Genomic DNA, 72,089 nt, shown 5'->3' with positions numbered 1-72,089 from the left:
GTGTGGAACTGTTTCTTGATTGCCTCATATGAATCTTTAAATACTTACCTGTGGAGGTTAAATGTTCAGTTTCATCTACCTTTAGTCCAAGGACACTAGGAAGAACCATAGCATCATGCAGTTCATAGTGCCTTGTTATTCCGGAGTGTTCTGAGCTTGCCCAACACTACCCACCCTACCAAATAGTAGAAGCCTACTCCATGGGCTCCAAATGAGGTCTAAAGAAAGACCAGGAGACCAAAATGGACCTAATCAGTCAGAATACCTTGCATTACTAGACATTGTATGTCTCTTGGCTAGCTAGCATCTGACTACAGAAATTAAGGGTCAAGTGGTCAAGTGGGAAAATGTTTTATGCACTTCATTGAAATACAACATGGGTGCCTTTTCCTTGTCTGTGGACATTTTTTAAAATATGGATATTGTCTTGAGTATTGTGAATTCCCCAGAGGATTCTATTTGTCTTCACATGTAGGCTTATTTCATGTATTGTGCCCCCTTGACGTAATGCCATTCGTTCATCAAGTTATTGGATAGAGCATATCTACTTTTAACAGGTCACAGGATTTCTAGCCCACATAATCACATAATTCAAAATGGTCTTCATTGTGATCCTCCTGACTGAAGACCAAGGTTGCATCCCCACCTGGCATCCCCCACAGAGCCACCTGCCTGACCCCTACCTCCTGCATGCCTTTCCTCCCGGGATGCTTTTCCAAGGAAATGCTCAGGGGTGGCCTTTCACTCAGAGAAAACAAATGTCCAGGGTTCTTTTTAGGGCCTTATCTGGCACTTGGTGACATGGCCATCTGCTGCCCAACACCTCTCACAGTGGGAATCTGCATGTCATTTTGGAGTTTCTGGGATCACTATTCCCAAGCTTCATGCTCCTGGTATCTTAGTCCTTATGCAGAGAGAGTGCTCCAAGCAGTGCTCTAAAGACTTTAATAACAAAAAATGCGGGTAAATTCTTAAAGTCCATTTCAGCCATTCTTTTCCTCCTAATTCGTTGAATATTTATTTACCTTTCTTTTTTTTCATAAGCCTTTAGAGAGAGAACCGAAATTAATGCATAATTAATGGTAGTAATATGCTATATCCCTATTCTTTTAAAGTTTGGACTTTTCATGTAGACTGAGATAAAATATCTCCTTGTCTTTCTTAAGGTGGCAGTAGTAAGGCTAAATGGCATTCCCCTGCTTCCGCCCCTGCCAACATCCCTGGGCCCGGCTCCCAACAAGGGAGTGGAGAGCTGCCAGTGTGTGCTGCTTGTGGGTTTCGCGCTTGCTAGGGATGCCTCTTCCCTTGGCTGTCAGGATAGTCATGCTTTGTACAGAGAGGGATAATGTCACAGCACAATTTGCCTCCTGCAGAGAAAAGGCATGTTCTGCCCCTGGGTGAAAAAGAATCGATTCTCTTGTCATCCATAAACTTAGAACTTGCTATATTTTTTTTCCCATGATCATTTCAGTTCACCCACAACTATTTCCTTTCATGCCCTTCTTAATCTTCAAGCCCCGTCCCATGCAGCCTGCACACACACACACCTTAGGTAGCTTTGAGGCAGTGATGTCTTAGAGGACTCATAGCTCCCTGTCTCCCACCAGATCTCCAGTTCTGAGGCAGTTGGGGGAGGTGCGGGCGTATGAACTTGGTGTCTTCTACTTCAGAAGCTCTTAAGAAAGGCGATTTCTTCCCCACTTACTGACATTTTGCTCTGGCATTCTCAGAGCCTCCTGCCCTGCCTCGTCACTTTGTGGCCCTGAAGGTTCTAATTCTGCTGAACTCAGATCTCTTGTTGGCTTTGCATGGGTGTCATGCTGCTCTGAATGTGTTGGGGTGAAAGTGAAAACTTGCATTTACCTGTTCATAACATCGCTGAGCTAAGGATTCATTGAAAGTACCATCGTCCTCTTGGGAAGAATCTATGTATCCCACTTGCTCTCCTGACTGGCTAGAAACACCAAAAGGGGCTGTCAGTGGCTGTCAGAGGGCAGAGGGTTTTTGTGACCTGAATCTCCAAGGGAGAACATCTAGCAGACAGAGGGTAAAACAGAGTGAGTGAAGAGAGCTGGCCAGGATGAAAGGAACCATGGAATGACAAGAGGCATCGAAAGGGAGGAGCCAGTGCAAGAGACTTTAACTTGCAAGAAGCTCCCTTGGGAGAGGGAGGGATGGCAGGTAGCAGAAGATAGCAGGAGCACATCAGAAGCGGCCAAAGAATGGAGGGGGTCATGGGGAGTACAGGCAGAGAAAGCATCAGGAAAGGAAACTGGGAGTGAACAGAAACTGGAAGCATTTACCCTTACCCAGAAATGTCATATAACAAAAGATGAGGCAAGTAGTTAGTATGATTCTCCCTGCTACCAGCACCCCAAGTGGTATGACGTCTTGTCTAGAGGAAGAAGAATCAGTTCTTTTGTCCCAGAAGGTCAATGTGCAGCTGCCAAGGGTGTGGAACCACTTCGTTAACAAATATTCTGGGTGGGGGACTGGGACATGTTTGTTGGGTATGGGGGTGGTTGAGTGTCTCCAGCCCCATAGGGAGTCCTCAGTTGCCAGCCAGAGCTATTGAAGATGAAAAAGAAACTTACCAGGGTGGGGTAGGGTCAAAGCCTTCATATTGCTCTAAGAGGACATCGTCGGGCCCCCCTCCTGGGTTTAAGAGGAGAATCTGGCTCGGGAACATGCAGCAGTGAACTCAGCATGGTACCAAGGAGCAGCCCTGCCTGGTGTGTGCCTGTGTTGGTGGAAGCTAGGGCCAGCAGGAGACGGGGTGGAGCAGGAGATTAGGCCTGAAGATGCAATTTTTCTTTTTTTGTTCAGCCCAGTGGGGATGACTTAGGCAGCATTGTATTGCAGACCCAAAAAAGCACATGAATAATCCAGAATGAATTCAAGAGATTTCAATAGCAAAATAATAACAATACTAATGATACCTTTGATTCGCAGAGTACTTTTCTTCCAAGGAGATAAAAAGATAAACTGTTTTGGAAACATGAATGAGGAAAAGAAAATTGCTCGTAATGGGAGAGTGAGGAGGAGGACCAAGAGCACTGGTTTTAGGGCCTTGATATAGATGAGGGAGTGGTGAGGGGGCTAGATGGGCATAGCATTATTTTTCCGCTACTGTCTGTATCCTTGTAAGATGCTGAGATGACTTTTAGGTGAAGCACCAGTGTAGGCATTTTTTATTGGGGTCAGTCAAAAAACAGAGACACTGAACTCATCCTATGCCTGGGAAAAGGGCTATTCTAATTCATCAGGGGAGAAGGTCAGTAAGATCATGAGCATGCCAGAATGCACACTTGAACGCTTCCCACCGCAGCCACCTTGACTTGAATGGGGATTGCTTGCAGCAGAGTGATCAGAACCCCAGTCTTCCCTCCAGGCCAGTGGACACCCCAGCATTCATGGAGTGAAGTTTGACTGGAGCTGCTGCTCTGGGGGTGTCTGTTCCATCAGGTTTCGTTTCCTATCACAGCTATTCAAGAGGGAGTGAGAGGCAAAGCCAGCCAGTATATCCTGTGCCCACATTATAATATCTTCATCCTATACTCCAGATAGAATGGGATTTTATTTCCAGTTAGGGAAATACTGTGAGAGTCGACTGCAGTGAGACACAGGACTATGCGTGTGTCACTGCGTGTCATTTTCTTTTCCCAAGGGGAAAGCCAGGATTTATCCAGCTAGGTGTGCATGTCAAGTAAGAATATAGATACCTTATAGATCATCAGAATCCTTTCCCCACAGTCAAGCAAGGAATGCTGTGTCCTGTCACCTGCCAAAGCTCTATTATTAAGCATGGAAGTGTTTCAGCCTTTCTCCCTCTCTCAGAACCCCCACTGTGCCATAAAACTAAGGATCATGGGAAGGCTGAGCCACCTCCCCCGCTCCATCTAACATGAACTTTCATTCACTTTTAGCTTCTGACACACAGAAGGAGCAAGGGATTAACCATTATGCTTTTTTCTTTCTCTCCTTTCCCAATGGTAAAAATGAGTATTCTAGCTGTATACTTCTAGAAGTCAGTAAATGTCAATATTGGATAAGTGTTTCCTTATATCACTGCAATTTAGCATAAGCTGCTTGGAAACAAATGTCTTCTGTAAGCATACAATGTTTCAGTGAGTACACAGTCAACACCAGGATGAACATTAAATAAATGTCAGCTATTCCTGGGTACACTTGGTAACAAGTTGCAGTCATGGAAATTGTGGACAGCATGGATGAATCCTGCTTCATTCAGCCTGCATTGGCATGGAGAGTATAAGATGGATGGCCATCCTTCTCCTCCTGGGAAACAATGAGAAAGGGAATAACCAAATATGGACACCTCCTTGCATGCCCCAGGGAGGATTGTCCTGGCATCTAGAAGCCTTAGCATGGCCTCCTAACCTTCTGCCCTATACAAACACAGACATGCCCCACTTATTGATAAATCATGATGATGTCTCTAGAACTTAGAAGAAACCAGCCCCTTTTCTCTAGTGGAAGGTACGCTCTCACTGTGCTCCCCACCTGGTGCTTGTGTCTTCCTAGGGAATGTGAAATAGGTTTACCTGGGGCCATTTCTCAGATAATTGAAATGAAAACGGCAGTGGCCTATGTATGTCAGTATCAGAAAGGATGTGTGCATATCAGACTGGATTATCTAGACAGTCTGCTCCTTCAGCCTACATTCACTGCATGGTTGCCACAGGTTCAGATTCTTTTCTAGCTTGTGCTTAGAAGACTGGAAATCTGATGCCAAGAGTTGCAGCAATAACAAACAAACATCACTGTCAGTATTCCACACTTTTCCCCAGGGGCTCCACATAGTCTGATGTCTCAGTGGGCCATATTTACAACTCCTTCCCTTGTGATCAAACAGCAGTTTATGACACTGAGGCTCAGCCCTCAGCCACTCAGCCAGCACTCTCTGCAGGCCTCCTGTGTGGTAGGCACTGTGCCAGAGGCTTTTGATGCAAAGATGACAAAGACCATACCTCTGCCCCAGAACTCTCCGTCTGGTTGGGGAGCAGACACTTCAACAAAGGTTACAATATGATGGGCTCAGAGCTGTCAGAGTGTTCTGAGAACAGCTGGATCAGCCAAAGGTATCAGAAAGGGTTGCAAATAGGAGATGACATTTGTGCTTGATGTTAAAGGATGCCTAGAAGTTCTCTAGATGAAGCATGAAGAAAAGTGTTTCGGGCTGTACCTTACAGTGGGTGCAAAGGCAAGAAGACAGAATAGAATGTGATATGTTCAGAAGCAACACATGGTATGAGTGACTCGAATGTCACTGTGTTGAAGGAGTGGATGAGAAAGCTTGGGAAGGGAAGGGTCAGCTTATGAATGGTCTGAGTGCCTTTTGAGGATGGATTGATGGAAGTCAACACTTAGAAACTTTGTTAGTAGTTTATGGGTCTGTAGTCCTTTCTAGATCATGAGTTTGGGGATCAATGTGCTATTTTTACTTCTTGGTACTCCTTGTGTTTCACATAAGGCTACAATAAACATAGAATTGAATGGAAATATACTCACTCTTTCCAGCTCATATTTTTTTTTATAGCCGGTGCACACAGGGATAGAAAAGTGAGCAAGAGAATGAGTGTGAGAGAACTGACCTTAGTGGCTGGTCTACATTCCAAAGGGGAGGCAGTGAAGAGTCATAGGCAGACAAATACCGAAGTGTGTTGTGTTGGCTAGAGAATGTGGAAGGGAACACCGTACACAGAAGCAGAGCTGCTGACAGTGCACGGGACTGTAGGCAGATGGAGAGCATCAAGGAATGGTGTTTGCGAATTTCTGGAGCCCCTGGAAAACTTTTTAGAGATGGAGGCATCCTGACATTGAGAATGAGTGCTAAACCAGAAGTGAGACAGGACGGGGAGGAGGTAAGCAAGAGAAACCTGGGAACACTTCACTGATGATGTCTCTTGTTTTCAAAAGGAAACTAGGCTATACTGGCTTCGGGGAAACCAAATTACAAGTTAAATGATTCTACTCAGAAGATGTTAGAAATGTTTTACAAGTCTCCAGCACTGAGGAACCTTTCATTCAAGAGTAGATTGTATCATCAGATCTCACTCTGTGTTCCACACTTTGACCGCCTGTTCTCTTCAGAAATTAGTGGGGGCTAGCAAGACAGGCTCAATGGTAAAGCAAAACCCCAAATTGTTCTGCAAGAAATAGTGTCATTTCCAAGACTGTGGATATCTAAGTTTCATGTCTAAGTCTGACAGTTTCCCATTGCTGAGAGAGTTCTGACTAAGAGTGTAATTCAGGCCACCAGGAGAATAGGAGTTAATTCCTAAGAAGTGGGTTTGAGAGTAGACTACATGACATCCAAAATTGCTCCAACTCTAAGATTCCCTGAATATTATCTCTTAGCAACAATCTATTTATTTTGGATGATACATCTCTAGAGGGTAGATGATAACATTATAGATCTCTTTGCCAGCACATTTTCTTGTAGGTGCCTGGCAAATTGTTTTGGTTGTCATCAGTAGTGGTAGTCGTGACAATAATTATGTTTTTATAATGATGATTTTGATGATAATTAGCATTTGTATAAAGCTTCACAAGTTACAGAGTGGCTTTCACAAGCCCTACCTCATTTCATCACCAGTAGTAACGAGAGGTGGGTACTATTACTGTCATACCTCCAGAGAGAACACTGGGCTTGACCAAAGCCATTTTCCATCTGGTTTACTTTCTCATGTGCCTTGATTCTCCTCAAGGTGCTAGTAGGTCCAGCTGTTCCAAGTCAACACTAAAAAATACATGCAATGATCCTACGCTGTGGCATAATAAGACAAGCCATATTCTTATAGTTTGTGAAACTCTTCAGTGTTCAGACATTTAAAAAAAGATTTCAGGGGTTCTCTGTGAAGATGGGGAGACTGAGTCCCAGAGATGACTTTTGAACAATGACTCAGCATTGCAGCTCCATTTATCTTTGATTGCAGACCCTTTCTGAGTTGGTTTCATCTCAGCTTTCCTCGAGGGTGCATGGCTTTCAGGTCATGCTGGATTGGGGATATAACAGGCTTATTTTGGGGGCTGAAGAGTAAACAAGGGGATGTTGCATTAGTGGCTCCTTCTGTGGCTGCTCAAAGAAGCAGGGAGAGGGTCTTTAATTCCTCATCATTGGTTGATTCAAATGTTCATGTCTTTTATCACCCCTGGTGCCTAACACACTACTGGGCACATAAAAGGCTATGGAAAAAATGTGGAAATATTGGAATGAAACAAGAGGAATAATGAGAAGAGAAGCAAACAATGCTTGTAACATTGGCACATGCAAAGATGCTGAGGGCACCCTGACAGGAGTCAGAAGAAGGAACCAACTATGTACAGTGTAGTCTTGCCCTGTAGAAAGTTGTTCCTCTCCTGGGTCACCAGGGACACTGCCAAGAGAAACATCCTCTGGCAAGCCACCCACTGCTCAGTTTCAGCAAGAAACCATTGTGTCCTTCTCTTCTTTAATGCATGTCAGTGCCTATTAATGTCAGTCACCTGCAAATGTCACAGGTGACTCGTCTCTGGTGCAGTGTGACAGTCCACCTGTCACCCTTGGCGATGCTGGGAGCAATGACAGATTCAGAGTAACACTGGGGCCTAGTTGGTTCATAGTGCCGGCGTCCAGGTCGGGGTGCCACCCGAGGAGTGATTCCCATCCTTCCCTTCCTCACTGCTCTTGTGGCAAAGTAAGAGAAAACGCCTACTAATCCCCCAGTGGCTTTGTTCCCCGTATCCTAGGACCTGCACTTTCTTTCCTGCGTCTTGCTTGATCCCAGGGAGTTCCCTTTCTTCAGGAAGCTGGCCTCCGAAGCCTTTCCCTTTCATAGGACTCTGCACCTGAGTGAGGGGCGACTGCGGAGGGAGAGGAGACCTGCTCTTCTTCTGGGGCTGCTCCTGGAACCGGAGAATCTGACGCCAGGTGACGATGCAGTTCCTAAGTCAGCCTGATGGTGGCGGCAGCAGCGCTTGCAAAACCCAAGCGAACCCAGAGCGAGCCGAGGAGAGAGAGGCCTACAGGATTGGGAAGAGCAGGAAAGCCCAGCGGGAGGCTGGGGCTGGGAAGACACCGGGAGGGATGGATGGGTTCTCCTCGCCCTCTCTGGGTGGTGAGGGCAGCTTTTCAGATGACTGCAGCTCTCCCAGGAGGCCAGGTTCCTCTCTCCTGATCCTGCTGGATGTGAAGGCAGAGTGTTGAGGGAAATCCCCGTAAAGGGTGGGAAGAGCTAGGTGGAGACATTAAAAATGCTTCAAGGGGCTCAGAAGAGCTACTGAAAGAGGGAGTGAGAACCCGCCCATGGTGTGGGCTTCTCTGCCACAAGGAGTGATGAACATTAGTCCTCCCCAGGAAGGGGTTGTCCGCCAGGAGCCGCTGCCTCTCTCCAAGCCTCCTCCAGGCTGGCGCCCACTGCCCCTTTCCAGGTATTTGTCCTTTCATAGTCCAGGAGCCGATATTTCTGCTGCCATTCCCTCGCATGCTGAAAAAGCAAAACCAACAGATGCTAAAATGAGGCTTCATTATTCCTGATCTCCTGGGCAGGCTGTCGAGTTGCTACTCTGTTTTCACCTCTGGACAGAATTACTAATTTCTAATGACACCATGAGGGAAAAAATCACCATGAGTTGTGGCTATTTAAACATCCTTCCAGGCAAGGTAACCAGGTCCTGGAGGCAGACCCTAGAAGCGATGCCCTAGCTCTGCTGAGGGAAACGCTGGTGGAGCCCTGTTAGCCCTGAGACCTTATTACATCTTCCTTCCTCTCCAGAGGCTGGGGAGAGCATGCCTTTTTTCACCTCTTCAGAATTATGAGTTAGAGCCCAGAGTGATTCATGTGTGGCATAAACTAAGACGGTGGAAATGGGATGAAGAAAGGGGGAAGCCACTATTGGAACAGCCCTCTCTTGCCCTGTCTGTGTAGCCTGAGTGGCTGGTAGAACTGACTATGTTGCCTGAAATCATCAGACCTTTCGTTAGGTTTTAGTTGTCAGTGGGATTTTCTAAGAGCTTTGCTCAAACCCGAGCAGCTTCCCTCCCTGACTCACCATCTGAGTCCCTTGCTGCTTTCTCTCAGCAAGGTGAGCTGCTACCTGCCCAATTTGTCCTCCTACTCTGTCTTCCTGAGAAGGGAGGCAGTGGAGTTGAGGAGAAAGCAGGATCGTTCTCTTCATTTTGCTGATAATTCTGCTCACAAATGGCAGGTGACTTCTTGAGCATCTCATGTCAGAGGATAAAACTTTTTGCATAAGGTTTGCAAAACCTTATTTCAAACTGCAGATTTGATGCTACACAGGTCAGAGAGGAAATATAAACATACATAGTTTAAGAATTTGCAAAAATAATAAGGGCTGAGCTCCTTCCCAAGTTGAAAGATATTGTACCAATGAGGTATGTGACCTTGGCCCTACTGCCCTCCTGACCCCTTGGTTTGGGCGCCTGTCCCCTGCCTCCTTTCACCAATGAGACCTTTATTAGTGTTGTGGATCTCTTAATAGAAAGTTGAACTGGAGAGGGAAGGGTGTGGTAAAAACAAAAACAAAAACAAAAATTAAAGCCTAGAATGGCCTCAGGACACTAACCTCATCTGTTTCTTTCTCTTCCACTGAAGCCTTGTGATCGCTGACTTGGGGCCAGCTGTGGGGAGATGATGTTATTGAGGCCGATGATCAGGTCCTTTGCTGAGCTTTGCATGCATTTTCTTATTTAATCCCCATAGCAACCTATTAAAGCAAGGATTGTTATACCCATTTACTGATGAAAACTAACTGATTTCTGTAACTTGTCCAACTGTCATATGACTGGTGAGTGACAGAACTGCCTATCAACACCCATATGCAGACCCCAAGCCCTTGCTGCCAATCTCTTTGGGAAGAATTACAGTCATGCCAGTGCCTCAACAACTGTGTGACTATCAACAAGACACAGAAACCCCTGCTCTGGCCTCTGGTCTCCTCCTTCATAGCTTGCAGGCTTGAGACGAACAGCTGATAAAAAAGGGAAGAAAGCCTTTCCTCCCATACAAAACCTGCGTAAGAATTTGAGAAGCTTTCCTGCGTGGCTTTCGGCTGCTCTTTACCTCCACAGCCCAGTTTAGCTGAACATTTTGAAAACCAAATGCTGATCTCTTAACAAGAATCCATCACCACCTAACATCCCTTCAGTGGATTAAATACACACACACACACACACACACACACACACACACACACACACACACAAACACACACAAAACCCCATTCTGCTGAGGAAGGGGTTAGCCTGGTAACAGCTGTGTGTTGGAAAAACAGAGCTACTCCACATAAAAGGCATTCCAGGACACTGAAACCATCCTTTTCCTCCAGTCTAGAGTAGTAAAAATATCAGGGGACTACATGGTTCCGAAATGACTAATAATAGTCATTAGGGAGAAATAAAAAAGACTTGGAATGTAGTAGAGTCCAAATGCCATTCAGCCTCTATGTTGCCTCACTTTGGCTCTGTCAGGTACAACTTACCTTGTGTCAGAAATCGTTTTGGAAGATGGTACATTTCTATCCCAGCCGTGCTTAAAATAATAATATTGGTTTAAGATAGTCACTTATGATAAACTAGCGAAACATGAAAGTACTTTGAAGTTTTCAAAGCTCCTTTAGATGGAATCAGAGGAATACATAGGAGGAATGCAAGACAGATATTACTCCATATAGAAGACTTCAAATGCACTCTTAACCCTTCAGTGGAGAACATGATCATATCACCCATGAGCCATCAGCTGTTGCCAGGGATGCAAACCCACACAGATGCCCCTTTCTCTGGCCATGAGCTTTGCTTTGGCCTTTCTTGTAACCAAACTGGGCAAAGGTATTCGCAGGACAGAAATCCATATTTTATAGGTGAAGACAACTGAATGCTGGAGCTAGTCAGAATCAAGAAACACCAACCAGAAAAATGTAATACTTTCCTCCCTTGTCCTCCTGCTAAAATGACAGGAAATTTACATTTCTCTCATTATCAACAGTTTTCTAAGATCCATACTACTGAATTCATTTCAACAAAAGTTTTATATATATACTGGGGTGCCAAAAAATGTATACACATTTTAAGAATGTTATCTATGTATTACTTTTTGAAGTTGGATTGAATTACAGTAGCCATGTGTAGTATGATGTTCACTCAAAAGATGGCATAAATCAAATGAATGCTAGTGTCGCTGTGTAACAGGCAGGACAGTATTATAATTTTAATACAGTTTTTTCCTTTCTTAAGATGTGTATACATTTTGGCACCCTCTGGTGTGTGTGTGTGTGTGTGTATTTATTTACTGCATATGTGTATGTAGTTATATTTTTTGAGTGAAATTGTCTTAGTCTAGTTTTGTTGTTGACTTTAGACATAATATAAACTCTACTGGATTTGCTCATTTACAAATGGGAAAGGAATCTTCATGGGTCAATATAACCCCCTACTTCTAGGCATGGACTTCATGTATGTGTTTCTGACTGATGGTTGTCTCACATATCAAGGGAGTATTAAGGCCTTAAAATGGATCATGGTTGAGTTCGTGGATTCTCTGCCACAGTGGTTCTCCAAGTGTGGTCTGCAAACCAACATCATCTTGGAGATTGTCAGAAATCCAAATTTAGGGGTCCTATCCCAGACCTTCTAAATCAGAAACTCTGGGGTTTTGACCCAGCAACCTATGTTTTAACATGTTCTTCAGCTGATTTGGGGGCACACTGAATTTTGAAAACACTGCTGTATGACACCTGACTCTTACTTGCTCCCTCGTCACTGTATCCACATGAACACTATTGATAATAAGTCTACAAAGGCTTTGAAAGCAGGATTTAAGGTGACTCATGGGAGCTGCCTCTAGTGGCTTCCATGTTACATTATTTTAGAATGACCGGCAGTCAGACAGTAAGAGTGGGGTCAGGAATCACAATCAGCCCTGACCATGGAAAACCAAACTTATAAGGTCCCATGTACAATTTGGAACATGGTAGCTTTGCCAGTCGGTCACTGACATCATTGCCTTACTCACCACTGGGAAGAAATCAAGAACCCTTCTTTTCAGTATGTCTTTCAGTCCTGTCCTATCTCAGTGGAACCCAAGGAAGCAATGGATAATCTATGTTGACAGGAAAGAATGTAACTAAGAATGGCCATAGATTTTCTTCCACCTGCACTTTAGAATGTTTATTTTAAAGTCAATGCTGTACCCTAGAGATGCTCATGACCATAAAGGATAGATTTTCTGCTTTGTACAGTGAAGAGATTCAGAATGTATATAATAATGCACCCTGAGAATTCTTGCTGTGTTTTTTAAAAAAATCTTCAAGGTCAATACAACCACAAACATTGATATTCACTTCATTGTGAATATCACTTGAATTCACTTCATTCTGCTGGCTACTTACTGTCATTTTATTTTTTAATACATAAAAAAAATTTCTCATCACTAGGCTTCTGGGCCCCTTCCTTCAACCCAGATCATAAAAGGGAAACCAAATGCACGTGCTGATGAACCCAGCAACCGAGAGGAGAGAGAAGAGAACCAGGCACAGATTTAAAGGCCCCCTCATCCGATGGTGGCCGCAGTGTTCACTGAGGATGCATTCCCAGATGTCTGAGTAATGTCATGATGGCAGAGGGAGGGGGAGAGAGGCCCAGGTAGTGGGTCGTACAGGCCAGAGAAGAGAGGCAGAAAGACTGAGTGAGCTGTTGTGTGTGAGAGACACACTTTAGTCTCCAGGAGCTCACAAGTCTGTACAGGGTTCAAAACAACAACTTTCACTTGCCCTGATCCATATGGGGACTGTGAAGGCATACTCCTTATATAAAAGAAGGTTCTGAAGCTTCCATTCATCAGTGAAATACACCAGTAGCTTAGCTGCGACGATAGCCAAATTGCCAGATTTGGAGGCACGGAAGTCTCTGTCTCCTTTGACAGTACCCCAACACCTTTATAGGAAAGACCTTCAGAATGGAGGTCTGGCCTCTCTCTTCTCCCCCGCACTCTCAACACACACCCTTCATCTAGTCAAACAGAGCTGCTGGCATTCTCTGAATGTGCTCTACTTCCTCATGCCTCCTGTCCCTCTACCCCTTGGGAGTGGCTGTCCCCTCTCCCCCATGTGGGTCCAGCTACCTTCTACCCTAAGGACTCGGCTCCCTTTGCTTCTTGATGAAGGTTTCCTTGACCTCCCTCCACACGAGCTAATTTAAATGCACTTGCTCCTTTCTTTCTCAGTCCTCTTTGGAAGCCCCTCTTACTTCTTGTCACAAAAATGGCTAGTTTCTGGTCTGCCTTGCCTTCTAGACTGTGAGCTCCTGGGAAGCCAGGCCTGAGTCCTGCTGACCTCTGCTTGTGGAGTGCCTTTGTTGGACTTGGGTACACAATCAACATACAACTAGTGTTTCTCGCCCAGGGAAAGAACATAATGTGTCAGGGATTCTGGAGTACGTCTACCTTTTTGTACCCAGCGTTTCACTCACCAACCCATGAAAGTGCTTTATCAGAGAATATGCTCTATTTATCATTATTATTGCCTTTTACAACTAGAGTACCTGTGAGCACCAAGTACTCCTTGGGGAAAAGGTGATAATAATTTAATCCCTCCTTGCATTTATATTAGTACTTTACAGATTCCAGAACACTTTCACATTAATTATGGTCTTTCTCCCTGAATCAATTCTCATTCTCACTTTAAAAAATAAGGAAAATGAAACCAGATTATGTTAAGTGGCCTCTCTAAGGTCACACAGGTAGTGAGTGTGAACGTTAAAATGAAAACCCAAGAGTTTCAACTCCAAGCTTGGGGTTCTTCTATTTTCCCTCCTCCAGGTCTCCTCTGTAGGTTCCTGCTCCCAAGGAACCTATGCTTAGAGTGGGGGTGCTTGGCCTAGGAGACTCTGGGGGCATTTCCTTTATTCTCATGTGGAGTATGGAGAGTACAGGGCCTCATTTAAAGCCAGGAGAGCAACTCATGCAGGGAGCTTGGCAAGGTTCCTGATTTTAAAAAAAATGATGGCTGATTCCAGTTATAGCAAAAGGGTCTCTGCACAGAGGCTGGGAGAAAAACTGCTCTTGACTGAGGTGCTCTTGCTCTGTCTTGTAATTGATGCATAATAAAGAGAGCATAGTAGCTCCATTATTGTAAGGACTTAACAGCGCCTGACAGTAGTAAGTGAAAATGGCCTGAAGACTTGGGCTAGGGTAACCTTTCACTGGTCATGTTGGCTGTGACCCTCTCTCACTGAATCTACTATGAAGTATTCGTCTACCCCCACCCCCATCAGTTGAGGAAGAACTCATTGAAGGCCCTAAGAACCCACCACAACTCCCCATTCCCTAAGCATGTGACACAAGCCTTAGACCAGAGGCCAGGCAGCCACAAGCTCTGTCATATGCCTGATACATGGTTCTGGGCATGACCCTCATATGGCAAAGCCAACCAGGCTTTCTCTCCTACTTGCTTCACATGGTTGTTATGAATCTCCAGAAAGAATACTTTTTGGGGAGAAGTTGCTTTGAAATTCTATGAAAGTCACTATTCAGAGGTGAGCTATTTGCCATTCTCTGGTTCAGTGTTTCCAGATGTAATGAGCTGATGTAGGTTCAATGGAATAATTTAGGACAATCTTCCTCTCTCAAGATCCTTAACATCTGCAAAACTCCTTTTGCCATATAAGGTAACCTTTTCCAAGATTAAGACATGTACATCTCTGCAGGGCATTATTCTGTCTACCACAAGAACCAAAGACAAGGGCTAAATGAACCCTCCCTTTGAGGAAATTTGTAGGCATTTTTATCCTACCTCTCTGTGTAGGAAATCTGTGCCTCAGTCTCCCTATCTGTAAGTTAGAGAAAATTACCTCTCCCCATTTGTATCTATAAAGTACTTTGGGGTTATCAAATACAAGGTGCTAGTATAAAATGGTGATTACAATTACAATATGACTTGGCACAAATTATGCTTATATTAATCAGTGGAGCTACTACTAGATGAAACTATCATTGGGTCCCATGAGGAAAAGATTAGGGGGTGCATCTATTAGATTCTGTAGTTAAATCTCACTAAATGATTCGTAATAGCAATTTACTTTGGCTTTATTAGCATGGAATGTGAGAACTCTCCTTTAAAATACCATATACCCCAGCCTCCTCCTGTCTTTGGAGTAATTGAAATGAAATAGAGAGAAGCACCAACAAGAGTGTAAAAGAAAGGACAAATGAGCACTGGGTTTGTCTACGTTTGATTTGCTGCAGGGTAGCAGGTTTACTGCCTGCACTTTGATTTTTCCTCTCCTTGCCTCTATACATCGTTGAGTCTCTGGCATTTGGCTAAGAATCTGGCTAGAAAAGCATCACCTCTGAAGGCACCGGGGGTGGGAGGAAGAGAACAGGTAGGGGAAGTGGATGGAAACAGTGTGTGGAAGAGAAGCAGAGGTGGCCACTTCAGGAAGCGTTTGCATGTCTCACCATGTGCCAAAGCAAAGCAGAGGGTATATTAATAAAGTATTAGATGCCACTTGGAGTCATTTAGGTCTCAAGATTCAGTTAATGTACTTTAAGGCTTTATGAAGTCTCTCTTGGGTTATAGAACATTGGGGAGCTTAGTTTTCCTCTCCACCATCTTACTGCCATCTCCCTAGAAGGCTTGAGGCTGTTAGGGCCCTTCCCTTGGAGCCCAAAGGCCAATGTGTCCAGGCTAGGGCCAGTCCCTAAGACGACAGATGGGTCTCTGCATCCACCCTCACCCCCTCACCCACTCTGCAAATCTTCTGAAACTTTTCCTTACCTGCCCAGGGAGAGAAACAATCAAGGGACAATGATACCCTCTTTAAATAGGTTTATAAAATGTTGAGCTCTTGAAGAATCTGTGTCTAGGAAAGGTTTCGTTGCTGCGGAAAAAGTCCCAGGTCGGAGAATCAAGGCGGGCTCTGGACCTCAGGGCTCTGGGGAGTTAAAGGAGAAAGACAAGCCTGGAGAATGATTATAATCCTATTATGCAGAGCTTCCCCTATTTATTTCTTCATATGGATGAATTTGTATATATTTGCATTTGTTCTATCTGATAATATGCATAGAATTCAAATTGAAATGACTTGAATAGATTTGAATATTAATGAGGCGTTTAAAGGCTGTCATCCCAGCAGAGTCCCCAGCAAGGGAGTGCGCGGTGCAGAAACGCAGATATCTCCTCTGGGCACCACCACCAGAGGCACTGTGGGTCTAGAGCTGGAAGGCACCCTGGAGGAGAGATGCCCTTTTGGGTGGGAACGGAGGCCTGTCCCAGTTCCCCAGGTTCCAAGCCCAGAAGCTTACTTCATGGTGCAGGTGGTGTTGAAAAAGCCCCCCTGAGCATGTGTGACTGAGACCTTCTCAGACATCCAGGTGTGTATTTTTAACAAAACCATAAAAGGCAAGATGTTTTCCCAGATTAAATAGTCTTCTTGCATTTCCTTCACAGAGTTAGGGGTAAGGTCTCATTTCATTAAGACAGAGATGGGTGTGTGATTCTTCCTCAGTGACCCAAGAAGGTATTGGACTGTCTTCTGTCTCAAATCCTAAGCTAGAAACACATAATACCTCCTGGTCATTTTTTCTACAGAATAATGGTAGTTAGGAAATGTGCTCTCAGTGGGCATGATGGCAATCAACCTTCCTTGTAGGAAATCACTTGACACTGGTCACTGCAGCATATCTGCATTACCATCTGTAGCCTGCTAGCACTTTGGACTAAATACTAAGAATAACTAAGATAGAATGGCTCATCTAAATAAAAAGGCTTTCACTATGGTCCAACTGGCCATCTTTGTCTTTCTTTGTCCACAAATTCAGGTGATAAGTTGTCCCAAGAGATGGGCCTGTGGTACCAGGCTTCAATTATTTAGAACTCAGTATCAAAATTTTTAAGCCACTCATGTGAGAATAGTACTTTGTAGCAACTTACATTGGATTAATGGAGTCTATTATATAGAGACCTAAGTACACCATCACTGAGTGCTAAAGTATTTGGGACCAAAATTTCTAAGTGATGCCTAAATTATTTTGTTTTGTCCTAACTGAATCTAGATTTGTTCCAACTGTATATTCCCAACACCCATTCTGGTGCTAATTCTAAGAGAAATGATAAAAAATATACTTGTGAATCATTGACTTTCCTGGCCCTCGATGCTCTCAATAAAACATTCTGAAAACTAAACTTACTATTTTATCCCCCATTGTAGCCCTAATCTTGGTAAAGGGCACTCATGTTTTCCAATACCTAACCTGGAACCCAAGTCTGCAGGCTCTTTCTTATCTCCCGTATCCAGTTAGTTACTTTGTCATGACATCTTGTTGTCTGCACTGTCTTTCATAGATATATGTTCACTTCCTTTCCATTTTCTTTTCCAATTTCCCTACTTATTTTCTCCTGTATTTTTAAAACTTCCTAGCAGGTTCCTCACTTTTTTCTCCAAAGTTATCCTTCACCATTGTCATTTGTCACTACTTGTATCTGCATAGAATACAAGTCAGATTTCCTCCTCCCCTTCTTAGCAAGCCCACTGGCTACCTTTGCCTGTAACACAGAGCCCCACCACCTTCCCTTGGTATCTGACACCTCCACCCACATTGAAGGTACACTACAGTCTGGCACCAACTGTCTTTCCAGCACCTATCTTCCCCTTCAAGCCTCCTTGCTCTCCAAGCTTCAGCCAAAAAAAGAATTATTTGATGTTCCCTAAATATACCATGCCCTTCTGCCTTTGCTTATGCTATTTCCTCAGCCTGAAATATTCTTTTCCTCATAATTTATTGAAATACTCTTCATATTTCAGAGCTCAGCTCAAATGTTGCCTGTTAATGAAGGTGTTTCCTGTTTCCCACTCTGAGTCGCTCTGTCCTTTCTCCTCCTCGACATGATGGGTATATGCTACTGTATCATGTGTTCAATCCTGTCTATCCTGTTATTTACTTAATAGCTTTCTTACACAGTGATGAGTCCCAAAAGGAGAGAAACACTAATGTTTTAATAATTTTGTATCATCCAATCATCTCCGACAACACTCCACAAATGTTTAATGAGTGAGTAAGTAAATGAATGGAAAAGATACAATATTGTATGCCTTCTATTCTCAGCGGTTTCCTTTCATTCAGCCCTTGCTCCCTCTAAGAGCACCTATCTGTCTTGACAAGATACTAACATTTCTTAACACCTGCTTCATAGGCAGGATACTTTTCCATGATCTCACTTAGTTCTTCACAAAAACAATATGGTGAAAATCCCTAATTTCTATTTTACAGATCAGGAAACTGAGTCTCAGTGAGGTTAAGGAATTCTCCCCAGGTCATCCTTCTAGTGGATAATAGAGCCAAAATTAAAGCTGGAGCCTTGTGTCTCCGTGTTGGTCCTCTCCACTCCCCCAGAGCTGCCTCTCTGAGTCAGCCAGAGAACAGCCAGACGCTTACCTTCCTCAGACTTTGTGTCAGGCTTCAGTGCTCTGGGAGAATGAATTTCCTGCAAATCAATCCTGGATGCAGTTATTATTTTATAGGGATGTTGTAAGTTGATAAGGTAGCTGTTATATGTTAATAGCTATTGTAATGTTGTTCTTAAGGCCTATTACTTGCGCTAGTTTGTATTTTAATGTGTGCAAAGGTGATTACAACTTTAATATGAATGTTAAACAGATTAGCTGATTTATATGTAAAATAAATAAATAAAACGAAGCTCATACTCTCATTTCTATTCATTTCTCTCTCCCTTTCTCTCCCCCCCCCCCCCCCCACGCCCCAAAGGCAGATGTGGTCTGTGGAGCATTGACAATGGAACAAAAAGAGAGTGTTTGCTGGGTGATAAATAATGGTTATAGAAGGGTCTTTTGTTCCGGGTGAATTCGGACTCTATGTCCTTAATAGCTGCTTGTCTGAGAGTTTGTGCTTTTGACCATGTTTGGGGAGCTTGGTTTTGTTTGAGAGTTGTGCATTTGCCATTCTCCCCCATAAAATTGTGTGTCCCACCTCTTACAATCCTGGTTGCTTCCCCAGTACACACTGCAAAGCATGCTAAACTTCCGGGAAACCAGGTGTACCCCAATGCATCCAGGAGCTCAGGGCATAGAAAGGAAGAAAGATAAGACAACAAGCAACTAGAGCACAGAAAGGCGGGGTCGGAGGGAAGGTCTCCATAGAGTTGTTCCTGTGGGAGCAGACAGCAAGATGCTAGCCCACCTCCTGGGGAGAGCATTCAGAGGAAGCTTCCTTCATGAAGCTAAGCTCGGAGGAAAAACCAGTTAGCTAAGAAAGAGAGCAAGGGGTGGGGAGCAGAGGGAATAGCATGTGCTAAAGCCTGGAAGCATGCGAGAATGTTGCCCACTTAGGGACTTGCTAGAAACTGGGTGTAGCCAACACCAGGGACACTCATGGTTGAATGTATTGTGCACAGAACTGGAAGTCAGGAAGCTTCAGGGAATGTAAATACAGACTATACTGGATAGTAGAAGAAATAATGTGTTTGAGGTTGCTAAGGTGCTTTCCTTTAGGACATAATTGCTGCCAGGGACTTCGAGGGGGGAGAAAAAGATGCAGGTTGGTTAAATAAATTGCACACATAAAAAAAGTAGAAGAAACCTCATTAACTGAAGTTTGAAGAGGAGGATGAAAAACACACCCACCATAGAGGACAGGATATGACACAGGAAGAATGTGAGTCAAGGAAGAGGTGCATGGTCACCTTTCAAAGAAAATGCTGGAGAAGAGAGACAGAAGCAATACTGAAAGTTGCATAGTTGATTACCTATACACAGAGTGAATAATAATAAATTAAGGAAGTGTGAAAATCTAACACCCTAAGTGCTGACAGTTATCCTCGGGGTTTGGTGTCACAGGCTTGAGAGGAGGCACTTTTGAGGAGGCCACTGTGCTGGGAAGGTGGCTGTCAGTTGACTGGAAGCAGAGTCGTAGTGCGGAAATCTACGTTCTAGAGTGAGGACAGCTTGTGCACAGAAACCAAGTGAGGATTCAAAGAAAAAGGAACCAGAAGTGGTTGCCTCTGTCTATGTGAGTTGCAGGATAGGGATGCTTTTTTCTAATTCAAAGTATAAATGGGACACCAAAGTCAAACTCAGTTACAGCCAGTGAGAAACTTCTGCTCTCTGGACATTGGTTAGAAGACTAGTCCTGCTAAAACTGAGTCCCTGACATATTTTTTAATTGCCTTACAGGCAACTTGATTACTCATAAGGTTGGGGGAAAAAATCAATGAGGGACTCTGTCACTCTGGTCTCAAGTCTAACTAATTTTCACTTTTTCGACAAATATTTATTGAACACCCAATATGTGCCAGGCATTGCGCCAACAAGGCATAAACCGCTTAATGAAATAGGCAGATACATAATAGGCATTCAATAAATGTTTGTTGCAAGAATACAAGAATGAATAGATGAATATATTGGGAACCTTGGGAAAAAAATAAATGTTAAACTTAGAAATTCATAGTAAAGACAGGACTCTGGACATGGTTAGACACCAATACTAGGTTTTTGGAATGATCACCGAAGTCTGCAGGAAAGAATGACGTAAAAAGGTGGGTGATAAAAAGAAAAAGTGGCTCAAGAAAGATGGCAGGTTTAAAAAATAAAACTTACTTTGACAGTACCATACACCTGATCTTGATGGAGAAGGAAAGGGCAGGAGCATCTAAAGAAACCAACGTGGCTGCACAGACAACTCTCCAAGGAACTCAGGTTTGAAAAAGACACATACAAAGAATGGCAGGCGGCGCACCTGGCAGAGGGTAAGGACAAAAGAGGAGCAGAAGCTGGTAACAAAGGTGCCAGGTGACAAAAAGACCCAGAGTGAACTGAAGCCTGCAAAAAAAGGAAAAAGGGAAAGGGAGATTTTTAGATTCCAAGAAAGAGGAAGAATAAAAAGGGCAGATCTTCCTTGGCCAATGCAGCGTGATATTTATCAGGGACAGAGAGCTTCTTCTCACTCTTTTGGTACTATCTTTTCTATTATGCTTTTCACAGCTTAGGGACAATAAGGTTGAGAGAGAAAGAATGAAAACCTGACCTAAGGAATGTGATGGTAAGAGGTCATATCAAGTAGTGGTTTAGAGTCACCTAGATCAAGGATTAAGTGCCAGTTCCACTGTGTAGTCATACCTTATGTAATGATAACCTCTCCTGGCTCAGTTTACCCTTCTGTGAAATAGAGAAAACAAGAGTATGTGTGTCATAGATCTGTTGAATGAATTAAAAGATAGTCTGCAATTAAAACACTTATTATCTGACATGTAAAAATTCAATAACTATTAGATATGATGATGATGGTATGTTTAAAATAAATCTGACTACTAGTTTAACAAAATCAAGCCCCCAGAATACTGGAACAGTTTGAAGGTATGATCCTGGAATCATTCTAGCTGAAAATTGTCAAAAAATATTTGAAAATGAGAGTCTGAAAAAATACCATACTTTTTTAAAAAGTGAAAGAGTGATGGTCAATTCTGGACACAAATAATAGATAGACTTCATATAGAGCTCTGGAAAAAAACTTCAAGAGATTAATTTGACTATAATTTCATAATCTCTTCTTTGTGATGTTGTACTAGTCTCAAATTTGATAAACAAATCTTTCTTTGTCAGGTGTATTCCAGAGTCTTAATAGAAGGAGCATTATTTTAATGAAATCTCATTAGCTAACAGTGAGACATGGTTACAAGTAATGTGCTCTTTGGCTTCCTCTGTAGAAAGCACTGTGTTCGTATTGGAAATGCTAACAACCCTGTGGCCCTCTCTGCTAATATGACCACATCTGGAATGGGTGTGGTCTGCCCTGAGAGCCACATCTTAGAGACCATTTACAAGCTAGGGCGTATACTGAAGACTTGGAGATGGAAAAAATACTGGGAAATATGTATGAGGAAGGGTAGAGTAACTTAGTATTACTTAGGAAAGACAGCATTTGGGAGTTCTTCAGGTTTATTGTGCATGAGAATCAATGAGGGTGATTTTTTTAAATTGCAGATTCTAGTACTCCAATCCCTAGATCAGTATAGAGTCTAATTAATTAATCCCAGGAAGGACCCAGGAACTTGCAGTTGGACAGACATTCCAGGGGATTCTCATTCCAGTGGTTCAAGGACCATACTTTAGGAGCAGATCTAGAGACCTTTCTCTTGATTAAAAATTGCTAGTTTTAAGTGCTCACTGGCTTAGAAGAGAACAACATAACTATCCTCAGTTTTAAAAAAAGTTGTGACTCCTCCATGCGGTTAAGAGGACAGAAGCCTAATCAACAAATCCTCATCTTGACTTACACTGGCATTCCCACTTCTGCATCCCTTATTCTGAATATGATGTCTGGCACACAGTAGGTCATCAGCAAATACCTGTTTAATGATATTACAAGAGAGTAGGAGACAAAAGCTTTGACAGTGAAAGCTTCCTGAACATGAAGGCGTAGTCCTCATTGGGCAGGCAGCCTGCCATCCACAGCTGTCTTTATAGGGAGACTGGATCATAGTACATCGGGGATGGCATAAAGGAGATTGCTAAATTGGAAGAAAGGTTCAACTAAGGTGACCTCCAAGACTTTCCACATTCTTAAAACTCAGTCAAAGAAATACATTATAGTCATGCACCACAAAACAGTGTTTTAGTCAGTGATGGACCACATATATGATGGCGGCCCCATAAGATAATAATACCTTTTTTAACTGCAACTTTTGTATGTTTAGATACACAAATACTAGCACTTGTGTTATAGTTGCCTACAGTATTCAGAACAGTAACATGCAGTACAAGCTTGTAGTCTAGGAACAATAGGCTACATGTAGCCTAGTTGTATAGTAGATTGTGCCATCTAGGTTTGTGTATGTGTACTCTAGGATATTTGCACAATGACAAAATTGCCTAATGATACATTTCTCAGAACGTGTCTTTCTCTGTAAGTGACACATGACTGTTATTGAAAGAAATGATTTGACTACGGCACAGAGATAATGTAGTCAGAGAGATGTAGACAGGAAAGGAAAGATGGTGACGACCACTGTAGATAGAAGTAAGGAGCAGACATTTGAAACACAAGTGGTTGAGCCTGAAGAAGCATTTTTTATAAAGCACTTTTTATGTTTCACTTGTGGGTATTGACCGCATCGGCAATATTTTACATTTTCTGGAACTTAACTGAGTACCAAGTATGCGGTGAACACCTACTATACACCGACAGAAAGCAGATTCGGGCATGGCCCCTGTCCTCAAGGAGCACATAGGAGGACTGATGAGACTAGGAACCCTAGTCCTGCTCCCAGAATCTCAAATGCAGGTACCACAAGAGAAGAACATTATCTGTCACATAAATTGCTATATTCCCAGCACTTTCAATAGTACCTGGCACGATGGGAGCATCAATAAATATTTGATGAATGGATGAATGAATGAGACTAGCATTTACTGAGTCCCTCCTTGCCAGGCAGTATAGTGCATGCTTCATATATATCATTACTCTTAATTCTTCCAACCCCTGTAAAAAGTATTATTATCTTTATTTTACAGATGTCAAAATAGAAATGCTGTTGAGTTGCTTGCCCAAGGTCATAAAGCTCATACATAACAGAACTGAAGTAACTGAACCCAAGTTATTTATATCCTAAATTCATGCCATTTCTGCTCCATACAGTCTCGATAGCTCGATTTTCAGACAAGAGAATTGAGATTTGGAAAGGTGAAATGAATTTCTCAGGGTCATCATAACAGCTTGTAACAGAAATGGGTCTAGATCCAAGCTCTAAACAGTGATTTCAGCAGCACCCAGAACTTTTCATCACTTCCAGGTGCCTGACCTTGTCCATTGTCCACTCCTGAACTTGTTTCTGCTGACCACTGCAGATGGCCTTCACATAGAGAAGGAGCTCTCTGGGCAACTGAGTGGTGGCCCCTGAGGCTAGGTCAACATTGATTGGGTCAGCTTCATCTTGGCAATGGGGTCTGGTAATCTTGGTGATAGAGAAATCCTAAAACAATTCTCCCACCATAAAAATGAGCAGAATTGAATGCCAGGGGCCCTACAGTCTGTTATTCAGAAGCCTGTGACTAACATGCTCATGCAAATTGGCCTCGGGACTCAATTTTTGTCCTCTGGTTTTTTTTTTCAAACCTAGAGTTGGCAGTGGAATAAGCTGTCTGCTAAATTGTTCTCCAGCCTCTCTGGGTCCAGCAATGCCCTTAGTTGTTCAAATATAATCCCATTGACTTTGGCTGGTATCCTGCTTGCGTGAAAGGTTGAGCAGAATTTAACGCTATCAACTCAATCAGAAAAGCATATTGTTCCCTTTTTTCTGTCACTTTTTATGTAGATGATGAAGGAAAATGAAAAAGGGAATTTTTTTCATTCCTTTGCAGTTGTGTTTAGCTAGCTGCACCATACCATTGTTCAAGGTAAGAAAAGAAGGGTAGGTCAGGAAGGAAGAGAAGGTGTGTGTGCATACATGTGGTACACATACATGCAAATGTGGGCCTGGAGTCAGTCAGAGTTCTTAATGGTAAGCAACAGAAGCCATTTGGATTATATAAATGGAAAAAAAAGATTGCACAGGTCACAGAATTGTCAGAAGAGTTGTGGAACAAGGCTCTGAGGTGGTCTAAAGAACATCCCAGACCACTATCAGAATGCCTGCTCCTGCCAGTAACATGACTGAAGCAATCTTGCCACAGCTGCCAACTGTGGAAAGAATGCTTACCTATCTTCTGCTCAGCATCACTAATTTCCATGGCTGAGTCTGAGAAGTGGATCAGATTAGCAGTGACAAGGTCATGGACCTGCACTCTAGCTGCAAGAGAGTCTGGGAAAGGCAACATCTGGCATTTTTCAGGTTTGACATAGAGTGGAAAGGAGTCTCTTTTTCCCACAAAGACTCATAAAAGGAAGAATTTACCCTAAATATAGGTAGGGTTACTACCTCTGGGCATCCAAAAGGAATAGCAAATATCTACCACAGACACACCTGGTAGACTTTTACTGCTGCCTTTGTGGGAGCTAAGTGTGTGCAAGAATGTGTATGCACAGTCTTCTCTCTCTACTACACCTTTTTGCACAATCACCAGGTCTAGGGAAGGCTTACCAATTGATTATACCCTGTGATCTTTTTCAGTGAAAAAAGTACTGAAGCCGGGCTCGGTGGCTCAGCCTGTAATCTCGCACCTTTGGGAGGCTGAGGTGAGTGGATTGCCTGAGCCCGCGGGTTCGAGACCTGCCTGGGCAGCGAGACCTCATCTCTACAATAAATCAAAAAATCAGCCGGGCATGGTAGCGCACGCCTGTAGTTAGCTACGTGGAAGGTTGAGGCGGAAGGATCACCGGAGCCCAGCAGGTCGAGGCTGTGGTGGCCGGGAGCGGCCGCTGTACTCCAGTCTGGGCGACAGAGTAAGACTCCAACTCAAAAAAAAAATAGTACTGAGGCATCATACCTTCTAACTCATCTGGAGTTCTCAACTTTCCAAACAAGAGAAGCCTGATGAGCTTTGGTGTCACCTCTACAGCAGTGAGTTTACAGTCATAAACTGGAGAAAGGGCTGTGTAAATTCTCATCCATTAATCTGTCTATTCCAGACTGATTAGATTTTCTGATGTTGCCATTCCCTTCTTGAGCACAGTTGCTGGTTGTTTTGTCTGTCCCATGTGCTTAGCCCAAGTCACCCAGAGCACGCCTATTTGGAAAATCACTAGTGAATCATTAGAATGTTTTAAAATAAATAAGATTTTTATGCTTCTTCCCTGAAGGTTTTGCAAGATGGACTGTGGGGAAGATGCAGAGGACTGTTTCAATGGCTTCTGCTAATTTGTGTTAGAAGTGTTGATTTATGATGAGTGCTTCCCCTGATAAGATCTTAGGTGGAGTTCAAAGCAGAGAATCAGACTGATGATCTTATTTTTTTTCATTTTCATGGTTCCTTTCACAGCTCTTACTTCAGTAACTCCTTCTCGTAGGATTGCTGAGTTAAGGTAATGTGATCACATTTTTATGGGTGCACAACTCAGTAAGAAAGAGACTCAGTGATGCCAAAGGTCAAATGACAGTCTGGGAAGTCAACACCGAGAACAGAACATAAAAATCTTGTCCAGCTCCCAGTAGTTTCTACATCTCTCATTTTCACACCTAGCTGTTATCTCTTGAGAATTTCCAAGCAATTTGTAATGATTACAATCTTTTAGATAAAGATCATTATTCTCAGGTTATAGCTGGGAAAACTGGGGCATTGAATGAGTTGTCTCTGAAACTGCTATCCATTCAAGAATCAGAAACACACCTCAGTGATTTTCACTAATGGCTTAACCTCTAAAACGTCACACTTTGCATAATGTTTATTCAGTTTTGTTTCTGGAATTTATGTCACCAGATATGTAGATAATACTTTCTACTCATAAATAGTCAAAAGCCACCTAAATAAGAATCTGCTGCTTAGTGGAAGATGACAATAAAGAGACAGTAAAAAAAGGCAAAAACTGTTTTGTTGGGATGAGGAAAATATAATACAAGGAGGGACCTCCCCCCCAAAAAAACCCCCAAAATTTATTTATAAATTGTGCATTTATTCTTACATGTTTACACTTCAGTCACCTTCAAAGTCCTCTCTGTTTGATGTAATACACCTATCGAGACACCTTTTCCACTACTCAAATTAATTTTTGAACTTGTCAATTTTTATACTTCTGTCATTTTTTGCTTCACCTCTTCCAAATGTTTTCCTTTGAGGACTTTTCTCATCCAGGGCAACAACAACAACAAAAACAGTCACTCGAGGCAAAATCTGGTGAATAGAGGCGGGGGGGCATTCGGTTATGCCATTTTTCGTCAAAAACTGCTGAACATTCAACACAGGATAGGCTGATGTGTTGTCATGTTGGCAGAACTGGTCACCTGTGTGCCACAACTTAGGCTGTTTCTTCCACAAATCTTAAAACTTCCAGATAAAAGCGTTGGTTGACCATTTGACCTGGAAGAACAAATTCCAAGTATACTACAAGGAGCCCACCCTCCAAAGGATAATTCAGTTTGGGGGTGGGATCCTCTCTAGTAAACAAAAGAAAAGTGGAAAAGCAATATTTATCTAATATGTCAAATTCTAAAACTACCTGAGCCACTGGAAGGGAGATTGGCTGCCAGGGGAAAGGCCATGGCACCACCTTGCATTTGTTTGTAGTACCATTGCTGTGTAGACATCTGGCTTCATATAGGCCTCATTGGATCCCAATTTACAAATGTTTCTACACTTCCTTAGATGTCACTTATTTGGAACATGGAAAACGTTCTCACAGAAGCAACATTCTAAATTAGACTGGATTTCTTCACCAATTCACAAAATTGTACTTACTTAGGGATGTGGCTGAAATGCAGTTTATTATTTTATGTTTATTTTATTTATTTATTAATCTTGTCATGATGTCAGCAAACTCATTAGCAATTCAATAATGGAATAAGTAAAGGTGAAAGCAAAATTATTCTATAATTTGATACTTAATAAAAATCAGATTTCCTTAGATGATGGTATATTGGTACAGTTCATGAGTTTTCTGGACCCTCTGAGGAGTTGACAGGACACTTTTCGGGGATTTAAAGACTGATGGTACTGGTCACTGTATGTCTAATGCTGCTCCGAATCTATGATTTTCTATGTAGTTGACACTACCACGCCACTTAACTTTATACTTATTCATCTGTGATCATTAGAGCAGTGTTTAATACAAAGAATGTGAGAGATAGAAGAAAGGAAAGAAAAGAGGAAAAGGGAGAAAACTCGATTAAATTAAGAAAAATAAAAAAGGCAGCCAAAGGAAATGGGTACAAATATGGAAAACACAGTGCCTGAAGTAAAATTAGCTGAGCTGTGAATGCTGAAATAGAAAGAAGAAAGACTTTTTCAAACACATGGTATATCCCTGAGGGAAAGGCTGGTATCAGAGAGGCTACATTTCTCTATTCTCTCCCAGGTGGCAGTGTCAACCTAGGGTAGTTTGGCAGTTACCAGGAAAAAGGCTGATTTCCGCTGGGTTTTCTTCCTTATTGTGTTACCTTGACTCAGGCAGAGTCTTACATTACTCACATAAACACAGAGCTTTCTTCATTTCCCCTCATTACAGTTCATTGCTGGAACTAACTACTAGCCCTTTAAAATTGTTTTATGTATGTATTTGGACTCCAGTATTGTGCAGTTCCTATGTGCCATGGAGTCGGGAGAAGGTACAAGAGGAGAAGACCCTGAAAGGTTCTGCTGCTACCTCTTTCCTCCACCCAACAAGAGAACCCTAGAAGGCACCCATCTCCAGCTTTGAAGATATCTGCAGAAGTGAGACATATGTAGGGATGCCATGTTCTCTTGCAAAATTACTCAAATGAGCCTTATGTCATCAACGACATGAAAAAAGATCTTGGCTACCATCACAGTTCATTGGAACCTCTTTCACTTCTTAAAGGTCTTTCATGCTTTTATTCTCTTTTGTAGAAAGTGCCCAAGAAGGAAGCACATTTCTTGTGCTCTCCTATGAGATTGCTTGGCTTGCTCTGAACATTCACTGCTCCATCATCACCCTATTCAAAGCCCCTGCCTGGACATGACGTGCTTACTCTCTCTTCCCCTGGTTCACACCTAATCATTTTTCTGGACTCTGCTTGGGTGTCACCTCCTCTGTGACTTTATTTTACTTTCTCTGGTTCCCATTGTGCCCCATACCTACCTCTGTCTTAGTACCTGCTACACCATATGGAATTGCCCATTTTCCCCAGTAGACAACTCCCTCTCCCTGGAAGACTAGCACTTCTAAAGATAGAACATATGTCTTATCTCTTCATTCCCTGTGCCTGTGGGAGGTACTCATTGTTTATTGGATCAGTGAATAACATTAATTACCCCTTGCTTGCAATGGTATCTACTGACCCTTTTACCCCAATCCGTTTCTTCTGTTTAGAAGTGGTTTGACTGGCACCTGAGCACTCTCTTCTGTCTGAGCAGAGGATGATTGTTCAGTGCTCTGGTTCCCTGTTATGGGAATCTCAGAAGTCAGCCCTTAGACACCACAATCAGAGGTGTTGCTGCATTCTGACATTCACTCCAGGAGAAGACAGTGTTTTCTTGTTTCTGAAGATCTAAAGTTAAAAACATGTCTAAGAGTAACCTGTGATAGCTGAAGAGATCATCCAGTTCCACATCCTTTTTTTTTTTTCTTTTAAGATGAGGGTACTGAGTCTGAGAGGTGCAGTCCTTTTTCTAGAGTAACTAGCAGCCCTGGGACTGGAACTATCATCTCTACTCCCACTTTTTCTATCGTGTGTAGTCCCCGATTCATGGGTTCCTGAAACAGCCTACTCCTGGGATAAAGTGGCCAAAACGGTGCAATCTTATAAATGGGCTAAGTAAATAAATGCAGCAGTTTGCCCATCTTCGAGCAGCTTTCTTCAGAAGGAGCTTGGCACATTTAATAGGGCACTTGTAAACAGGAGCAATTTGAATAGTTTCTCCAGCACACTGTTAACATTTATATGTGCCCCATTTCATCTGTAATCTGCTTTTACAAGGCGCTGGTGAGCCTTTGAAGGCAGCAGTGAATGACCCAGACGGCTTCATCCCAAATGTTCAAACTGAGCTGAACATTTGGGAGAATCTAAGGTATTCATCTCTGTAAAAAATCCAAACCCGTTGGCTGGAATTGCTCTTCTCCATCCTGGTACGCTCCCTTTTCCCTCTTTCTCCCCGCTTCTTTTCGTTTGCATTTTGCCATCACCACGTTCTGGTTATTGCCCACATCTGGAGCATGGCAGCTGTCCTGTAATACGCAAGCTGCGGTATGTAATTTGGGGAACTTGAATACAAATATCTGTTAATTAAAAAAAATACAGAAGCATGTTTGTCAGCTTGTAATTATGTAAAGAAGAACACCAACTCCCAAACTAATTTAAAAAGCAAAATGAAAATAACTTTACCAGCAGTCTTACAAAATCCAGCAACTCTACGTCTGGCTGTTGCCTTTCTTCTGAGTATCCCAAAGTCCTTTGCAAATGTCAACGAAGCTTCCTTTGGGAAAGCAGGTCGACCTAGTAGGATACGCAGGAAAACAGGACTGGACTGATGGTCAGGTGACCATATTCTATCATGTGTCCCCTTACAGTAAGTCTAAGACAGGATTTCTCAATCTCGCTACTGTTGATATTTTGGACAGGATAATTCTTTGCTGTGAGGAGTGCCTTGTGCATTGTAGAAAGTTCAGCAGCATCTTTGGCCTCTACGCAGCAGATGCCTCGAGCACCCATCTCTCCCCAGTTGTGACAAGCAAAATGTCTTAGACATTGCCAAATATCCCTAGGGAGGGAGTGGGGTAAAATCGGCCCCAGTTGAGAACCACTGTCATTTTCATTTGTGTGTATGAATTATGAAGAAAAGAGCCCAGGGCTTGTTCTCAGAAGACTTGGGTTTAAGTGGACGTTTCCTCTTCTAAGTACGTGACCCTGACTAAATCTTGACTTTTCTCTGTGCCTGCTTCCTTATATCTGAGATGGATGCCACAAGTCCAATGGTGGCATTTCACAGGGTTGCTGTGAAGATCAAATAAGATGGGGAAAATTTTCAAATATAGAAAAGGGCATCATGAAGGCTAGGTTTTATCATTGTTATTATCATTGCAAGATAGCTCCTGAAGTGAAAGGCTGCAGTTTGGAGGCCACAGGGCAAATCTCCGTGAGAAGCTACTCTCTGGCAGGAAGTAGCCTGTTGGCTTTGACCTCGTTAGCACAATGCTCTCCTGCTTTCTCAGGTTCAAGGAGCAGGTGAAGCTTGCAGTGCTCTTTGGAGAGGTGTGTGGGTATGGTGAAGGAGCACCAAGGAAAGCCTCATTGCTGAAGAAAAGCTAATAGAGATGGAATAATGTTACACACACAGGTAGAAGAGCTGCAAGGGGTCCAGTCTCCACTCCAGGTGTCAAAGGTGTTTGAGCTACTCAAGCTGCTGTCGAGTTGTGCAAACACCGTGCTCCAGGTCAGACAAAGTTTCAGAATCTTTTCTAACGGCCTTTTAAAAGTAGAGAGATTGTCAGCTGTCTGGACTGATGGGAGGGCAGGTAGATGGAGGCTCCCAAGAGCCCTTTTAGCTCAAGAAGTCTAGGATTCTGGGTTTAGGACCAGGTATTCTGCAATCTAAACTCCTTCTCACTTAATTTGGAGATTTCTATGGACAATGTTATTAGCAGAAGCTTTCACTTACTGAAGGTGGCTCTGTGCCAGAAAGTGTGCTGATTGTTTTAGGTTTCTCATCTCATTAAATCTCCCTGACAGTTCTTTAAGATAGGTATTAGTCCCTTTTTACAGAGGAGAAAACTGAGGCATATACAGGTTAAGTAACTTGCCACAGAATAAGTTTGTCAGTATCTCAGTCAAGCTACTCAAGGGTAGGCAGCATGTCTCTAATCTCAAGCACCCAGGCACCCAGGTAATGAACTCATTAGTGTGCCCTAGAGAAGAATCATTTGAGATGCCACCCACAGACAGAACTAGCATGCCAGGTGCCCCACCAGGGCCTCCTCTGTGCACATTCCACAGCCTGACAACCTAAAGTGTGAGGGCCAGGAAGAATGTGAGGATTTAGGAGGATGCCGTGATGTAAAACATAAAGTAAAGACAGGAGGGAAAAGCTGACAGCTTGAGTGGCGCACACACGATCAATACGCCCAAGATAACAATTTCTGCAGAACAGCGCCTTGCTTATTCAGGTCCCCAGGAGATGCGTGCTGCTCTGACAATCGGCAGAAATTCTGACTCAATAGAGATCTTTTCATCTCCAGCCTGCTTTTGCCGACTTTTTCATTTTACATTATTAAATATTAAACCCTGTAAACACTTTCATTTGTCTGTACCATATTGTCAGTCAAATTACCCTTTGTAATAGTATCAAATCATATTAGTATCACTTACTTCCCTGGGCAATAACTACAATTCCAAAATACTCCAGCAGGATAAAATAATGAGGTACCTAAGCAACTTGGGGTCAGGACTCCTAAATTCTTTTTTCAGACCTTGGCATCAGCTAACCGTTTACATCTCTTCATGTCAAATTGTTTTCTTTCCAGGTGAACTGAGTGTCATACTATTACAACCCCACTTCTTCCCTCCAACAGATTTTAAAAGTAGGCTGAAGCAACTTTGAAAATTCAAAACTCCGCAAGTTGAGTCTAGTCCACTCAAGTGCGTATTGGTGGATTTCACAGAGCACAATATCAAGGCTGCCATCTGGGTATCCTGCACGCATCAAGTTCTGTCTCCTGTCTGACTAGGCTTGCAGGTGCTCTGGAATGGCTCATTATTTCTTAATGTTAAATATCTCAAGTAAAACACAATGAGGTCAACTTAATACATGGAAATAATGTATTCCAAAGTCAGAACGAAATAAGATTGTGGGACTAGCTGATGTTTTGATAATCCATTGCTCTGTCCTTTCCATTGACAAAGGTAACCAAAACTTTATAATATTTCAATTTAGTTTTGAGACAATACAATGCAGGGGTAATTGGATCTATGTATTCAAATGCCAGTGACTTTTATGCTGATATCCTGTGGTACCAGCCTCCCAATACCCTACTGTGAAAGCCAAGGACTTCCTAAGAATTGGAATCTAATGATAATGACTGTGCAAATAAAAGAATACGTCATGAATCTGTTCAGTCCCAGTGCTGACTAATGTACTCTTCACTTTTTAAGAGTTGGGAACCATTGTTCAAAGGTAGAACTTATGGTAGGTAAACACCCAAAAGCATCCTTGTAAATCAGCGATACAGTTGACCAGCCCAAGTTGATTTTCCAACAGTGTGATATAATTAAATAAAATGAAGTATAAAATCACATGGACTTATAATTTTACCAGGAACCTTTGATTACAGCAGTCCTGTAAACCTTTGCTAGTCACCAGGGCTCCCAACCCAACTTATCATAACCCAATTCATTTTTCTTGTGTCACTTTTTCTGTGGCCTAGGTACAATTACCTAACATTTTCTTGACTTTGATAATCCATCTGTTGAGCTGGGAGTACACACTTCTATGCATCTGATAGAGGATGGCACACTTTAATGAAGTTTTGAAAAGCACTTTGAATGTGAAGTGCTTAATATTAATATTGCTTTCCAATGCCCTAAGCAATCTAATGAAATGATATCTTAATCTATGTCACAGCTAATTCATTTTGGAACTTAGTCTACTCTACAAATTTTGGTTTAGGGGTCGTTGGGAAGATTTATTTGCCATGGGGCAAATATTGACCTCCTGAGCCTCCATCAATATTTACCTCCTGTCAATAAATCTCAATGTTGACCTTGATAAAAGTCAACATCTCCACAGAACCTCTGGGTTTTCTTCATCTGGGCAGCCTTAGTTCTATGTATGTCACTTGGTTCTGTTCTAATAAATCCTTATTTGCAAGAATTTATGACACAAGCTGTTGGCATGCCCTCAGGGGTGAGGTTGCTGAGTGTACCCCCAAGCTTTTGTATAGAAATTCTGAGGTGAGACTATCATAGTGCTTCTAAGCGAATTCTTGATCTAGTTTTCTTACTTATCTTTTTTCAGGGAGGGGCTTTATAGGAGGGTCTACCCAACATGGAATAAAGTGCAGATAGGCACTCCTAATAGAGTCTGTCAAACTGAACAATTACATTCACTGAAGAGTTGAAAAGTATCTATCTATAGGAGAGAAGAGAGTGTTACCTTGTTAGCCTTGTTTCTGTAGCTATTGGACACTGGACCCATCTGACCACACTGACGGTAATCAATAATGCTCTTCATGACCTAGCTGACCATGTTGCTTTCACCCCAAACCGTGAATAGTCTGGAATAGTCCTAGACCAGATGGTCTAAGGATCTGTTGTTTTATATGCACAGATTTAGTAATTTGAGAGTTGTCTGTTCATTTAATATTTATTAAGAAACTACTGTACTAGGCCCCTTGCACAGATGAATTTTTTCTCCCTTTTGGACCCCGTAGTTGCCCACCACTTGCTAGAGGTAGAGAATGCAAAAATGTATAGGACATGACCCTTGTCCCAAGGGAACCTGAAAGTGTAGTGTGGACACAGTTGAGTAACTTTCTCATTTTTCTTATATCTTCTCTCACTCAAATACTCATACATACACACACCTTTTCACTATAGACAGATACAGATGGGGAGATGGCACATGTGCAAATCTTTAGCATTGGTGTCACAGCCTGGCAGCACTGAGGAAGATCATTCACTCCAGGGCAGTACTTTTAACTACCTTCAGACATGGTGCCAGTAATGCATCATTTGTAGTCCTCAAGGAGTAGCTAGGGGATTTGCCTTGGTTGAAGACATTCTCATTTCATAAAGGGGTGGTGGTAAAAGTGGGAGGTGTGAGAAGTATTTTGGGGAGCATGGAGAAGATGCTCTCCAAAAAGAAGAAGGGCAGTTGAGAAATTCCAAATCAATAACATGGCAGCGTTCATCATGTTTTGTCTTTGGGGTTTGAACTTAATTGCTTTCCATAAGGATTCAAGTGGAGAGGATGGTTCATCACAAAGCATTTTGTTCAGAAATGTTGCCCAGATAAACAGATTTCTAGAATATATGTATGTAAAACTCAAAACCCTGTCCAACACGTCTTATGATAAATGAGACTTTTTACACATTTTCCATTGATTTATCTGCTTTTAATGGGCCCATTTACAAGCAGCAGTGCTTCCAAACTTTCAAGGGTGTGTATGTGTGTGTTTCTGTTTGATGAAGAATGTTAAGGAAGAAAGATAACACTTCGTTTATTTTAGAAAGCTAGATATTGCCTACAACTGTTTCTCCTTTCTCCATTACTTTATCAGTGTTATCAAAAACTCAGGCTACAAAAGCCTATTTTTTTATTTTCCTAGTTTTTTACAAATACAGGAATATCTCAGAGAAGTTGTAGGACTAATTCTAGAGCACTGCAATAAAGCAAATGTTGCAAAAAAGCGAGTCACACTTTTTTTTGTTTCCCATTGAATATAAAAGTTACTCTAATACTATACTGTAGTCTATTAAGTATATGATAGTTAATATGTCTAAAAAGTAATGTACATACCTTATCTTAAAAATATTTTATTGCCAAAAATGCTAATGATCACCTAAGCCTTTAGCAAGTTATAATCTCTGCTGGTGAGGGTCTTGCCTCACGATGTTGATGGCTGTTGACTGATCGAGGCGAGGTGGTGTGGTTGTTGAAGGTTGGGGTAGCTGTAGTGATTTCTTAAAATAAGACGTCAGTAAAGTTTTCCAATCAATGGACTCTTCCTTTTATGAAAAAATTCTTTGAGGCATGTCATGCCATTTGATAGCATTTTCCTCCCAATAGTACGTCTTTCAAAATTGGAGTCAACCTTCCCAAGATTATAATCTCATAATAAACTTCAGATTCCACTTCCTCTTCTAGTTCTCTTGCTATTTCCGCCACATCTGTAGTTACTTCCTCCACTGAAATCTTGAACCCCTCAAAGTCATCCATGGGTGTTGGAATCAATTTCCCCAAACTCTTGTTCATGTTGATATTTTGACTTTCTCTCATGAATCAAAAATGTTCTTAATGGCATCTAAAATGGTTAATTTTTTCAGAAGCTTTTCAATTTACTTTGCCCAGATCCCTCAGAGGAATCACTATCTGTGGAAGCTATAGCCTTACAAAATGTATTTTTTCAGTAATAAGATTTGAAAATTGAAATCACTCTTTGATCTACAGAATGAATGTCATGTTAGCAGGCATGAAAACAATATTAATCTACTTGTACATCTTCATCAGCTTTCTTGGGTTACTAGGTACAGTGTCAATGAGCAGCAATATTTTGAAATGAATCTTTTTTGAGCAGTAGGTCTCAATAATGGGCTTAAAACTAAATTCAGTAAACCATGCTATAAATAGATGTGCTGTCATCCAGGCTTTGTTGTCCCATTTATAGAACACAGACAGACTGAATATAGCATAATTCACGGGACTTTTGAAATGGTGAGAACTGCCTTCAACTTAAAGTTCCAGCTTCATTAGTCACTAACAAGAGTCAGCCTGTCCTATGCATCCTGGAAGATAGGCATTGAATTCTGTCTACCTGTGAAAGTCAAAGATGGTATCTTCTTCCAGTGAATGGCTGCACAGAAGATCTGTTGTTGAGTATAGCCACCTTAATCAATGACCTTAGCTTGATATTCTGGATAACTTGCTACACATTCTAAATCAACACTGCTACTTCACCTTGCACTTTGATGTTGTAGAGATAACGTCTTTCATTATGAACTAACCTCTGCTAGCTTCCAACTTTTCTTCTTCAGCTTTCTCGCCTCTCAGTCTTCATAGAATTGAAAAGAGTTAAAGTCTTTCTCTGGATTAGGCTTTGGCTGAAGGGAATGTTATGGTTGGTTTGATCTATCCAAACCAAAAAACTTTCTCCATATCAGCAAGAAAGATTTTTTTGTTTGTTTGTTTTCTTATCATTCATATATTCACGGGAGTAGCACTTTTTCTTCAAGAACTTTTTCTTTGCAGTCACATCTTGACTAACCATCAGATGAGGCCTAGCTTTAGGTCTGTCTTGGCTTTCAGCATACCTTCCTCACTAAGCTCAATCATTTCTAGCTTTTGATTTAAAGTGAGAAACTGTGGGACTCTTTCTTTCATTTGAACACAGAGAAACCTTTGAAGGGTTATTAATTGGCCTAATTTCAATATTGTTGTGTCTCTGGGAATAGGAAAGTCTGAAAAGAGGGAGAGAAACGGGAAATCGACTGATTGGTGGAACAGTCTGAATACTTACAACATGTATTGATTAAGTTCACCATCTTATGGGGCACAGTTTGTAGCACCCCAAAAAATTATAATAGTAATATCAAAGATCATTGATCACAAATCACCATAACAGACATAAAAATGCGAAAAAGTTTGAAATATTAAAAGAATTACCAAAAGTAACACAGTGAGCACATACTGTTGGATAATGGTGCCAATAAACTTTTCTGATGCAGGGTTGCCACAGACTTTCAGTTTGTAAACAATACAATATTTGTGAAGCACAATAAAATGAGATATATCTATAGCTGAAAAAAATACATTAATAGACCGTTGAAAGGAAAGGGGGCGGTTTGGAGTTATTTAAAAGTAGGGTCTATGGAAGCTGAATGTTTAGCTGAATTGTCAGCTTTCTGTCTCATGTTTTCCTGGGTGACCTGGGCCACGTTGTATCCACACGTCAACCAGCTCAGTTGTCTGGTCTTGAGACTATTAGTGGCTACCTGGAACTGCAATTCAAATCAAATCCATCTTGATGAGTTAGATTAATTGAGCTTCAGAAGTTTTGCTTTGTGTTGGCCTTTTGAATCAAAGCCTTCAGAGCCCAGGCTGTGAGTATTAGGAAAACTTGAAATATACCCTAGGGCATCTTTACAAATACTGGGTTTGCCTCAGTGCCCTTGGCTGAATTTCTTTAAAAATGGCAAGCAAAAACAAATAAACAAACAAAAGCTTGTTATTGCAGAGTTTGTCCTATCCCACAGGGGACAGTTAGGATATTAATTATCCTGCACTTAAGATAACCACTTGTTTCTGTTTTCCTAATTTCAAATTTAATCAAGGAGAATTTGCCTTTTGCTTGTTTTTGGCAAGCACATTAACGTCTATTTCTGTTTCTTGTCTCTTGCATCATGTCAAAGGTCTTATCATACGCTCTGCCTTCATCCCTATACTCCATAGACTTCCAAGGGAAGCCGTGCATTCATTCAATCATTCATTCAAACAATAGCCATTTATTAAGTATCTGATATTTTCCAAGTACACTGCTGGGAACTGAGGCATTAAAAAACAAATGGATCAGTCAGAATTCTTGCCCAGAAGGAGTACAGAATCCAGCATAGAAAGACAGGCTTATGCAAACATGTGCCGTATACGCTTACAAGAGATGGTCAAGAGTGACCTGACATGATGCTAATGGACATAAAGGGAAAGGTTTAACTAGGAAAGACGTCAAAGAGGCAGACTCCATGTCCTTGAGCACTAGTTGGATGTAGAAAATGGAGGAGGAATGGTTCCAAGATTAGGTAACTGAGTGGAAGGTGGGTCAGTCTCTGAAACAGGGACCAGTGGAGGAGAAGCAAGTTTGTGTAGAAAGTGCTATGGTCTCCTTTGGACTGGTTGAGTGTGGAAAACCTTTGAGACATCCAAGGAAGAATAGCAAGCTGATGGTTGAATTATGAGAGTATAGCTTGGACCTCAGGAGGGATCTGACCTAATGAGAAATATTTAGAAATTTATGCTGTAAGTGTGGTGGTTGGAACCATGGAGTAAGTGAGATTATTTAAGCACAGCATGAAGAATGAGAAAAATAAAATGCAAGACAGAACCCTGGTAAAAATCAACATTTAGGAGTGTATTAGTTAGGGTTCTCTAGAGAAATAGAACAGATAGAGAGAGAGAGAGAGAGAATGTATGTACCCCAGATAGATAAATGATAGACAGATGGATGAATGGATAGATTAGATAGATAGATAGATAGATAGATAGATAGATAGATAGATAGAAAGATAGATGATAGGTAGATAGATAATAGATGGAAATCCATAAAAATATACTTATTATTTTTTAAAAACCTCAGTGATTATGAAGACTGAGAAATATTGAGTTTGACAACCGGCAAGCTAGAGACCCAGGAGAGCAGTTTTAGTCCAAAATCCAAAAGGCTTGGAGCACAAGAAGAGCCAATATTTCAGCTTGAATTAGAAGGCAGGAAAAGATGAGTGTCCCAACTCAAGGCTATCATACAGGAGAAGTTCCCTCTTTTTTCTGGGGAAGAGGAAAGATGGAGAGAGAAGGAGACAGTCTGCCTTTTTATTCTATTCAGGCCTTCCACTGATTGGATGTGGCCCACCCACATTGAGGAGGGCAATCTACTGATTCAAATGTCAATCTCATTCACAAACATCCTCACAGACACACCTAGAATAATGTGTGACCAAATATCTTGGCACCCTGTGGCCTAGTCAAGTTGATACATAAAATTAAACATAACAAAGTGCATGCAGAGAAGAAAGAAGGGGCAGAGGAGACTGAGAAGGTTGAAAAAAAAAGGTAGGAGAAATGCTCTAATTGATATGAAGAATCCCCCTAAACTATCTTAACTAGAGAGGTTTTGTATGAGTGTGTGAGTGCATTCGTGTGCACATGTTTACATGATAGAGCAGAAAATCTAAGCATAAAAAATACTATGTTAGTTATGGTAGATAAGTTCACAAATGATACAATTTCATGCCATCAAATTCAGTGAAAGAGGTAGGCATACCCATGGATAAGATGGAAAAGTGAATGAACACACCTGGGGTAGGAGTGGGGCTGATACAGGTGCTGAGTGTAACTGAGTATCAGGCTGGACAGTCTCAGTATTCTAATACAGGTCTCTTTTAAGCCCCATCACTCACTCTGTCCTATGAGAGAAGAGTCTCCTGAGCTGGAGGATAGACACTTGCCCAAAGTCATAAGGAGGATATTTCTATGGAACACCAGTCCATGTATACGCACTTGGGATCTGGTTTCTCTGGGGACATCCCCCTATTCCCAGTGTTATGTCTTTGCGCTTGATGAATAGTTACTGTCCCACAGTTATGCCTTCACAGTTACACTCCCAGATGTCTTTTTTGTTTGATTTTATTTTTTAATTTTAAGCTGCAACTATTGGAAAAAGTAAGTTTACATTTCTTGAGTGTCAGGTAATGTGTTCTATATACGATATCATCTCCTTTAACTCTTTCAGCAGTCCTCTGAAATAGTCCGGCAAAAGTACAGCTACCATCTGTGTGAGATATAGGAAGCTTCAAGACTTCGGAGACAACAGAGGGCCCTCATTCTTCATTGTGCCTTGTGGTCTGCAAAGTACCACATGACCAAATAGTATTATAACAGAGTGACATGTCAGCCCTTGAGATAGCTGGTCCCTTTCTTATTTTACAGCAGAAGAAACAAAGGGTTTTTGAGACGATTTGCTGGTGAATAGTCAAGTTGGCACCAAACCCAGATCTCCAGATACGTAGTTCTGTTGACCAACCCAGTCCTCCACTTACTCCTAACTGCTTATATAGACAGAGGTCAAAGTAGTTTGACCTCAGAGCTATCTCCTGTCCAGGCAGAAGTCAACAGTGGCTCAGCAGGCAGCCTACTCCCAGCAACAGGGCTAACTCTGCCTCCTGTGCCTTAGCATCTACCCCCATCCAAGCACTCACTAGATTACCAGAGTCCAACCTTTCTTTGCAGCCTGTGCTGTTTCTCAGACTCAGGAATTGCAGAGCTGGCAGAGCTAGAGGCTCTATTCTCAAGTATGCTGAGTATCAGGTAAGATGGGTCTGAGCTCTCACCTTCCCTTTGCAACCTTTGACAAGCTTTTGCAATAAAAAATTAAATATTAATACTTGACAATTAATCTATGACTTGAAAGAGCCATATATACCATATGTGTAACCCCTGGACATTTCCATTTCCAATCTGGCCAAGAAAGATAACATCCTGAAAAATGAAATGTAATCATCAATTAGCAATGTTCCTTAGGACAGACGTATCTGCAGCAGTGAGCAATTTTCACGACCTGAGCAATGGCTGTTTATAAGGGAACAGCCGGAGAGTCAGAGGAAGAAGAAAGATGGGCATTCGAGCCTTGTGATATGTAGCATAGGCTGGAGCTGGATGGCCAGCTTCCACGAGCCACAATCTAGCTCCGTCTTCGTGGGCTTATCTCTCTTAATTCATTAGTCGACCGCAGCCATTGGCCCAAGCACAGTGGGGTTAACTGAGGCAGTGGGGAGATGCCACAGAAGCAGAAAATGTGGCTCCTGCTATGCAGACTTTGGAATCATGCTGCAGAATCATATTGCATACATGTGAAGTGGATTAAGAGCACCGCCCAAGAAGCATGCCCATGAGTACAAATTAATACAAGGACTGGCGGTCCTGGACCTGTTTTCCTGCCTCTGTGTCACCAAGGGTGACAACTAGAATTGCCTGGCAGCAGTTGTAAAAAGTGCTTGTAGATCTTTGGCGAGGAGTCATTCGACCAGAACGGTGCATTGTGATTTCTTATTATATTTAATGGAAAAATGAAGCACTTGGATATTTCCAAAGTGTAATTTGTTCTGATGGGTAGGCCGACAGTGGATGGGCTGCTTCACTAGGGAAGAGGCAAAAAATAAATTAAACAAATTAATGACTGTGACGCATTCCAGGGGAAAGAAAATGTGGTTGATAATTCACCCCCATCCCCACCCCTAAGAAAAATCATCATTTTTATTGTCATCACATCTCTTTGCGCTACTGCTTCTTGTGGGTCTTTTTAAAGAAAACTTCCCCTCCAGTCGTTTTCTTTAGCCCAATAAGCACAGTTGCTAATTTTCTCTCATTTGGAGATTCCCCCCTGGAACCATATGCCATTAAAATGCTTAGACATGTGGAAATGGACTGATGAAGATATGAGGAGACAGGGAGTTTCAGACGAGGAGAGACTTTGCCAGATGGAATGACTCTGACATCAGATTCACTAACAAGAAGAGAAGGATCCTGCCGTGGGAGGAGGAGGAGGAGAGCTGTGCTCCCTTTCTGGGAAGGGTCCAGGAGGCATTGGGAAGGGGAAGAGATGAGACGCTGTGTTACCATGCACAGCTCCATGCCTGGCCTCTAGCAGGTGCTCATTGGTTGAGTGAATGAGTGAGTGAGTGAGTGAATGAATGAACAAGACAGATGAGCAACTGAACAGAGTGTGGGAAGCTGGTCGCAACAGAACGTGGGACTTGCAAGCAGGTGGACATATGTGGCACTCAAAGACAGAGAACAACCCTGAGAGCACAGTAGTGTGTCCCTGGTAGCAATATGGTTCCATAGTTCAATGTTCTTTTCCTTATTAAACTGTTTACATTTGCATTTTCTTGTGTGATTATTCAACTGTTTCCAAAGTCATATTCAAAATGTAAGAACTGGTGTATCAATGGCACTGATCAATCAGAACAGATACGATTAGAATGGACACCAGCACTAAAAACCCAGCAGTGCCATCATCCCTAAATGTTTCTCTTTCATAAGAACTAAGCTTTCTGAGGATGACTATCATGTTTGTTCTTATACCTCATGAAAGCACTTGGCTCAAGTCTTATAAATAACAGTTTTTTCACTCAGATACTGTGCCTGGTCTGTGTATAGTAGCTAATCAATAGATAGTGTGTGGAATGAAGAAATGAATGATGTAAGGAGAGAATGGATTGATGGATTGGGGTGGAGTGAACTGGAATGTAGCAAGGAAGTCTCCCTCGTCTATCCACACTGGAGGATGACCTGCCCTCCCTCTGGGGTTCCTGTCAGCATACCTTAGAGTCTTGCCATGCAGGGAAGGGAGGGCAAAGGCAGACCCAGCCCCATGGGTGGCCAGGGCATTTCCTCCAAAGCTCTCTCCTTGGCTTGGGCAAATAAATCTGTTAATGCTCTCCAACCTCCTCCTCTTTGTTAGGGAGCCCAGTGTATTAATTAAAAACTGCGGGCAGCTGTAAGTATCTCCAGAAGAAGGATTAAGCCAGCTTTCTGTCAATTGCTTTCAAAGCCATTGCTATTTGCTAGAGAAATGCTTTCTTTAGGGGTTAAAGCAACTTGCTTTTTCACTTTTCCATCTACTCCATTACCGCATTACCCTGTTGGCCCCATCTCCTAATTCATGCTTGAAACCAACTGCAATAGGAAGACCAGTGAAAAGACACGTGCATGCAGCAGTACACCCTCAGGCAGACATGGCATTCTGGGCACTAATGTCCAGAGCAAGGCCACTGTAGGAAAAAGGGGACAATTCCCTTACTTTTACAAACCTCGCTGACTTAAGGACTTCGACGTATTTGTATTAACCACTGCTCACGTGTGCCAAGGAGAGAGAAAGCAAAAGACCGAGTTGTTTCCTACACAGTGTGTTTCAGTTAAATCTTCTTTTTGCTTCCATTACTTAAAAGTTGCTTATTCTCTGACAAGTGAACACTCAGGAGAGAAATTTCTGCTTTATATGAGAAAAAACTTTTTGATAAAGTTGTTCAAGAGTTAGCCGGGTCTAAAGAAATGAAGCGTACCGTGGTAGGAACTCAATATATGTCATTGTTAAAATGAACTGCCTGTGGGATTCCATTCGATGACCTTTAAGGTCCCTCCCTAGGTTGAAATATAATGTTGTGAATCAAGTCATCTTGTAAGGTTTGGGAAGATGATCCCGCCTCCGTCACGAACGAGCTATGCGCTTTCTGGGCCGTCTGCTCTGCCCAGCCTGTATAAAGGGATGGGAGGGGAAGGTAGACAAGAGGACATAGGAAAGGCAGGACATAATTAAGCATTTCTGAGCCCCCAGACAATTTTTAATTTATGGATCTTTCATGTATCAGCAGTGAATATTAAGTAAATCAATAAATTCTCCATTGAAGTGATAAATAATCAATCAGCTATAATAGCACAAAATAAGTCTGAACTCAACTTTAATGTGACTATAAAGTAAAATGTCAAATCTGAAGCAGGCTTTTAAAATTTTTTTTGAGAGACCTGATAGGAGTTTCCCAGAATTCCCTTCTAATCCTGACTTGGATCCAGGCAATGACTGGCTCTCTGTCCTCCAGTACTTATAGTGATGGCCTCAATAGCCCAGTACCCCTTATTTGAAAACCTTGAGGGACTACACAGGATATGAGAGACGTTCACAACCCCAGGTGAGAAATTCAACTCAGCATGTACACACACATACATATAGATATGCATACACACACACACACACACACACACACACACACACACACACACACCCACACCTGTGTGCGCACACACAGGCATGCACCTCTGGCAGATGTGCATCTTGTTGGCATGCCACTCTGAAGATTGCACTGTGAAACCCAGCCTCGGCAAAGAAAGAGAGGGGAAAATAAAAGATCTAAAAGAGGATAACATAAATTATCCCGTGGTAGGCAGAGAAAAACCCAAACTACTAGTAACACGAGGGAAAAGTCACTGCAGGATTTATATAAAAACAGTATATCAGAAAAGCTGCTTGAGAGACCACTGAGAGGAAGAAATCACAAAACTCTTTCCTGCTAGTCTGCAGTTTAAATGTGGAAGAATTACTCTTTGGTGAAAAATTGGAAACCGATTTGATTATTTTCTGTCAGCCATCAGCATTTTCGTCTTGTCATCATACTCGGTCCTTTCTCTCTCTCTCTCTCTCTCTCTCTCTCTCTCTCTCTCTCTCTCTCTCTCTCTCTCTCTCAGCACATTTGCATTCCTGATCTCTTGTCCTGTAGTCTCTTTTCTTTGAACTACCAATATGTTTGTCATAAAAAAGATCAACAAAACTCCACTGATTCTTAAGTCTTTATCCTCTGTCTCCTATCTTTTTTTTTTTTCCTGTCTCCTTTTTTTTCACCCTTTTTCAGGACAAATCTTCAGGATAAATACATTTATATTTTTCCCAGCTAATTTTGAGCTTCTGACTCATAATTGGCCTTTTTAAAAAAATATAAATTCAGTTCTTCTTTCCCTTTCCCTTGGTCAGCTGCTTCTTTCCTCAAGATGAGTTAATTACCATAGATTTCAATAAAATGGAAAGGGTATCCAAAGAGCATTTGGCCAATTCCAACTGCCTCTTTGCAGAATTGGTTGGACCAATAGATTTGTGGATCCTGCCTTTCCTTTTATCCCTCAGAGGCTTTGTTCTCCTTCTGGTTACTTTGGCTTCGATGCCTCATAGACCAACAAAATGAATGGCACAAGTTGACGAGACATAATGCCTCTCCATTCAAGTTCAGTGGGTCCTTCCATGAGGAGGAAGAGGTAGGCATGTGCCTACCATTAGGACCTCAGCCTCACATCCTAGTTTCCCTGGCATGATACATTCATCTTGTGCAGGATTGTGTACTACCCTCTGTCTCATTCCTAAGAAGAATGCATTCATCTGCCTGCAGTAGATACCCCATAACCTCCTCCTGCAGCTTCACACTCACATTGATCAGTGAAACATTACTGAGCATCTACTATGTGTCCTTCAGTGAGCCAGATGCTGTGAGCAATAAACCAGAAAATGTAAGACATGGTTTCTGCCCCTCTGAAGCTTATGTCTTAGTTAGAGAAAATTCAAAAATATGAGAGTCCATTATAAAGTACCCAGAGCATGTCTACTGATGCACTCATCTTTCTTTTCAATCTCGGATCTCTAGATTGTTAGGTCTACTCTGTTTCTTCTGTTTCATCTTAAAGCAAAAGGTCAATGGGGCGCCTCTCTTTCAAAGTTATCCTCACTACATGTTCTACAACTCTTGTGGCAGGTAGACAAATGGTGGACCCCAAAAGATGTCCACTTTCTAATCCCCAGAGCCTGAGAATGTATTACCTTACATAACAAAAGGAACATGGCAGATATGATTGGGTTAAGAAGTTGGGCACATTTGTCTCTGCTATCCATATCTAGAAACTTGTTTTTTTGTCTGAACAGGACATACATCCTTGAACCTTCTCCTACCTTTGAGTAAGTTTTCTACCATTTGAGCAGGAATCTACATTAACTGGTCAGTTCTTAAAAACTCCCTTTATTTGAGAGAGTTCATCATTGTTCCCCCAGGGGATCTGACTTTCAGTCTACGTCTTCTTCATCATTTTTTCTAACAAGGAGTTTAGATGCCACAGGAAAATGGGACTCATAATAAGCCATTCTAGAATTCTGGAATTCCTGAGATAATCATGCAGATGGGTGATTCCCCATCCCCACTCTTATCTGTATAATGTGAGATGATAGACAAGAGAGCAGCTCAGTCAGCACCAGGTGGTGAAGGCATCACCCATAGGACCTTAAGGTGGATGTATCTTTCTACATGGAAGAGAAAAGTGCAAGTATTTTGTGATATACCAGGCATGAGTAGAGGCTTGAAGACAAAAACGGCTGTAGTCCTGACACCAGCCCAGGTGAGCTGGACATGGAATGAGACATGGAATGAGCAAAGTAAATGGGGACAAATTCTGAAAGACCCACCCACCGTTGGAGGTCAACCTCAGTATTGTGGGCACTGGGTATCCATTCTTGTGTATTTTAAAGCTGGAAAGTGATCTAATGCTTAGGTTTCCATTAAAACACACACATACACAAGCCAAAAGGAAGAAGAAAAGAGTGGCCAAATGTCTTACATTTGTCTTGGGCCCAATGCCTGATTTATCTTGGACCCTAAACACACAGACATGTGCAGATTTTCTTGGATTATTTATTTTGGTTTTAATGTACACAATGAAGAACTCGATGTGAGCTTGGCTGAATGCTTCAGAAGTTGTGTTGTGCATGCATCTGTTGATGCAACTGGTACCCAGACCATCTGTGGGTGGTTCCTGCCATTCCTAGCAGCCCTTCTCTCTTGGAGAATGAAGGCTCCTACACTGAGTCACTCGGTGGCCACCGAATTTTATTTTAGGAATGTGTCCTAGATACAGCAGGCTTCCCACTCACTATGTAGAAGAGAACGCCCTTTTAGAAGAGGATTCCGATTTGTCTAACAACAGCATGCTGCTTGAGCAATCTCTTCCTTTTGTGCAAGACTGAATGGAGAGATGCTCAGCCTTTGATCTCCAAGGGCGAGAGCATCCAGGCAAAAAGCTAAGCAGCCTGTTATGCTTCCAGTCTGAAATACATCTTTGCATTGCTCCACACGAAGAGGTATGTGCATGACCATTTCGGTGTTCCAGAAGAATCAGAACCATGAAATGTAAGAACTGAGAGTCCAAATCACATACACTCACTTTAGAGCAGTTCCAGTGAAGGGTCATTCTACTTCTTCTTGCTAGCTTTCCCTGACAAAAGACTTACCGCTTTACAGAGATTTTTAACCCACTATAGCCAATATCTCATACCTTGCTTCTATGTAGCAATTCCAGAGAGAGATTGAGTTACAGGTCTTAAAAGCACACCAGAAATTATACCTGTACACTTAACAGATTCATGTCTAGGAATTTAAGAAACTAAATGAATGCATACATAACTGTATACTGTTCCTCTCAATGTCCAGTAAAAAGGAGTTTATTTAAGTAAATGCATAAACATGTTGTAGAATAATAAATATTAACATAGAAAACCAATAATGGCTATCATTTTAAACACTTGCTCTGTACCAGGTACTTTTCTGAGAACTTTACAAGTTTAATTTCACGTATCCTTCACTCAGCCCCCTATGTTTTGTGGTATGGATGTGTGTTTTGGAGGCTGGAGGGATGAGGATTATGTGAACACTGTGAACACTTTGAAGACCAGCTGCTGGTGTCTCCTCCCTATACTTCTCCTAGCTTCTGAAACTGCTCCCCACCTCCGGTGTTGGCCACCCCAGAGTTGGACAAACCATTGTACCACTTTACTTACCTTAAGGATGGGGTCACCGTAACTCCCATCCAGGCAAGGAAGCCTCCCTAAGAAGTTGAGAATTTTAGGATGGCTTTGAGGAAAGGAGAAAGGGGCATTGAACAAGCTCTGGGGAAGGAAACTGAATCCCATGGGTCTTTTAAGTGTTTCTTTGTTTTCAATGTTCTTTGGGAACCCTGAAACCCCTACTAGTTTTTTTGATCTCTCAATCCTGGGGAAGAGCTGTTCTGTCTCTCAGGACACTAGACTGTGAACCAGGTGCCTGCATGGTATTTACAGTACTGATCCACTGTTTTTCTAGCTTTGAGCATAACACTTGATTCTCCTAGACCTTAGCTAATACCCAATAGTTGGAACAGGACCTAGGCTTCCCTGAGTTTCCAGTTGCTCTGAAATCCCTCTATAAAGCAGGACAGGTTCATGCGAAAGAGATTTTCTTATGCTGTTCTTGAAACTTGACCAACTTTTTTTATTATCAAGTACATTTTTGATAATATAGGGTTTGTTTCTTATTAAATCAAAGGAAAAAGATATCAAGCATGGTAGCTATTATACTTTAAGATGATTGCAGAAAACATTTATTGAGGGTTAACCATAGGCAATGGATAGAAAATCAATTACACGGTAGTTAAACATCCAATAATATGTGTTTTAATGAACAATTTGTATTTAGCACCTCTTATGAAATGATGAACTGTGTTGGAGTTTGGGGGTAGCCAAGCAGCAATTGGGATATCTAAGTTAACTCTTAAGGAGCCCAGCCCCATGTTTCATCAAATAGCATCTCAGGGCTTCATGGTCATGGTTCACTTCCCACTCTAGCATTGTGGCTCCTAACAGCATCAACAACCACACAGATTCTGAGAGTTACCCATCCAGATAGGGGTCAAAGACTGCACCAATGTTGGATTGGTCTGAAAGAGTCAATCATTATTTTGGAGAACTCCCTAAGGTGATGCTATGCATAATGAAGTCAACATTTCCAGATTGCTTTAGGTAAGTGAGAAGCCATAGGATCCTTTTGGAATCCCATCCCAGTCTGCAACAGCTATAGAGACCTATCACTCCATTGTCTGCTGCATCGTCTTCCACATGATGTGTAAAAGACTCTGACTCAAAGCTCTTTATCTTGAAGCAGTGTATGTTCTGTGTGTGTGAATAACTCAACTCAGTTACTCGCCACACTTTTCCTTTTAGCTACACTGTCAGATCAAATGTAGTTTCCAGACAGGAAGGAGCTGTCCAGTTTCAAAATCCACCAAGACACATGCACTTCCAGCTTCACTGAAAGTTGGTCTTGAATTCCTGGTCTCTACTTCTGTTTGGGCTCTATATTGTATAGCTAATATTTTCAAAAGTTCACAGTTTGCTCCTCTAGAGTCAGACCATGCTAGAGTCCTTCAGTCTAGCCAATTCACAGATATTTTGCAGAGTTATAGGAGAGGTGAAAGAGAGAGCAAAAGTGGAAGACAAGAAGAAAATAGCAGTGTTCAAGAGGCAATTGAAAATGAGAATCAGTGAAGTCTGGAGAATACAAATGGCTGTTTCATAGGTAAAGAAACCGCTGTGGGGATGGTTGGCTCGGGAATGGAAGAGGCTAAGTGGGGAAAAGACACTGGGAGAGAGTGAGTTATTGATTCAGAAAACACTGACTTTGGCTGACATTATGAAGATCATAAAACGAAGCTGAGGTAGGCATGAAAGTTAGCAGTTAAGAACTTGGGCTCTAGAGGCCGGCAGATTAGATTTCTGGTTCTTTTTGCCATTTGCTAGCTGTGTGGCTGGGAAGTTATTTAACCCCTCTGTGCCTGGAGATGCATTATCTGTGTGGTTATATCAAGTACCAAGTACAAGGCCCACCACACCCTAGTTATACAGTAAATACTGGTTATACAATGTATATACAATGACATCTACTTGTATGGTTGTTTTGCACAGATAAATTACCAAAACCTGTGTAGAACATTCGCTATACTGTATGGCATAAAATAAGCACAAAATTGGTAATATCAACCATCATCATTATACCTATTATTGGAATGTCCAAGCATTTGATTTTCTGTAGCCATTTCATCTTTTTTATCTTAGTAATGTCCTCCTATTATGCATATTGGGGCATATTTTATGAGCTCTTATCATAGCGAATGACATAAAACATGTTCTCAAGATATGCTAAATAAATGAATCAATTAATTTATAGAATTTTAGAGTGGAAAGTCACCTTACTGAACACCTAGCTGAGTCTGTAGATTTTATGGGCATAGCCCAATAATCCTGTTTTGACCAAGTATAAATAAAGTCAAATTGTATTTTATTAATGAAGAAACTGAGGCCCAGAGAGGTTAGATGATTTGGATAAGGTGAACCAATGCTTGAGGACAAAACCAGAATCATATTCCAGGTCTTTCATTTCCCAGTATGGCGGCATGTTGTGTCAACCAAATCTTCCCTTCCAGGGGATGAGGGTGGCTGACTAGTTGCAGACCCTGGAGGCCACTGTCTGGGTTATGACCACTTCTCATGTGGCAGTTTCAGGGTCTCCCGGCTTATTTCAAGGGAATTAACTGCAACTTGAGCTCTGGCTTCTAAGCTCGGGGTTCTTGTTCTCACAAGGTTGTTGACCCTTAATTCTAGGGTGCTGAGTTCCAGCTCAGAAATCTCAGCAGTTCTAGTTAGGATTTTTGACTATCTGAATTTCTAAAACATTCAGCTCAGTTTCTGAAATTTCAGGAGGCCCCAGTCAGGCAATAGTCACCATGGGCTGCAGGAGGGGCTTATGACCAGCGCCAGGGAAAAAGAAGGAAGAGGGCTGGGCCATTTGAGGAGGAGAGTGAGGGTTCTGCTGCTTGGACAGCACATACCTAGTTTTTGTGGCCCATATGCTGCATTAACCGAAGGGAATATGTATACAAACAAGGACTAGGACGGAGAAGAAATGGCGACTATGGGGGACACAGAAACAAGAAGCAAGGAGAGTGTCCAAGGAACTGCATCCAGAAAGTGTTTGACTCCATTTCCCTCTATCCTGGATCACTACAGCCTGGCTCCCTCAGGACTTTTGCCCAGGGAACTCTGACTAAAGGCCCTGACATATGATGGGTACTCAATATGTGTTGGGTGAATGAATGAATGATTGAGACAATGAACAAACAGAATTTAGAATAGAAGGAACCTTAATGGACCTCAAGTGATGAATACAACCAATATAACTGCAGTTATTAATTGCAACAGAGCAACTCTGAAAGCACTAACCGAAGTTTGGATGCAGACTTTATAATCATCACCATGCATTTTGTTGTCACCATTATTATGATGGCCTAGTTGGGAATTTGTTCCCCTCTTTTCCAGCCATCGTAAGGAAATGTAGGCAGGGAAGGCTTAAATATAGGAGCCTGTGTGGAGGAGGGAACATCTGTCTGTTGTGAGTCTAATGAGGCAGGTGATTATGGTGAAAGTGGGTTAGCAGCTTCCCCCAAAGGCACCAGGGGAGACCTGAGATCTGTTTCCCCACAGCCTGGGGGAACATATCTGAAGATTTGCTAAATTGTAAGCACAGATGAAAATTATACTGAAGGGCCCCAGGCCACATTCTTCTAAGGACCTTTGAAGACAAGGGAGAGAGAATGGCTTCCTTCCAAAGAAGTGGAAGGAGGACAAGGAGAGAAGCTTGGGAAATGGTCTCCAATTCCTCTGTGTAGCAGGTGGGGACATTCTCCCACCTCTGCCTCACACATCCTGTCAGAGCTGTGATTGTGGCTGAATGTTGCTGATCTGTAGCTGAAAGCCTATAGATGTTGGAATGCCTGAGAAGGATCACAATGGTTTTGTCATTACAAAAATCACAGTGGACAGCAGAGAGGTGTGTGTAGGGGGGCACTAACTCAGGCCGAGAATCTGTGAGCGTGTCAAAGCAGTTTTGTCATTGCCAAAGCAAACCTAAAGTGAAACGTAATGGAGAACTCTAAGCAGATAGGGTCTGTCAGTGAGATTTAATTTGTCTCAGAACTGAGAGAGTCGCGAGGGCCCCAGTTCTTGATTGGAGTGGACAGCAAAGAGGTGGAAGCACGAAGGCTGGAGCTATTCATTCCAGATAGGGCTCTGGTAAACCAATCCGATACATCTCTTCATTCATTAGGTCCTGAACAGAAAGCAAGTGGAAAGAGGACAGAACACAGCCTGTAGATTAAATTTGGTCAAAGCCAATATCTGACAATCCCCCATGCTGTTATCCAAATGAAAGCTAATGCAACTATGAATTAGCTGCCCCAGGAACAATGGAGGAGGGAATTCAATTCTCTCTGACTCAGCTTCTACCTAGACTGAGAGAGGAGCCACAGGAAGCTGGTATCACTCTCTCCAGGCTTATAGATATTGGTGGTGAGGGGTGGGGAGTGGCAGGGGTATAGCGTGCCCTGCTTGGGTTTCCCCACTCCAGGCTCAGAGTGTGGGCCCCAGCCTTGCCCTGCCTGCCTCTGAGACAGGACAGCATGACAGTGTCCGGCAGGCCCACGTTGAGCTCTACCTCTTCCAGAGGGTTTTGGTGGCAAAGGAGCCCATCCCTCCGAGAGGATTTTGTTTCATTCACTCACCAGCCTCCTGCCAACCTTGAGCATTGTACTTTCTCTATAGTGAGGCCTGGACAAAGTTCTTGGCCTGGAACTTGATATTGTAGGGGAGAAACAATTTCTTCCCTCCCCCACACCTAGGTTCATGGCTGAGGTACCTGTAACAGAAGACAGACTAACAAGGGAAATGGATACAAGTGTATTGAATATGAGTTTAATGTGATGCAGGAAACTTCACAAGGGAATGAAGACTCCAAGATACAGGGAAACCAGTACACTTTTCTGCTTGGGTTTGATGAAGCATGGACAGTCATATTCAAGTATGACTGGAAAACAAAGGGGTCTGCTCTAATGATAATAAACTGAGGGGAACTTAGGCCTATTTGTTCGGATTCTCCTCTGTGCCCCAGTATCTTCAGAAATAAGAATGTTTCTTTCTCCCAGGTATAGGGAGGGAACCCTGGTGAGAGGGTCATAGAACCCAGTCTGGGGGAGAAGGGGATGGGGAAGATGAGAGAGACCTCCCTGATTCTGCTGTTCTCTCAAATGCCAAGGTGCCCTATTTGGCTATTTGGGGTAGTATGTCCTCAACCTCATCAATATATAAATTGAGAAGTCTCCACCTAGACTGAATCAAATGATAACTTATGCCCCCTTCCCGAACCTTGAGATTGGCCATTTCTTCACTTTGTTTCTACTTATTTGAATAGAGTGCTCCTAAAATTCAGGGGACACAGGGAAACATGGGCAACCTTCCTTTCACCTGTGGAGATTGCTCTTTAATGGCTCCTTTGGAGGAAATGCCTGCAATTGACCCCTCATATCAGACATTCTGGTCCTAGTGACCCTGCAACCATGGCCTTTCTCTGCCTTCCACCCCAGATGGCACCGGCTCTCGGGGATGTGTTTGCTATGAATGCATTACTGTTCCTTTATCTTCTTGTCTGCTGATTTAATCTTGTCCTGGGCTTGTCCTTCATCCGTGCTCCATGGCATTGTGTAAACATGCTTGTACACTCCTAATAGACAAAGTTGGCCATGTCTGGGCAATTCTGTTTGTACAGTGCTATCTATAAAGAAGTCTTCTTTTGATGATGTCAGTGATAATGATATCAGGAGAGCAGAGAAAGCTGCGATTGGTTCCAGGAGTGAGGCACTCCATGGTGGAGATGGAATCACCCTCCATTCCTCACTGGAACAGGGCTTTAACTTCGAGGGAGCAGGTGAGAGGAGAAAAGGGATGAAGATGAATGTTTTACCACGGGAGCTGCTTAAGGCTCAGAGGCATCTCAAAAGCCAATCCCGAGACCCCAAAGAGAAGGACCCAGTGGAGCAGGAGCAGCACCCGGGCCTGTGGCACTGATGAGAACATTTATCAGAAATCCATGCAGACGAGCGCGCCGAAGCAGAGGCTTGTCCCGAGAGACTTTGTCTGCAGTGGGTGGGGGTTGGAGGGACTATCTTAGAATAAAATCTTTTAATGTTCCTCTCCACAGCAATATAGCCTCCTTAATATGACAAATCGGAGCTCCTGCCATACTTTACTGCCGCATGTTAATGAACCAAGCCTTGTAACAGAGCCATTTGAGGGGGCTGGGGGAGCGTTTACAAATAACTTCGCTTTGAGATGCTCAGAGAGGCAGAAGAAGAAGGAGAGTAAACAGAGCACAGCAACCCTGGAAGGGAGACTGCCCCCTGCAAGCCCCAGGATTCAAGGGAGAGCCCCAGGAGCATGTCTGCTCTTGGAGTGGCCACATAAAGAGCACAGGGGAGAAGGCCAGCACTTTCAGACCTCTGAGGTTTCATTACACTGAAGGACTTCAATCATTAAAATAATATACATGCCACATGACTAAAATTAAAATAAGATAATATATACGCCCCTTCAGCACATACCACATGACTCCCAGGATGAATGTAGGTCACTGTTCCGTCTGGTGGCCACTCCATGGTGCTTGAGTGACCTTTCCCAGCTGGAAGAGCTGAGGAGGGCAGCCACCTGGGTGGCAGGGGCTTTGACAGAAGGGATCAGCTTCTATTTTCTGAATCCAGGGTTAGGGTTGTATGTACCCTCATCCCTTGTTGCCAGGTTCTCGAGGTCACTTCGTTATCTTGGCAGGATGATAATAATGGTCAGTATGAATTCCCTCCTTTGGGACATTAGAGATCATGTTTTTGATGATGATGATGATGATGATGATGATGATGATGATGATGTTATGTAAAATCTACTCAGTGCTCAGCCTGTGCTAGGCATATTGCTAGGGATTTTGATATGCCTAATTCTTACTCAGCTATATGGTGCAAATACTATTATTCTAATTTTATTAATGAGTAGACTAAGACTCAGAGAGATTAATAACTTGATCACAGTTATAAAACTCCTCAGTGATATAGAGTGCAAACATGTCACTGGGAGAACATGTACAGGACTTTACTAGAGAGTGCTATACTCCAGAATACTCAAGTTGGCAGGGAACGTAGATATCGTCTAACCCAACCTTTGTTAAAAACCAAATCCTGGAAAACTGAAGTTATTTCTGTAAGGCCATGCCACCAGAAAATGACAAAACTAGTATTAAAGCTCAGTTCCTCTGAGCTTCTGAACTCTAGTCCTTTGTTCTTTTCACTTTGTCATATTCATTGTCTCATTCTCTTGCCATTTGGAATGTGGCAGCATTTTAATTTTTAAGGAACTTGTTTATGGTTTGTGGTTAATCAAGTGCACAATGGAACTAAAACATCTCGGTGGCTCAGCCTGTAATCCCGCGCCTTTGGGAGACTGAGGTGAGTGGATTGCCTGAGCCCGCGGGTTCGAGACCCGCCTGGGCAGCAAGACCTCATCTCTACAATAAATCAAAAAATCAGCTGGGCGTGGTAGCGCATGCCTGTAATTCCGGCTACTTGGAAGGCTGAGGCGGAAGGATCGCCGGAGCCCAGCAGGTCGAGGCTGTGGTAGCCAGGAGCGGCCACTGCACTCCAGTCTGGGCGACAGAGTGAGAGTCCAACTCAAAAAAAAAAAAAAAAAAATTGGAAAATAGGAGTTAAAGCTTGTGTCCACTGAGACAGATACCTAGATACATGCCATCCTCCCCAGGGGCACATCCCCTGACATGGGGACAGCCACTTTCATCTGGCCACTCTGGGAAGACTGCAAGAGGAAGAGGTATCTTGTTCTGTTCCTGGGATCCTTGTTCATCTAGGTTCATCCCTGAAGACTAAGAAGGATGAAGAGGAGAGAGTAGAAAATGAGCAGAGATGAGATCTTCTTATTCACCTGAGTGTGCCCATTGTTTGGGCCAGGATGAGATAAGGCCCAAACAGTGGGCACACTTTATGCACCATGCTAGGCTGACTGCCTAAGAATCATCTGGCAAATGATTTACAAATAGAGATACCTAAGCTACACTCCTATCTGATCAGTAAGTCTGTATTAGGACTCATTTCTCTAATTTTTCGATTGCTTCTCAGGTGATTCTGATCATCAGTCAGACTTGAAGCCCTTCCCGAAGGTTCTAATGTCACCAGGCAAACACAGTGAGACCGGAAAGATCAAGTGGCAATCTTGGCTAGCTAAATGAAAGACAAAGGCAGTGTAGGGGGTTTTCTGTTTGTTTGTTTTTATTGTGATTCCTGAATCACTGCCAAGAATGATGCTGAGAGTGATCCTGACACTGAGGGACAAGAAAAGAAACGGACTTATAGGTAAAACATTCTTTTCATCCAGACGAAATTTTCAATAATTACCATTTCTTGTCATACATGAATGTTCAATTGGAGTAAAATCATGAATGGTGTCTGAATTATCTAGATCAATTCTCCTGTATGCGTTGTTTCTGGTAGTCAACAGATCAAGCTTCCATCACGCTCGGTAATTACCTGGATAAGTGGGGCAACCAACAATAGCAAAAGTCAGTTCTACAGTAACCCAGCCATAAGTGAACTCACTAAACTCAGGTTGATGTAACTGGAGGAGATGGGGGAAGCAGAGCACAGTATCCAAGTAACTTTATGACAGTCTTGGTTCATCTGATACAGTCAGCACTAAAACACTAAATTATTGCCTGTAGAAGCAAAGAGGTAGAGACAAGGCTAAGTATAAACATTCTGAGGTCATTCCTCAGTTTTCCAGGTGGAGGTTCCTACAACAAAGCATTATGAGTCATGGGGTTAGAAAGAATATGTCAAGTTTAATATTAAGAACATGGCCTTAGAATATAAAATGAATGGCCACTTTCTGAGGTAGCAGAGGAGGGTGAAAATGCACACACACACGCACACACACCATAGAAATGGGGAAAAGTTACTTCTCTCAGTTGTAAATTTAAATGAAGTCCAGAGTAGTGAAGGCCGTTTGTAAGGTCTGCTGAGCTAATGGATTCATAATGACTTTTAAAGCTTCACTCGGGTAAGAAATACTGTTCATTTTTTAATTGCATATAATTATACTTTTTCATAATCTAGGGCGGCATAGCAAAAGTAAATCTACTGGCTTAATTATAAATCTTTTTATTATCTGGAACCCTGCTGAAATAAAAGGAAAAAGAAACAACAAGTGTTTTTCTAATCTAGGAAAAAAGGATTTAAAAAAATATATCCTCAATGTTAAACGAGTTATGATACTTTTGATGGGAGAACACTGGTTTGATGCCTATTCAATAATCCTTTGGGGAAGAGCGGTTTGTGGAAGCGCTGGGGCATTCTGACCTGCCTGTGGTCCAAACTGCTTCTTGTCCTGGGAGAGCGGGCATTTGATGGTTTGTTCAATGAGCTAAATGAGTCTATTGTATCCCTAGAGATGGACTGTAGGTAAAGCCTCAAGCTTGAAGAGGCTGAAGGTTGGTAGAGGAGGTTGGAGGGTGTGGAGAGAAGTGAGAGAAGGTAAAGCCTAATCAGATTTTTCTTTCTACTGAGTTTCTCCTAATGATTTTTCCAAAGCCCTTGTATGACACTGTGGTTCACTCAAGTTGCCAAGAGTGACCCTGGGGGAAGAAGACGCACCCCTGAGGGACACAGCATGATGACCTGACCAGGAATATTCATTACTTTCATAGCGATAAGGTTTGTTGTACTCTCAGTTTCTTGTAAAGTAAAAATTCTGAATCAATCATATATAGGGAATTAGCACCATTTGAGAGGACCAAGGGCAAGTTTAGGTCTAAACAACCGTGTGAGGGAAGGGGAGAGACACAAAGGTATCAGTGTGATCTTCCAAGCCCAGCTCTCCATCTTATCTCATCTAATGAATCAGAGAGATACTTGCAGCCTGCCAAAGGAGCAGCCTGTCTCTTGGAGGCAGTAATTGGGGTGTCCAGGAAGAGGCCCTGACAGTGCTGAAACCCATGAAAATAAGGTAGTATCTCAGTGGCACCATCCAGAGCTCTTGATGAGAGGTCCTGAGGTCTGTCTCCTCCCCCGCACAGGAATCCATGATCCCTTGAAAAGGCACCTCTGACAGTTCTGGATGCCCCTTGTTTAAGTGAATCAATTATTCAGTTATTGGGTGAGGGGAAGGAAACCCACAAAGAAAAACTAATTAAGCTCTTAAAGGTTGAGCAACCCATTTTGGTATGATGGAGTTGAATAACGTTGCTGCCCATCTCAGAAGAGGGAGATTACTTCTTGTAAAGAGACAGCAACTGGCAATTAACATCTCCAAATTCCCCTGAACTGCTTTTTACCACCCTCCTCTAAGTCTAACCCAGCATACACAAACCTCCATGAAAGCAAAAGTATGCTACAAATGACCAGCACTATCCATGGTTTTGCAATTGCGGTCACTGCTAGGGGTGCATGCTGGTTTGTGTGCCTAGTGGTACTTGGCTAAGAGCTTCCTTCTTGCACCAAAGCCTTTTCCCCTGGCAGGCACCTGGGTTGGTCTCTACCTAGAGACTCCTGTCTGCTCTTACTTGTTCTGGGCTCCAGGCTGCTGTCCTTAGGCCTGGTGTTGACTAAAAGTAGAGTTTTAATTGTAAACCCTTTTTCTGAAAAGAAACTGAATCTCACATATTCTGTAGACAATTCCCCTAGACATCCCTACATCCCTTAACCAATGTGAGCTTTCTGGAAGAGGTGTGCTTCAAGGTACAAAAATGGTTGTAAACGGTGAAAAAGACACTTGAGTTCAGAAACTGTCTTTATGTTACAGTTAAAAGTATGACAATTACAGCACATGAAAAAGCCTGATGAGTTTGGTTAACTAACTTGAATCCCACTAGTGATCATGCAGGCCCATGTCCCAGTATATAAAGTTTTTAATCAGTGTGGACCTAGAACAGCTTGTCACTTAATACTAGGAAGTATGTATTATTCCTGTAACTTCCTTCACAGCAGGTAAGACACATGCCAATTTAAAATAGTGGCCCCAATACTACTACCTATATGTCCTTGAGCAATTTACTTGACCTCTTTTAGCCTTAGTGTGCCATCCATAAAATATAGATAGTAATATCCAGTCGGGTTTTAAGAATTAAAGAAAGTATAGCAGTCAAGTACTTACTGGTGTCAGAGCCTTGGCACCTACTTGGAACCCAGTAGGTGGCTTTTGCGGTTGTTGTTACTATTACTATTTTATCATTCGATTCAGAAACCTAGGTACAAACTCCAACTTTACTCCAATTGGCAGTTCGACCTATAGTTTTTCAAAAACATAGATTTTGCATCTGTGACATATGAGTCATAACTTCCGCCTTACCAGTTAGGTATACGTTTGCAACAACAAACAGGAAACTCAACCTTAATGGGACAAACAAGTAGGGGTTCATTTGTCTCCCTTAGCAGGGCTTTCAGGGAGCTGCTGCCAGAGATGGTTAAGCAGCTTACCTACAAGCTTACTCACATGGCAGGAGCAGCATCCCCATGACTCTCTGAGGCTCTCTTGGCCTTTCTTACCTTCTGCTCCTCTTGTGGTCTCAATATGACAGCTGTTCTTTTTTTTTTTTTTTTTGAGTTGGAGTCTCACTCTGTCGCCCAGACTGGAGTGCAGTGGCCGCTCCCAGCCACTGCAGCCTCGACCTGCTGGGCTCCCCTCAGCCTTCCAAGTAGCCAGAACTACAGGCATGTGCTACCACACCTGGCTTATTTTTTGATTTATTGTAGAGATGAGGTCTCGCTGCCCAGGCGGGTCTCGAACCCGCGGGCTCAGGCAATCCACTCACCTCAGCCTCCCAAAGGCGTGGGATTACAGGCTGAGCCACCGAGCCAGGCTGACAGCTGTTCTTTAACAGCATCGTCCCTGCTCCAGGCATGGAGAAGCGAAAGAGGAAGGAACAGAATATCTGCCTCCTTGTATCAGAAAGGCAAAAGCTTTTTACAAAGCTCACCTAGAAAATTAATGCTCAGATGTCCCTGACCAGAGCTAGGATGACAACAGGGCCTGTCAACCAACAGTGCCTGCCACATCTACTGATGGAGTTGCTGTGGGAATAGATGAACTAGTGTATGCTAAAGTACTTTATAAGGGCTTTACACAAGGAAGTCATTATCCTTATCCAAGTCCTTGTACCAAGGAGAAGCCAGTCAAGTGGCGAGTGCTAACTATGTTGTTCAGGCCTTTTAACCCACACTGAGATAAATGGAAGAAATTTGGAAGGCGACGGTTGTTTTAGTACTAGTTGACAGGTCATAACCTCTTTTTGGCCAAGCTGGAGGTTATCCTGTTTCATTCTGCCAATGCGATGATGCTTGGACTAGGTTTGGTGGCTTCAATTGTCTCTGCTTGATATAAGCGTGAGGATATGTTCTAGAAAAATGCAGCAAATTTCTAGGAACAACAGGAGGTATTTGTGAAAGATTCATTCACCAGTAAAGGGTTATGTTAGATTAACCATAGGTAATCTCCTTGATGTGTGCCCTCCCCATTTATATACCCTCCTGACATCCTTCATAAGCATCTGCTATTTTTAACAGCTTTATTGAGGTATAATTTATGTACCATAAAATTTACTGTTTTAAACTTACAATAGAATGGATTTCAGTAAGTTTACATCGTTGTTTGACCATCATTGCAATCAAGTTTTAGAACAATTTCCTCTCCCTCAAAAGATACCTCATGCCCATGTGCAGACAATTCCCATTCCCACCCTCTATTACAGGCAATTATAGTTCTCATTCTATCTCTAGAGAGTGTTCTTCTCTGGACATTTTAAGACAATGGAATTGTATAATATGTAGTCTTTTGCATCTGACTTTTTCATTTAGCATGTTTCTGAGGTGTATGCATCAGTAGTTTATTCTTTTTTATCTTTATTGCTGAACAGTATTTTATTGTATGGATATACCACATTTTGTTTATCCTGTAGCAGTTGATGAACTTTTTGGCTATTTTAATAATCTACTGTGAACATTCGTGTACATATGCCTTTGTATGGACATATGTTTTCATTTCTCTTGCGTAGATATCTAGGAGTGGAATTTTTTGATTGTATGGCACATTTATGCTTAACATAAGACACTGTCAAGTTGTTTTCTAAACATTTTACATTCCTACCAGCAATATATGAGGGTTCTAGTTTCTTCACATCCTTACTAACACCTGTTATTTCTATCTTTTTTATTATAGCCATTCTAGTGCGTATGTAAGTGGTGATTCATTGTGTTTTTAATTTGCATTTCCCTAATAACTAATGATGTTAAGGATTTTTTATGTGTTTATTAGCTTCTGGCACAATGTCTTTTCAAAACTTTTGCCCATTTTTTTAAAAATAGGTTTTATTTTTTAGAGCAACTTTAGGCCAACAACAAAATTAAACAGAAAATAGAGTCCCCATATGTGCCCCACTCCCACAATGCACAGTCTCTTTCACTATCAATATTCCCACCATAGTGGCACATTTGTTACTACTAATGAACTTATATTGACACATTATTATCACCCAAAGTCTAGAGTTTGCATTAGAATCTACTCTTGAAATTATACATTCTATGGGTTTCATCAAAGGTATAATGACATGTATCCCCACTGTAGTATAAAATAAAGTAGTTTCACTGCCTTAAAAAATCCTCTGTGCCTCACTATCCATCCCTTTCTTCCCCCAATCCTTGTAAACATTGATCTTTTTACTGTCCCCATAGTTTTGCTTTTTCCAGAATGTCATGTATTTGGAATCTTACAGTATGTAGTCCTTTCAGTTTGACTTCTTTCACATAGTAATATGCATTTGTTTCCTCCAATCTATCTCGTGGCTTAATAGCTCATTTCTTTTTGTAGGTCTGAATAGTATTCCACTGTCTGGTTGTATTACAGATTATTTTTCCGCTCACCTACTTAAGGACATCTTGGTAGTTTCTAAATTTTGGCAATTATGAATAAAGATACTGTAAAACTCTGTGTGAAGGTTTTTGTGTGGACATAAACTTTTAACTCATTTGGAAAAGTACCAAAGGACACCATTGCTGGATTGTATGGTAAGAGTATGTTTTCATTTTATAAATTTGCCAAACTGTCTTCCAAGTGACTGTACTAATTATATTCCTACCAGCAATGAATGCAATGAATGAGAATTCCTGTTGTTCCACATTCTTGCCAGCATTTGTTGTTGTTAGTGTTTTCGATTTGGGGTATTAGAATCAGTGTGTAGTTGTGTCTCATTGTTGTTTTAATTTGAAATTCCCTCATGACATATGGTGTTGAGCATTTTTTATAGGCTTATTTAACATACAGATATCTCTTGGGTTAGATACCTGTTCAGGTCTTTTGCACATTTTAAAGATCAGGTTGTCTATTTTCTTATTGTTGAGTTTTAAGAGTTCTTTGTACATTTTGGATATCAGTCCTTTATCACATATGACTTTTGCAAATATTTTAGCCCACTCTGTGACCTGTCTTGTAATTGTGTTAACTTTTGTCCATTTTTGAATTGGTTTATTATTGAGTTTTAAGAGTTTCTTAAGTTCTATGTATAAGTTATCTATCAAGTATATGATCCTTTTTTCATTTTCCTAATAGTGCCTTTTCAAGTGCAGAAGTTTTAAATGTTGATGAAGCCCACCTTATTATTATTTTGTGCTTTTGGTGTATATTGAAAACTAAGGTCACAATGGCTTTCTACTACATTTTCTTCTAAAAGTTTTATACTTTCAGCTCTTACATTTATGTCAATATTGATTTTGGTTTATTTGTGTATGTGGTGTAAGGACAGGGTCTAAAGCCCTGTTTTAACATGTTAATATCCAGTTGTTTCTGAACCATTTGTTGAAAAGACTAATCTTCACCCATTGCCTTGACACTTTCTGTGTTCTTAATTCTGTTCCATTGGTTTATATGTCTATCGTTGTGTCAGCACCACACTGTATGAATTACCATAGCTTTATAGCATGTTTTAAAACAGGGAAATGCAAATCTTTGTTACATCCCCTTCCCTTTTTTTCTACTCTAAGTCCTTTGCATTTTCATATAAATCTTAAGACCAGATTGCCAATTTTGGGGAGAAAAAAAATGCCTGTTGAGATTTTGATATAAATTGTGCTGAACCTAAAGATGATTTGGAAAGAATTCCGTATTAACATTTTTAGTTTTCCCAGTCATTAGTATGGAATGTTTTTTCATTTATTTAGAATTTCTTTAATTTCTCTCAACAGTGTTTTTTTAGTAGGACATGTGCAAATTTTTCACTTTTTTTATTAAACTTATTTCTAGTGTTTTATTTTTATAGGTTATTGTAAATGAAATAGTTTTTTAATTTCATTTTTGGATTATTGCCTGCATGTAGAAACAAATTAATTTTCATGTATTGATTTCGTATCTTGTGACCTAGCTGAATTCATTTATTAGTTATAGCAATTTTTTTGTAGATTCTCTGGAATTTTTTACATATAGAATTATCTACAAATAAAGTCAGTTTCCCTTCTGTCTTTCTTTCAAACTCATTGTCTAACGAATTTTCATCTGCTAACTAATTTTAAGTTTTATAATCCCACACTCAAAAAGAGTATAGAGGAGGTTGTAGGGCAGATCATGTGATGACTTGAAAAAGGAAGGGCTTGCAAATCAGGGCTGGGAAGGCAGAAGGGACCATGAAGTCACTTATTGGACTGCAATGAGTTTAGGCTCAGTGGCTGATTCATTTTTTCAAGGAGTTAGGATAAAAGAACTGCCATGAGAAAACATGCCAAGTTTTGACGGTAGGGGCTTTGTCGGTGAGCTAGAAGACACAGTGCTATTGAGCCCCTTTTGGAGAAATAGAACTTCCAAGTAGTTTTGCTCTGCTCTGTAAATAAACCATTAGTTCCCTTCCCATTAGTTCGGCTGTTTTTATCTGCTAAGCAGGGATGACTGGTACCCCACCCCTTCCAGATGCAGATGGTGTAATAGGAACACAAAGTAGCCAGTTGAACAGCCAAGAAGGCCTTGTGTACATGAGCTTATCTGCAACCGCAGCAGTAATTCCAGATTCTGACTGCCATGCCTCCTTCTCTCCAGCGAAAGGCCTTTTAAATAATCCCTCATTATTTAATATGCATTGGCTATTATGGCTATGTGAGCTGTTATCTATTTATGTTGACTATTAATAAATTATTAGACCATATTGTGTGGGTTTTAATAACTCCATAGGAAGAGAAGCATGGCCAGAAGGTGAAATCTCAAGCAATTACAAATTCGTAGGTTGAGTTTATTTTTTTTTCTAGCACATGGAAACTATTCACTTACAAGTAAATTAAATACATAGACTTTTGCCCTTACTTAGGTTTCTGGCCGTGCAAAAGAGCAGGAACTTACGGCAGATGCACAGTTCCTGGCAGAAAGAGCCTACTGGGGGTGGCTGTAGCAGGGACCGTCCAAGGCTTGAGCCTATAGCCTGTTAGGTTGAGAGCATTGAGTCTTGCCCTATCTGTGTGGGCTGAAAAGCTCCATAAGGGCAGGAATGTTGACACTCTTATCTGTGTGAGGCCAAGCAGGCTTTTAAAATGCATTATTCTAAATCAGCCTTGAAATAGGGACCCCAAATTGGCCTGCTTGCCTGCTTCCCAGATGAGCCCAGGAAGCCACATAGCACCTCTCACGTGCATGTCCTTGCTTGTTGGAGACAACAGGCGAGAGGCTGTTTGAGAATCAGAATTAGTGTGTCAGCCAAGGGGATTCTTGATGAACTCTGCTCTGGGAGGTCAGGCGGAGGCAGAGAATGCACCAGGCTTCAGCTGCAAAATGGAAATGGACTCAAATCATTTTCTTGTCAGCCGGGATTTTAAAATCAATACCAAGCCTCCCTGATACATTCCTATTCTTTCTTTTCTTTTCTTGCTGTCTGCTGAGGGTGATGATGAATTTCCTTCTCCAGGTAGCTGTGGAAATAAAATCCTTATTCTCTCCTTAGTAGGTGTGCCTTGTCAGGTGAAAATGCAGCATGCAGCCGGGCTCGGTGGCTCAGCCTGTAATCCCGCGCCTTTGGGAGGCTGAGGTGAGTGGATTGCCTGAGTCCGTGGGTTCGAGACCCGCCTGGGCAGCAAGACCTCATTTCTGCAATAAATCAAAAAATCAGCCGGGCGTGGTAGCACATGCCTGTAATTCTGGCTACTCGAAAGGCTGAGGCGGAAGGATCGCCGGAGCCCAGCAGGTCGAGGCTGTGGTGGCCGGGAGCGGCCACTGCACTCCAGTCTGGATGGACGACAGAGTGAGACTCCAACTCCAAAAAAAAAAAAAAAAAAAAGGAAAATGCAGCATGCGTCACGGCGCCTCCCCGGCTGTTGGCCTGCCTTGGTTTTCCGCGTTGTTTTCTGTCATCTTTTCTCCTGGCTGCAAGGGGATTGAATCTACCTTTCCTATCTCATTGCTGCCATCTGTAAACTGCTGGCAACCTTTTCTAGAATGTTGTAAGGAAGAAGGAATACAAGTGTCTGACTGTCTGTGTTCCACATTTGAATTATTTTGACAACTAGTACTTAGGATTCTCATTCTTACACTCACTCTTGCAAAGTAGATTAGACATATAACAGCCTCATTCTCTAGTATGGCTATCCTGGAGGGTTTACTTAGGGGAGTGCTCAGAAGAAACTTGTTTAAGATCGTCCCAAAGCCTGAATCCCACAGTGCTGTGGGCTCCTGGCGGGTAGCAAAGTCTGTTTTTGTAATTTCCTTCTCTTTCATAAAACCAACAGTGAAAACTTGTGGAGTGATTGACAGGAAGGGAGGGAGGGAAGGAGAGAAGGAGGGAGAAAGGGAAAGAGGGGAAAAAAGTAGGTAATAGATTCCAGTCTGTCTGTTCATTCATTCATTCACTCACTTGTTCATTCATCCAACCTTGATTTCAGCTCATACTGGAGCAGGTGCTGGAGTTACAGCAGTGCCCAAGAAGTAGAACCTTTCCTCAAGGAACTTGCTGAGAGCCGGGGAAGCAGGCACCACAAGCAAACAGACAGAGACAGTGCAGAAAGTTATCCGCTGGGATGAACCCAGAGGGCTCTGGGAGTTCAAAATAGGGTGTTCAGCTTCCCTGGCTTTCCGAGAGAAGGTCCTGTCTACACTTATCCTGTGTGAGAGTGGGAGATGGGTGGAGAATTTGGGCAGAGGAAGCAAAATGTGCAAACCCTGGAGAAAAGAGACTGTGTCATGGTTAAGCTCCAGGTTGTTCAGGACATCTGGGAAGGAGTGTGTGCAGAGGAGGCAAGGAGGCCATGAGAAGAGTGTGACACCTGTCTGCAGTTCTTGAAGAGCCTAGTCAGCTGTGTGAAGATTTTGAGACACAATCCTGGGATCAGGGAAGGACCCTGAGGGTTTTCAAGCAGAAGAGGGACACAGGCAGATACCCAGTTTAGTAAGACCCCTCTGTGACTGCACTGGGTGTGGAATGGGTTGGGAACGCAGGCAGAATGCAAGGAGACACTCAGGAAGGCAGCTGGTGGCCTGGGATGAAGAGGATCCAGTGACCCACCCCGTGCCCTTAGAAGACTGCCTTAACTGAGAATCCAAGCTGGCATGGCAAGGAAGGGCAGAAGATTTAAACCAGGATAATAGATGTATAATAGAGGAAGTTTTTCAGTTTGGAGAAACTTTGAGGCAGGAAGGGAAACCCTCCTGCCACAGAGTACTGGAGAGCTGAGGAAGGTAAGAGGGTACTGGGAGCATACCCTACAGTAGGGGAGTAAGGTGGTGAGGATCGAGCACTGGTTTGAGGACAGTTGGGAGCAGCCTAGTTTCAGTGCATTGAATACAAGGCTCAATAGGCAAGGGTAAGATCCAGACATTGTAAAGAATGGTGGAAGAGAGGGCTTTCTTCGGAGAACACAATGAGGTTCATTCATGAACTTACCAAGTTGCTTCTGTTACCACAGTAACATGTCAAGGGTTTAGCAGATCTGGGAGGGGAAAAAAAAACACATACAACAACCCTGAGTTACAGTACTCAAAGCAAATTAGGTCACTGTTACGAGTTATTAATTTTAATGCATTAAGAAAAGTATGCAGGGGGGAGTGAAGGGTTTTTTTTAACACAGCAAATGGGAAACAACAAAAAGTACAACAATAATTATACTGAAAGCAAAGTGAAGTGTTCCATAAAATGTAAGAAATGAACAAATTACAGGCCCCTCCTTCCTCCTCCTCAAGTGTGGTTAGGAGTCGATGAGGTGGGGGTGGGTGGCTCCCCCACAGCCCTCCGTTGCAATCATGGGCTCTCATCTCGCTCTTTGTGTGTGTCGCGTGGTATTACTTAAGCCAGGCTGAAATACGGCAATGAAAAGAAAGCACAGAGGGACACTTTTCTGGGCTGAGTTATGTTTAGCGTGGAATCGCTCTTAGGCAAATGTGCAGCCTGATGAGGGGAAATTGGAAGTCACGAATAGATTCTCCAGGAACTTTTGTTCCCAAGGGGACTTCAGGCAGGCTGGGTTATTTGGTGTCTAGACCTGGTTGACTCACGGCAGCAGCCTGCTTCCTTGATGGAGCTCTGGGTCTTGCTGTGGCAAAACTGGGTCATGAGCCGCTCCAGCTTGAAGAAGCTTTGTTTGGTTTTGCTTGGTCTTATTTGGTTTTCCTTTTCTGCTGTTTTCTTTTTATTCACTTGTTTTTTGTGTCTTAGGTCTTGCTTTGCATCGTTTTGGGCAAGTCTGAAAATTCTGCCTTCTGGACGGTGTCATGAATGGAATTGATCTCCTTTGTTCTATACCCAAAAGGCCTCTCCCTCTCACCCTGTCTACCCCTCTTCCTACACATACCCTCAATACAAACACATGCTTAGACCTTCTCCCCTTTGACTCTCTTAGGAGGAGATCCTGGGACTCAACCTTATGCTGTGGCCACACCATGTCACATGACTTCCTGGAGACTTTTACCACTCTGTCATCCTTAAAACTTTCTTCTCCTTTAGCTTGTATTCCCCTCATATTCCTTTTCTCCTCTCTCTGAAATACACGCAATCACAGTTGGCCGTGTGTCCTCCGCACTCTGGGAACCCAACTATCTGCTCGTATCCCTAAAAGCCCCTAAGGGATATGTGCATCTGAACCTGACCTCTGTTTCTCTATTGCTGCTTTTCCCCCCCTTATCTCTTTCTTTTTCTTTTCCTCTCTCTCTCACTCTCCCTCCCTCCATGTTGACTTATTTCATCCATTAATTCTTATAGTCTTACCAATCACAGATTTGCTCAGGACTCCCAAGTCTGTAGTTCATACTTAACCTTTTACCAAAGCTCAGAGAAACATACTAGATACCACTATCCATATAGCTTGTATGCACCACAAAACCATTTGTTTTGAAACTAAATTTAATTTCTCCCTGTCCTCAGTGGCCTCTTACCAAACCACCAAGCAAAACAAACCAACATTAAAATGAATTTCAAAAATAACTCTGCCTCTTTTCTATTCCTTACAGCTATGAAAACACAGTCTCTTCTAGCCAGTTGTGTGAAGGAAGGGCCCCTTGTGTTAACTGGGTCCTTGCCCTTCACCAAGCATGGCTAATACTTCCAAAATAGCCCCATTCCTGCCTCTCCCCCAGTTGCCACTGTCATGCTGGGTTCCCAGGTGTTATTCTCCAGCTCATGACAACGTCAGTCTGCAGGACTTCCCTTCTGTAATCCACTCCTTACACCCATTTCAGAGTTACCTAGCCCAGATCAGGTCCTTCCCAGTCCTGAAATAGCTGCCAATTGCCTAAAGGAAAAAATAGGATACATTTCAAGGCCCAAGGAAATCTGGCCTTAGTCAACTTCACCACCCTCGTTTATGACCACTCTTTCCCACTCTCCAATCTAGCTCCATGTGCAACATTCCTTAAACTCTCTTTGTACTTCCAGATGTCTGAGCCTTTGCTTCTGATCTTCCCTCTGGTGGGATCCAGCCCACCTCTTCTCTATCTAGCAAACTTCTCATCGTCAGAGCCACTGAAGCCCCCATAAAGAGTGAATCTCCCTTCTCTGGATTATTTTGAAAAAGATATAGACTGTAGCATGTATTGCAGTGATTTGTGTTTATTGAGCACATTAAATTCTGAACTCCTTGAGAGGTGCCATCTTGGAGTCCTCATCCAACATGAGAAAATCTCAGGAGCACCCAACAAATACTGTTTTGGTTTGTTTTCTCAAATAAATTTATAAATGGAAAATTTCTGAGCTTTCATCATAACTGATTTAAAATCGTAGATCCCTAATGTGGCAAAGCCTAAATGAATTGTGAGGTAGACACATGGAAAATCCTGCCTGAGTGGTCTTCTCTGGATGATGCTGTCTTTACAAATTCTAAGGTCACACATTCTAAGAACGGCAACTCTGAGGTTTTGAGAACACAGGAGAGCCTCAGGTGGATGGCAAAGCAAATTCCTGTGCCTGGCTCTTACATGAATGTTGCTGGAGTTTCAGGAGGTGGAGGGCAGAAGAGTATGGGACAAACACTTGAAATCCTGGTTTCTTTTCTACTCTATTGTTGAGTGACTTTTTTTCTTTATTTCAATAGCTTGCTGGGTACAAATAATTTTGGTCTGGGCTTTAAGTGTGCCCACCATCTCCACCTATGCACAGTGTACCTGATAGGTAATTTTTCATCCCTCCACAAATTCCCATCTCCTCCTCCATTATTCCATTCTCCATATATTTGCAGATCACTAGTTTAACTTCCACTTATAAGTGAGAATGCGTGGTGCTTGGTTTACTGTTCCTGTGCTAGTTCACTTAGGATAATGTTCTCCAATTCCATCTATACTGCAAAAGACATTATTCTCTTTAATGGCTGAATGGTATCCCATAGTGTATATATACCACATTTCATTAACCACTGACCAGTTGATGGGCATTTAGATTTATACCACATCTTTGTAATTGTTAATTGTACTGTGACGAACATGTGAGTGCAGGTGTCTTTTACATGTAGCAACCTCTGTTCCTTTGGGTAGGTACTCTGTAATGGGATTGCTGGATCAAATGGTAGCTATACTTTTAGTTTTTAACAAAATCTCCACACTGATTTCCACTGAAGTTGTACTAATTTACACTCCCACTGAGAGTGTATAAGCATTCCCTTTTCTTTGCATCTGCACAAGCATACTTTTTAAAAAATTTTTAAATAATGGCTGTTCTGACTGGTGTAAGGTGGTGTCTCATTGTGGTTTTGATTTGTATTTTCCTGACTTTAGTAGTGTTGAACTTTTAAACTATGTTTGTTGGCCATTTGCCTATCTTCTTTTGAGAGATATCAATTCATGGGGTTATTTTCTTTTTCTTGCCAATTTGTGTGAGTTATTTATAGATTCTAGAGAATAGTCCTTTGTCAGATGTATAGTTTGCAAATATCTTCTCTCATTCTGTATTTGCTATTTGCTCTATTGATTATTTATTTTGCTGTGCAGAAGCTTTTTAGTTTAATTAAAAACCACTTACTTATTTTTGTCTTTGTTGCACTTGCTTTTAGGGTTTTAGCCATAAATTCTTTGCCTAGGCCAATGTCTAAAATAGTTTTTCCTAGGGTTTCTTCTAGAAATTGTATGGTTTCAGTTCTGACATTTAAGTCTCTAATCAATCTTGAGTTAATTTTTGTATGAGGGGAGAGATTCCTATGGAACCAAAGGAGCCAGTATAGCCAAAGCAATCCTAAGCAAAAAGAACAAAATTGGAGGCATCACATTACCTAACTTCAAATTATACTACAAGGCTGCAATAACCAAAACAGTATGGTACTGGTACAAGAGCAGACACATGGACCCATGGACCATAGTAGAGAATCCAGAAATAAACCCAAATACCAACAACCAACTGATCTTGATAATGCAGATAAAAATACACACTGAGACAGAACACTTTATTCAACAAATGGTGCAGGAAAATTGGATAGCTACATGCAGAAAAATAAAACTTGAAAAATAAAACTAGCTCTTTCCATATACAGAAATTAACTCAAGCCAGGTGGTTTTAGTAAAGGTCATGTCCACATTCTCTTGTAAAAGTAGTCTAAAAAGACAGTAGTTAAAGGTGATCTTTCATGTGTTCATTTATTAAAATAATGTGTTATTGTATGATACACAGAAAGAAAAATAAAAATCTGACAGAATTCATGTCTGGCATTGCAAAATTGGAACAAATAAAGAGTTGTATATATAACCGGGTGGTGCACATAATTATCTGAGTGTGTTACACACACAACCATAAATCCAGCCAATGTTTATTGAACAACCATTGTATACTAAGTGTGTACTGTGTGTTTGTGCACACACACGCACACTTGCAACACCTGGCGCCATGCATTGCAGTAGGGAGATGTTTATTCCAGTTCTTTGGACAACCCAACCTCAGCCCTGTTTAGTACATCTTGGACATTGGAGGGAAAGGCAGATTTTTTTCCAGAAGCTAATTCGTCTGGTGAGTGGAAAAGCTTCGTTTTAATTGATTCTACCTTTCAAGATCCAAGGAACTTATAATCTCAGCTCAATTGTCGATATTTTGCCTGCATCATGCCTCAGCCGTTAGCATGCAGATAGGGCAGGCAGAGAGCTGCTGTCACGGCTCAGGATGAAAAGGAAGAGCAGCTCAGGGTAATAATCTGCTTTTGATTTTTTCCCCCTCCCTTTTCCTATACCCTCTCTCAAATCCACTAAAATAGGGGGGAAATCCATAGTGATTAGAAAAACTTCTGACCAAGACGTCTTTCTCTTTTTTTTTTCATCCCCTTCTGCCCCTCTGCCCTCTTTAGTATTCAGAAGCCACCCAAAATCAGAGGTTTCCACATGGGCTGGCTGTGCACAGCATCACAACCACAGAGTGGGGGGAAAATGCTCATTGAAGATCTTGCAGCTCCTTTCAGACTGATGCCAGGTGGTTTCCGTCACACTTCCAGGCAGAGCTCCGGCAGCAAGTCACTGGAGCAGTGATGGTGCAAGTGGAGGACTTCTGCAAAGGAAAGGAGAGCGTGTAGAGTCTGGAACCCAGCGGGAAGGTGCCCCTCACCTGATGGTACCAGCTCCTCAGAGAAGCCTTTCCACAGTCCTTCGGAGCCATGATCTTCCTCCCTCAGCAGAGCCCAAAGGGGAAGGTGCATGGCTCCAAAGAGAGCAGGGCTGATTACCACATGACAAGGAAATATTCAAATGCATGTAACTACATTCAATGGTGATGCAGGGTGCTGTTAGGAATGCTTAATGTTAACTTTTATTCTCACAGCCCACTGGCTAGATACTATTTTCCCCACTTTAAAGTAGAAGGAACTGAATTACTTTGTTGAAAGCACACACACACTGAGGAAGTGGTCAATGAAGATTTCATACCCAAGTGTGCCAGGTCCCAAGATTTTGTCTTGCACCTGTATGCCCACTGTTGATGGGGCAGTGTGCACCTCCCATGATCTGTTTACCAATAATCTTCTCCATTCCTGCAGTGGTATGCGAGGCCCCATGTGATTGTATGGATGAGGAATCTGAGGCTGGGAGACATGGTGAGACAAGAATGTCAGGGGAAGAGAACCAGAGTGTCTCTGCCCTTGACCGGGTCATTGCAGTACACAGGATAGCATATGTTTCTGGACATAGATATTCCAGATCCAGGGGTATCTGTTTACTGTTGGTGTCAACCTGGAAGAGAGCTCTGTTCTCTTACTGTCACAGATGGAATGAGGGGGAAGGGATGACAGAGAAGGCATGATGTTGGGAGAGAAGGATAGACAGGTGACTGTACTCATGGAGAAGCTGCTGCAACACAGCCTG

This window comes from Carlito syrichta, unplaced genomic scaffold, assembly GCF_000164805.1.
Source record: "Carlito syrichta isolate Samal-C Ts95f unplaced genomic scaffold, Tarsius_syrichta-2.0.1 Scaffold288840, whole genome shotgun sequence".
Lineage (NCBI taxonomy): Eukaryota > Metazoa > Chordata > Mammalia > Primates > Tarsiidae > Carlito > Carlito syrichta.
Note: the sequence above shows the minus strand (reverse complement) of the source record.